The sequence below is a fragment of the Hevea brasiliensis genome, chromosome 6 (genome assembly GCF_030052815.1).
Source record: "Hevea brasiliensis isolate MT/VB/25A 57/8 chromosome 6, ASM3005281v1, whole genome shotgun sequence".
Classification (NCBI taxonomy): Eukaryota; Viridiplantae; Streptophyta; class Magnoliopsida; order Malpighiales; family Euphorbiaceae; genus Hevea; species Hevea brasiliensis.
Genome location: NC_079498.1, coordinates 1897635 through 1969723, shown reverse-complemented (window position 1 = coordinate 1969723; position 72089 = coordinate 1897635). Strand labels below are relative to the sequence as shown.

General features: G+C 34.8%; 1 non-coding gene and 2 pseudogenes across 1 annotated transcript; all 3 read left to right on the top strand.

Annotated features, from left to right (window-relative positions):
• Positions 1 to 24387: 24387 nt before the first annotated feature.
• LOC131181085 (small nucleolar RNA R71) lies at positions 24388 to 24494 on the top strand. The gene has a single exon (XR_009149712.1). It is a non-coding gene; the product is annotated as a small nucleolar RNA R71 (small nucleolar RNA).
• A 5782-nt stretch (positions 24495 to 30276) lies between these two features.
• On the top strand, positions 30277 to 34264 carry LOC110645890 (disease resistance protein RPV1-like; annotated as a pseudogene).
• A 1180-nt stretch (positions 34265 to 35444) lies between these two features.
• LOC110663161 (disease resistance protein RPV1-like) lies at positions 35445 to 70510 on the top strand (annotated as a pseudogene).
• The last annotated feature ends 1579 nt before the right edge of the window (positions 70511 to 72089 follow it).

The following is a 72089-nucleotide window of genomic DNA, read 5'->3' as shown; positions in this document are numbered from 1 at the left end:
CCAAACTCAAATTAGACAATGTCCTCATTGGCTTAATCAAAGTGGCAGAAATGTCAATGAAATCAATAAATGATAACTTGGAGAGATATAAACTAAGAAAGAGTGGAACAGAGTTACCATGTAGAACGTACATGCCTAGTGGTGAATGATCAGAATATGTACATGAGGCATGTGAATTATAAGTATTGGGAGCATGAGGCATGTTAATCAAAAAGCATGAGGCGTGTTGAAGTAAAGGTAAATTAGCATGCCCTGTAACAACTGCTAAGGAACTGATATGGGGTATCAACATGGGGCATGTCATGCTCCATGAAAATTTTGGTAGGTTTCAAAAATTTTGAAAATTTGAAGCAATGCAAATAGCTCATAGGAGAGCATAACCCTTAGCATGAGGCATGGCAAAGGAAAGCAGTGTCAGCATGTGGCAGATGAATCTCTAGAAGTTACCTTAGATGCTGAATTGTCAAGGCTAAGAGAGGAGTAGCTGCGGTATTATCAATAATTCAGTTATATGACTATTAAAAAGCAATATCAGTAATGCTATTACAATAGTCAATAGAAACTGAAATTAAAGAAAATGATCAATTCAATAGAAATCTGGATAACAAAGATAGTGCAAGTATCACAGCAAAAGAAACCAAGGCAGCCAACAACAATGAACAAGCCAACATAAGATTCATGAAACAAACAGAATTAAAAAAAAAACAAAAATTAAATCATTTACAAATAGATAAAACATATAAAAGTTCAAAAAACCAGAAAATTAACAGTTGAAAAGATAAAGCAAACTGACTAATGTGCACAATTAAAAACTAAAGTTTCAGAAACTAACTGAAATTAACAAAAACAAAATTCTAAAACTAGACAGCTGGTTGGTCTTCTTCATTGGTGGATGGCACTGGTTCATTTGCTGCTGCAGGTGCTTGCTCATTGGATTTTTCAGAAGCAGTATCCAGGTTTTCAACCATAGCCTTCATCTCTTTAAAAATGTCTTGGCCCCATTTGTACAGCTGGTTAAAAGAGGTTGCCAGCTTGTTGTAAATGTCAATCATTTCTTTGTCATAAATTTTCTGCTTTTTCCTGAATGAAGAAAACTTCTTTTTAATCTTTTTCTCAAGCGTGGCTTGCTTCTGACCAAGAGTATCAACCTTAGCTTCTAAAGCTTTTAAAACAACCACAATATCAGAATTAGCATCAGAAACAGGCTGCTATGCTGCACTCATTCTGTTAATTTTTGCTTCCAAATCTTTAAGAAAAATAAGTAAGTCTGATTGTCCAGCAGTAGGTGGGTGTGAGCTAGAAGGACCAGCATCAGTATGCTGTCCTATACCCTGCGATTGCTGCTGCTCTGTACCCTCATGTCCCCTATTTACCAACACATAAACATCACCCCTTTTTACACAAATTTTCATTTGAGTCATAATAATTCTATTTAGAAAAGAATGGCCAACCATAGACACCATAGCATACTGGTCAGGGTTAAAACTAAATGATTTGGCAATTACAGTCACCATCCCTCCAATAACTATACTACCAGCTGAATGCTTAGAGACTATATATTCCATATGAGAGCAAAGAAAATAAGCATCATTTATTTTTTTTTCTTCTCTTTCATGCACCATAAAAAGAATAAATCATTCTTTCCTATAACCCCATTACTGTGCCCTCTACCTAGTATAGTGTAAGACATGAATCTTTGCAAGTATCTCATAGCAGGGTCTTGAATAGCTGAGGCCTTAGCAGAACTAGGGTTGTAGTATTTCCCATATGGTGCAATGGACTTCCAAAATGTAGGGGGGTCATAAATAGTCCTTTGCCACTCTATCACTTTTGCTCCATCATTACAAAAACCAAATAAGGCATTCACTTGAACAGTGTCAAGTTCTCTGTCCTGACCCAAACACCTAAAGGAAATGGTGTCCCTATGGTTACTTTGCATAGGCTGGAAGTCCAATTGCAATGAGCTAAAAAACTCAATTGTCAATTCCCTAGAAGCAAGTTCTTGAATCCTAGCAAAATCACTCCAACCTATAATTTCCAAATATTCACTAACAGATTCACAAAGTCCTATCTCCCTGAGACTGTGCTCATCAATGTACTTGGTGGCTAAAATTTTCTTTTTAGCAAGGGCCTCATAATTTTTCCTCATTTCAAAGTCCCTAAAAGTCCATGGGTAAGATGAGTTTACCTAATTTTCCAGATTGAGGGATAACTGGAGCAGTTTGAGACACTGTTGGTGAATGATGCAGAGGCGATTGGACCTTAATTGGAGCAGAAGAAACCTGTGGTGAGATAGGATTTTGGGTAGCAGAGTGGGTTCTGGCACTAACGGGTCCTGGGGAAACAACTCTAGGCTATTTCGGTGCAGCAGAGGAGTGGAGAACTGATTTCTTTCTTTTTCGTGTCTCATATATAGCTGAAGGGGCAGATTTGGTGTGTTTTAGGAGGGAGGTGTGGTGTCTTGGGTGGCATTATCGGGATTAGGGGTGGAATGAGAGGATTGGTGAGGTGGAGAACTAGGGTTCGTATCGGGAATTTGGGGATTTGAGGACGAAATGGGTGTTTCGGGTTGAGCATTGGGTGGTGTAGGATTTGGTGTTGGAGTTAAAGAATTACTATTAGCAGCCATTTTTATGGCTTACAGCTTGGGTATGTGGGTTGAAAGCTGTTTGGTGCGCACCATGGAAGGAACAGTGAAAGCTTAGGTCGTGCGGCTGATGAGATGAAATAGGATAAAATGGCTAGGGTAAAGGTTTAAGTGATGATATACCTAGTGTCTAACATGAGGCATGTTGAGAATAGTGAGGGGTGACATGCCCTGTGTGATTTGGTGTAAGATGAATAACATGAGGCATGTTGGAATAAAAGGGAAAAATGACATGCCCCGTGTTATTGTATGTCACACCTTACCCCTCTGTAAGGCATAACATGATCCCGTGGAATACCTAATGAACTACCGAACTTTACCTACCGATAACTCATTAAGTACCCTACAAGGGATTTTAAAACAATTTTCTTATTTTTGATAAGTGGTGAGCATTTTCTAATAGGTATTTAAAATATTTAATTAAAATTAAAACTAGTTAATATTCTTGGTCCATTTTATTTTTTCGCAAATTTTATAAAAATTTTGACAGAGTTCCGTCTGTATTTTGAGAAAACAGTTCTTCAAATACCTGAAAAAAAGGCACTTCCAATAATTTTCCTCAACAACTACTTTAAAAATTCACAATTATTTCAATCAATTTCAACAACTCCACAATCATCTCAATCAATTTCTCAAGTTCAAAATTCAACAATCCTCAAGATACTGTCAATCAATCTCATACATTCATATTTCTTTAAAGATAAACAATTTAAATATACATCATACTAAAATTTACATTAAGAAAATCCAAACTAAAATTTATTACAAATTTTGTACAAGCTGCTCAAGACCCATTTTCACATGTCCATACATTTCAGTGTATTACATACATCAAAATAAATATTTACAATCAGGGTATAAATTATACCCGATATAACTTCAAGATGAGTCGCTCGATAATCCTCAACAGCTCACTCTGCTGCTCCTCTAGTCTCTAAATCTGCGACAGCAATAACAGCTATCGCTGAGTACTAGGACTCAGTGGTGCACAACATACTAAAATAATCTTTATGCAGAATTTAAATCACATTTATTCAAAAATTGAACTGAACATGAGTATTAAATACAAAACATGAATTATGAGATTTTAATCCCAAATAATTTCATTTTGAAGTATCAAATCACATTTCATAAAACCCACAGTTAGATCATGCCATTCAAAACAAATATAATCTCAATAGCCAGAGGCTAAGGAGAAGTCACATCACAAGGCTAGCTAGCTCAAATATATGGATATCCATTCAAATCCTCTTCTACTGGCACACCTCAACACTTCTCCAGAGAAGGAATCAAAATTCGAAACTAATTACCCCACTAGTCATGCTAGTGAGGTGTTCAAATATATGGTCATGACACTGTGGTTTCAAAACTTATCTTAACAATTTGCTAAACATTGCTATTTCAAATATACACAATAACTTTCACAATTTAAATCAAAATATCATAAATAATGTCACAAATAAACTTTCAACAATTCAAAGCAAAAGTAAAATACATATTTCATTCACTTTATCAATGAATTTTAAAGCATAGTGATGTTGTGCACAAACCTCAAGCGAGTCGCCTCTTGGCCTTGACTCGGTTCCTCGGGTTCTTTCCCGGTATTCTTTTCAACTGAAACACACAATTTTACAGTGTTTCAGTACCATAACTTAGCATAAATCCAAAAATAAATTTAACTTCACTTTTACCTAGCTCTAACGTGCTAAACTCGACGTTCTTGAAATTTTGTGTTTCGGGGTTACTATTCACTACACTATTCAAGTCAAATTATTGACTTTCTAAGGCTTAATAGGCATGGGAATTCCAACTTCACCCACATACCACATTTTGGTCACTAAATTTGTTGGTTTTGGTTGTTTATTCAAATTCTAAATCTTTTAGGCAAATTTGATAAATTTTCAGTTTTGGTGTCTAAGGTTGCACTATTCCATTAGTCACCTTACTGTTGGAATTTGACAAAACTTCCTTCATAGAAAATGTTCCCTAATGTCTTAAGTTTATTCTCCTTTTTTGAATCACCCCAATTGGAGTTTTGTAGCTCAAGTTATAGCCATTTGAACCATGGCTGCCGGATTGGACTCTACCCAGATTTTCTGGGCAATTTTGGTTCTGGCAGTTTTAGGTCACCAACTTTGGGTGGCCAAATGACTTGGTAAATGGTAGAATTTGGGTTTGTGTTCTTCATTAACGTTTTAGGTCTATATCTCATCTAACTACTGGTAAAATATCAGGTCATTTAGACCTTCCTAGCTCAAGTTATGGCCAAATGAACAAACACTGTTCATTTGGTCAGTTTGTACAGGGCAGACTGTGATTTTCCAAGTTTGGTCAATTTGTTCACTAGGTTTTGGTCACTTTTTGGGCATGCTTCCTAAATGAAAATTGTGTCATTTAGTGTCTATTTTCATTCCCAATTGGCCTCACACCAATTGAACTTGTAAATTTTCAGTTTTGGTCCCTCAAAGGGACCTTGGTCATGCTGCCAGCAGCATGACCACACTCAATCCGAATTGGCTTTTGATTCAAACACTTCTAACACACTTCATTAGGTCACAAATGACCATTTCTCACTTCACATTAGGTCAAAGACATCATTTACAAGTTTCTCACATTTTTTGTCTCTAAACTCTAATGTCCAAAACCCTAATTCACACTAATTGTTGCATTTAACCAATTCAAGGCTTTTAACTATAATCACTCAACTAATGGAGGTTCATATACTCATTCAAATCCATCAAACCATGCAAATCACACTCCCCATCATGCTGGCCGAAATTTCAGTTTGGTCCTCCACACATTTTTTTTTTTCATTTCATTAGTTTCTAAGTTCTTTTAAGTAACTAAACATGCATTTAGAGTAGAAAATTGAAAGTTAGCATACTAACCTTTCTTAGAACTTCAATTCCTTCAAATCTCTATCTTTTGTATTTCTTTCCTCTTTCAATCTTCTTCTCAAGTGACTAAAACAAGCTCTAATGAGGTTTTTATGGAAGCTATCAAGGTTTAATGAAGAGATGCAAGCTTGAGTGCAAGCTTCAATGGAGGTCATTCATGGGGAAGTAAGGGAGGGCTTCGGCCGGCTTGGGTTGGGAGAGAAGATGAGAGTAGTTTTTTTTTTTAATTTTTTTTTATTTTTGTCTTACTCAATAGATATTTAACTTAGTCAAATTTGGTAGGAAATTAAAAATCAATTGTGACATCATTTTGATGTCATAAAGTGATGTAATTAGCTTTTTCGTTTCTTTTCCTTTTTTTTTTCATTTATCTATTAGTTCTTTAATTTAATTCCCGACTCTGAAGTTTTCTTTTCTCCGATTTTATTTGACAGTTAGGTCAGGAGTCAGCTCTCGGGGTCAATTGACCAAATTGCCCCTCGCCGGTTCAACCCGGTTTGCAAATAGTTCAATATTTCTTCCGGCTCCTTGACCTAATTATTTGACTGGCTTAACAGTTCTTTTTTCGTAATTTTCTCTTTTCCACTGTGTTTATAATGGTCCTAAGGACCGCGGCGTCACATTTTACGATTCAAAATTTGAGTTTAAATCGACTTCGCAGTCGTTCCCGAGAAGGTCACCCATCGCTGTGACTCTTGGCTCAATTAACTTCTTATGTTCTGTTTTTCTTGTTTATACTTAACTAATTGGACATTACTAATTATTTGTGTTTATGGCTTCTCTAGTTGTCTTAAGTATGGTTCTAATCCCTTTAATTGTCCGGACCGATACCGGTCACCGGAATAGTGAAATATACCAGGCTATACAAATAGGGGTGTTACATTGTACATGAAGTGCTACATGAGGCATGTGAGACCTCTTGAAACTCTCGGCAGGTTTTACATTTTTAGCTATTTAAAGTGCCAAGAACAGGTTTTGGTGGTGACACTACCCCCAGCATACATCATGTTGAACCTAGCGTTAAATGACCTGATATAAAACCCAGAAATGTGATCCTAAACACACTAAAATCAAACCCAAAACACAATTTGCACAGAAATTTCACTCAAAATTCAATTGAAACCCAATTAATCGCTAAGAACAATTAAAATCTATCAATCCACCAAACACAAACTAAAACATTATTTAAGTAATATTCACATTAACAATCACACCACAAGGAATAACACCCAAATTCAACCCTAAACTCATCATTAAAAATTCATGAACAAGGAATAAAATTTTGCTGTAGACACTGTTCACATGATTAAATTTCTGCAGAATTGTATTATGAAATTTCACGAAATATACAATGGCAAATATGTCGATCTCAGTGCACTACATCAAAATTAATTACCCAAAAAGTAAAATCAAAAGCATGTTGCTATTGATTACCATAAAAGTTCCTATATTTCTCACCAATTTCCTCAAAACGCTGCAACTAAAATGGCCTTTCACTCCACAATGTTGCTGCAATCAGACATAAAGCTCAAATTAGTTCAAATTTGACTTTGTTAAAAACAATATGCATCATGGAAGACAAATATAAGGTTCAGCAACTTCCCAAGCATTAATTCTTTCAATTCAGCATACACATTTGCTTGAAAATCTCCACCAACCTGCAGAAAGAAATTTTAATGTCAAATTTGAGTTCAATGGGATATAAGATGAAACAAAATAAAAGAAAAATTAAGTATAAGGAAAAATTTTTGGGGTGCCTCCCAAAGAGCGCTAATGTTAGGTCATTAGCTTGACCCTCTTTGATTTAGTGAATTGGTGGATCATCAAGGAAACAACTTGTTCCCTTCTCAATGGGCTGGCCTGTGATATAAATCTTGAGCCTTTGACCATTAACTTTAAAAAGATTAGAATTTTCACTCCAAATATCCACAGCTCTATGTGGATAAACTTTGACGACCTTGAAAGGACCAGACTATCTTAATTTCAACTTTCCAGGAAAGAGTCTAAGTCTAGAATTATACAATAAAACCAAATCACCCTCTAAACTCCTTTCTTTTAATATAATTATCATGCCAAAATCTAGTCATTTCCTTAAAAATCCTAGCATTCTCATATGCATCCAACCTTATCTCTTCAAGTTCATTTAATTGAAGTAACCTTTTCTCTCCAGAATTGTTTAAGTCAAAATTCAAAGTTCAGATTGCCCAATATGCTTTGTGCTCCAACTCAACTGGCAAATGACATGATTTCCCATAGACTAGCTTAAAAGGTGTAGTTCCAATGGGTGTCTTGTAAGCTGTCCTGTACACCCATAATGCATCATCTAGCCTCAATGACCAATCCTTCCTTGAATGATTAACAATTTTTTCCAAAATTCTATTCAATTCCCTATTAGATACTTCAACTTGCCTACTAGTCTGAGGATGATAAGGTGTATGTAACGATCGGGCTCTAACCACTAGAAGAATTGTCTGCTTTAGCTATAAGCCTCACGGTTTTGTCCCATAGGTGGAATGGAGAACTTCCCAGGAGGTCACCCATCCTAGGATTTCTCTCAAGTGAGCACGCTTAACCCTGGAGTTCTTCCAACTCTCCAGGCCATTCCACCAAAAGGCGCCTCTAGTGATTAGTTCCCCCATTTTATATATTATTACTTTTTGAACCCAAGACCATCTCCGTGCTTTGCCGATGTGGGATTTGCCTAAGGGACCTTTCTCCCCCCCTTTCGGGACTCAGCGTCCTCGCTGAGGTTTGCCCCACCATCGCCCAAGAGGACACGCGAGCGGCTCTGATACCAATTGTAACTGTCTGGCTCCAACCACTAGAGGAATTGTCCGCTTTGGCCATAAGCCTCACGGTTTTGTCCCATAGGTGGAATGGAGAACTTCCCAGGAGGTCACCCATCCTAGGATTTCTCTCAAGCGAGCACGCTTAACCCTAGAGCTCTTCCAACTCTCCAGGCCATTCCAACAAAAGGTGCCTCTAGTGATTAATTCCCCCATTTTATATATCATTACTTTTTAAACCCAAGACCATCTCCGTACTTTGCCGATGTGGGATTTGCCTAAGGGACCTTTCTAAAACATGTCACACCTTACCCCTCTAAAAGGCATAACATGATCCCATAGAATACCTAATGAATTACCGAACTTCACCTACCGATAACTCATTAAGTACCCTATAAGGGATTTTAAAACAATTTTCTTACTTTTTAGAAGTGGTGAGTGTTTTGGTAGGAATTAAAATCATTTAATTGAAGTTTCAAAATTAGTAAAAAATTTTGTCCATTTTTATTTGTCAGCAAATTTTGGAAAAATTTCGGCAGAGTGTCGTCTGTATTTGGAGAAAATAGTTCTTCAAAGGCCTGTAAAAACACTTCCAATAAATATTTCCACAACTCCCAACCTCCAAATAATCTCAATTCAACTCAAAATTTTCAGATCAAACCATTTCAAAATAATTCCATCAACATTACATTTTAAATATTTAATTTACATTCATAAGTTAATTTACAGACGTAAAATCTCAAAAATAATATTATTAGACATTGACTGTACAACTGCTCAATCTACCTTAATACATATGACACTAAACCATTTACATCAAAATAATTACAAAGGTATTAACAAATACCCGTACAAAAATTCTTCAACTGTGCTCCTCTCTGACTGTAGCAGCTCACTCTGCTGCTATGTCCTTTTCTCTATTTGCGACAGCAATTTAAAGCTATCGCTGAGTAAAGTTTACTCAGTGGTGTACAATAAAACGTAAAATGCATAATATAAAACATTCATGAACAATTCATAATTCAAAAATCTCATAATCGCATTTCACAATTTTTCAAATCACATTTATAATAAATCATAATTTTCAAAGCTTAATATAACACAACTTTGATCAAACAATTTAATAAACATAGTGTTGTCAATAAATAACACAACTTAGGCCATGACACAAAATTTTCAAACATGTCGTGTGTACATCACGACAAGGCAAACTCACCCCATTAATCGAAATCAATGAGGGAGGTGGCTAGCTAGTTAATGAGTACTCATCCAAACTCACTCCTTAGACTGGGAAGCCAGAGAGGGAGGAATATAGTCAAACTCACCCCATAAATGGCGGAGGAACATAGTGATATTGCCATGCCAAGTGTGAATAAAAAACAATTTAAATCAAGTTATTCAAATATTTTTTGCAAAACACAATAAATTTCCAAAGTCAAATTTCCATCCACAAAGTGGCAACACAGTAGTTCTCAAAACCCATAATTAACACAATAATTTCACAATGTATAACTGAACAAGTTTTCTATGAGAAAACGATAAATTAGGATTTATTATACACAAACCTGACGTGAGTAACCTCTAAGCCTTGACTCAGTCTCTTAGACCGTCCGGGTCTTTTTCAGCTGAAACACAAAACTTATAGTGTCTCAGTATCCTTGCCTCACAATAATTCCAATAATTAATCCCAATATGCTTAAACTTACATTATTGAAAATTTTCATATTAGGGTTACTATTCATGATACTATTCAAGTCAAAATATTGACTTTCTTATGCTTAAAAGGTATGGGAACTCCAACTATACTCACATACCACATTTTGGTTGCCAATTTTGTTGGTTTTGGTTGTTTTCTCAAAACTTAAGTTTTTTAGGCAAAATTGCAAATTTTCAGTTTTGGTGTCCTATTTTGTACTGTTCCATTGGTCATGTTGCTGTTAGAATTTGGCTAAGTTTTCTTCATAGAAATTGTTCCTTTTTGTCTTAACTTTATTTCCCTTTTTGAATCACACCATTTGGAGTTTTGTAGCTCAAGTTATAGCCATTTGAACATGGCTGGCCGAATTGGTCTAACCCAGATTTTCTGGGCAAATTTCTGGGTTCTGGCAGTTTTAGGTCATCAATTTTGGGTGGCTAAATGACTTGGTTAAGGGCATAAATTGGGTTTGTGTTCTTCATGAAAATTGTAGGGCTATGTCTCAACTTTCTACTGGTAAAAGTTCAGGTCATTTAGACCTACCTAACTCAAGTTATGGCCAAATAAACAAACACTATTAATTTGGTCATTTTTGTACAGGTCATAATACCCAATTTCGGATTTGGTCAATTTGTTCACTAAGTTATGGTCACTTTTTGGGCATGATTCCTAAATGAAAAATGTGCCATTTTATGTCTAATTTCATTCCCAATTAGCCTCACACCAATTGGGTTGGTAAATTTTCAGTTTTGATCTCTAGAAGGGACCTTGGTCATGCTGCCTGTAGAATGACCATATCCAATCCGAATTCAAACTCAATTCCAACACTTCCTACACACCACAATTGGTCATACATGACCATTCCTCAACTCAAGCAAGGTCAAATACATCATTTAGCTAATTCTCACATTTTTCCTCCCAAAACCCTAGGTGCCAAACCCTAATTTTCATGCAATTCAAATCTAATGCATTCCAATCACTAATACATAGTTTACAAATATAATTCAACTTAAACACTCATTCAAATACATCAAATTCATTCATTCCCAAACCCTAAGCTACTGCTGGCCTAATTTCTATTTGGTCCACCATGCTTGATTTTGTTTAATTTTTCCACAATTTCTAGATTAACTCATGCATATAAACATAATTCTAAAGAAAAATCTAGTGGTTAATTACTAACATTTTCCTTTGAATTTCAAATCTTCTATCTCTATTTTTCTTCCTTCCTTTTCTTGATCAATCACCTTCTTAAGTTGGTCTAATAAGTTTTAATGAAGAATTTGGGGACAAAGTGGGGTTAGGTGGTTGGAAGAAAGCTTAAACTCAAGCTTTCGTGGTGGGTCTTCAATGGTGGCCAAGTGAGAGGAGAGGGAGCCGGCACACTTGGGTGGAGAAGAGGAAATGCTTTATTTTTTTTCAATTTTGTGTTTATTTTATGTTTTTTAGTCTTATTTGACTTGGTCAATTATGGTGGGGAAAATTAAAATGAGTTCTGACATCATGATGATGTCATCCAATGATGTAATAACACTTTTTCTCTTTTTTTTGTACTTATTTTTTCATTAGTTCTTTAATTTAATTCTCGATTTCGAAATTTTCTTTTCTTTGATTTTATTGGACAGTTAGGTCAGGAGTCAGCTCTAGAGGTTAATTGACCAAATTGCCCCTCGCCGGTTCGATCTGGTTTGTAAATAATTCAATATTTCTTTCGAATCCCTGACCTAATTATTTGACCTGCTTAACAATTTTTTTTTGTGATTTCCCCTTTTCCATTATGTTCGCAATAGTCCTAAGGACTACGGTGTCACATTTTACGGTTCGAAATTCGACTTTAAATCGACCTCGTAGTCTTTCCCGAGAAGGTCACCCATCGTTGTGACTCTCGGCTCATTTAACTTTTTGTGTTCTGTTTTTCTTATTTATACTTAACCATTAGACAATTACTAATTATTTGTGTTCAAGACTTAACTAGGTGTCTTAGACGTGATTCTAATTCTCTTAATTGTTCGGACTGACACCGGTAACCGGAACAGTGTAATTTATCAGGCTATGCAAATAGGGGTGTTACAATTCTCCCTCCCTTAAAATAAATTTCGTCCTCAAAATTGTGCCCACTATCTGTCCTCAAATAGTCATACGTGTTGTTTTCTCATGTTTTTCTCACATTTCTACGTAGCTTCATAATCGGAATAATGGTCCGTAGCACTTCAACCAACGCTATTTACTCATCGATTGCTTACCTCGTGTGCCCAGTTTCTTATGAACTTCTGTCATAAGTTAGATTCAAATTCATTTCAATTTTAGAGGTAAGCAAATCTATGTGCTAATGGATCTACTTTTTCTAGGACCTCGTATGATCCTATGGGTGAGAACTTAATTTTACTCTTTTTTTTATCAAATCTCTTAATCATTTGATGTAATCTTCAGTTTAGTTTAGAATATTTTAGTCTTTTCTTGCTGTTGTTTTAGCAATTATTTTCCTTTGTAGTCTTTTTTTTTTCTATCGATATTCTATAGCTTATTTTGCACTGATGTGTAGTCATTACTTTCTTTTGTACTGAACTATAACCTTTCAATATTCTAACTTTAGAGTTTTAAATCCAAGGTTAGGACTTTTAAACTCATTTCCAATAGGAAAACTTTATCTTATCATAACTATACCAAAACATATGTCGTTTGCAACTATTCTTATCCTTGTGTACTATTGGGTAGTACATAGCTCTACACAATAATCCCAAGTCAGTACTGTAATCTGCAGCTTACAGCACAACATCAAGAATATTGCATAGTTACTACGATACATCCCAATAGATCCAACTTCCTATTATCTTATTTCTTTCAAATCAACTAATATCCTAAACTTATTTTGATTATGGTAGCCACTGACATCTATCAGCAGTAATACCTTTACCCGCATCTAAGGTAGCTATATTACTATAACTTACTTTTAGGTTTTCTTGCTTTACCTAATTAGGCTTACTAATTAACTTTACAAATTCTTGTATGCTAGCAAATATTTTTCACTGACAAACTCTTCCAAAATTAATTTTAAAAAGACTAGTCACTAACATATCAAAAAAAAAATTTTTTTTTACACATATACATATCTTAGTTAAGAATCGAGAAAAATACCAGCAACCATGTCAGAAGTCTCATCCTCGTCCCTTTGTCGCATAGTGTATACTCTCACTGGAGCATCACCTTGTCCTGGTTGATTCACAGTACTCTGACTTCCAGGTGTACTACCCCTACCTCTGCCTCTGCCTCTACCAACTGCTGGTGAACTCTTTGGGATAGAAACTTGGGCTAATCCTTCTGACGTGGTAAATGATCCATAACGGCATGGACTTACACAATCCGTAACAAAATGACCAGTCTCTCCACAATTAAAAAATGCTCCTATAGCTCTATAACATACTCCACTATGTGGTTTACCACAAGTTTCACAAAGTCAATCCGACAACATATTTCTGCATGTCTGTTGAGTTTGCTGATCGGATTGGGATGGTTTCTGTCCAGAAGATCTACCTCTACCCGATTCGCACGACCTAGATCCTCCAAAATGTTTTCTTTTCCCAAAGCCACTCTCCGTAGCTTGGCCAGTAACCTTTTCAGTTTTCTCTTTCTCTTTTGTACTCTTTTTCACTGCCCATTCTGATTCTATCCTTTCCAGTTCCAGGGCTTGTGAAATTAATTCAGAAAAGTTCTGGTGTCGGAACCCTACCACTTGCATTCTCAAGCTAGGCCTCAACCCAGCCTCAAACCTCTTACACCGGTCTCTGGGGGTGGTGACCAAGCTTTCGGCATAGTGGCTTAGTCGAGAGAAATCCCGCTCATACTCTGCTACAGTTTTGTCCCCTTACTTCAAACTTAAAAACTCTTGCAGCTTTATGTCTACATAAGTATCGGGGACCCACTTTTGCTGAAATTCCCTTAAAAAGTCTGCCCATGTGAGGACTGGTGGCTCTACCAGGCTGTGGGGGATAGTCTTCCACTACTCATATGCATCCCCTTGCAGAAGTGATACTGAATATTCGAACTTCAACTCTTTAGCACACTGTAGTTTTCTGAAAACCCGTTCCATCCTCTCTATCCACTGTTCTGCTTCCAGTGGATCCACTGTTCCTTTGAATTCTGTAGCCTCAAATTTCATTAACTTCTCATATTGCCGAGCCAGAGGCTGTGATTATGCTGCAGGTGCTTACAACTGAGCTTGTGGTGGCACATTTCCCGTCATTTGTTGAAAGAACGCAACCATCTACTATGCAAACTAAGCAGGGAACTGCGGTGCTTGAGGAGGAGCTGGAGTGGCTGACCTACTCATATTCTAGAGTGCTGGGGCTTCTCCTCGGGCCTTAGCCTCGACAGATTGCTCTATGGAATGATCTCCCTCTTCCATTCCATTTTCCAAAAATTTTCTACTCTCTGATAACAAACACAAGGAGGTTGACCTCCGTTAGTGCATATTCATGATGTAAATATGTCATATGTATCAAACATTTGAGCAGTTATATTTACCGAGAAAATATTTCAAATTCACAGTTCAAAATTTATTTTAAAACCTTTACTCTGATACCACTAAAATATGTCACACCTTACCCCTCTATAAGGCATAACATGATCCCGTAGAATACCTAATGAATTATCGAACTTCACCTACTGATAACTCATTAAGTACCCTACAAGGGATTTTAAAATAATTTTCTTACTTTTTGGAAGTGGTGAGTGTTTTGGTAGGAATTAAAATCATTTAATTAAAGTTTCAAAACTAGTAAAAATTTTTATCCATTTTTATTTGTTCGCAAATTTTGGAAAAATTTCGACAGAGTGCCGTCTGTATTTGGAGAAAACAGTTCTTCAAAGGCCTGTAAAAACACTTCCAATAAATATTTTCACAACTCCCAACCTCCAAATAATCTCAATTCAACTCAAAATTTTCAGATCAAACCATTTCAAAATAATTCCATCAACATTGCATTTTAAATATTTAATTTATATTCATAAGTTAATTTATAGACGCAAAATCTCAAAAATAATATTGTTATACATTGACTGTACAACTGCTCAATCTACCTTAATACATATGACACTAAACCATTTACATCAAAATAATTACAAAGGTATTAACAAATACCCGTATAAAAATTCTTCAACTGTGCTCCTCTCTTACTGTAGCAGCTCACTCTGCTGCTATGTCCTTTTCTCTATCTGCGACAACAATTTAAAGCTATCGCTAAGTAAAGTTTACTCAGTGGTGCACAATAAAACGTAAAATGCATAGTATAAAACATTCATAAACAATTCATAATTCAAAAATCTCATAATCGCATTTCACAATTTTTCAAATCACTTTTACAACAAATCATAATTTTCAAAGCTTAATATAACACAACTTTGATCAAACAATTTAATAAACATAGTGTTGTCAATAAATAACACAACTTAGGCCATAACACAAAATTTCCGAACATGCCGTGTGTACATCACGACAAGGCAAACTCACCCCACTAATCGAAATCAATGAGGGAGGTGGCTAGCTAGCTAATGAGTACTCATCTAAACTCACCCCTCAAACTGGGAAGCCAGAGAGGGGGGAATATAGTCAAACTCACCCCATAAATGGAGGAGGAACATAGTGATATTGCCATGCCAAGTGTGAATCAAAAACAATTTAAATCAAGTTATTCAAATATTTTATGCAAAACACAATAAATTTCCAAAGTTAAATTTCCATCCACAAAGTGGCAACACAGTAGTTCTTAAAACTCATAATTAACACAATAATTTCACAATGTATAACTGAACAAGTTTTCTATGAGAAAATGATAAATTAGGGTTTATTATACACAAACCTGATGTGAGTCACCTCTAGGCCTTGACTCAGTCTCTTAGACCTTCCGGGTCTTTTTCAGCTGAAACACAAAACTTATAGTGTCTCAGTATCCTTGCCTCACAATAATTCCAATAATTAATCCCAATATGCTTAAACTTACATTCTTGAAAATTTTCATATTGGGGTTACTATTCATGGTACTATTCAAGTCAAAATATTGACTTTCTTATGCTTAAAAGGTATGGGAACTCCAACTATACTCACATACCACATTTTGGTTACCAATTTTGTTAGTTTTGGTTGTTTTCTCAAAACTTAAGTTTTTTAGGCAAAATTGTAAATTTTCAGTTTTGGTGTCCTATTTTGTACTGTTCTATTGGTCATATTGCTGTTAGAATTTGACTAAGTTTTCTTCATAGAAATTGTTCCTTATTGTCTTAACTTTATTTCCCTTTTTGAATCACTCCATTTGGATTTTTGTAGCTTAAGTTATAGCCATTTGAACATGGCTGGCCGGATTGGTCTAACCCAGATTTTCTGGGCAAATTTCTGGGTTCTGGCAGTTTTAGGTCACCAAATTTGGGTGGCTAAATGACTTGGTTAAGGGCATAATTTGGGGTTTTGTTCTTCATGAAAATTGTAGGACTATGTCTCAGCTTTCTACTGGTGAACTTTCAGGTCATTTAGACTTGCCTAACCCAAGTTATGGCCAAATAAACAAACACTATTAATTTGGTCATTTTTGTACAGGTCAGAACACCCAATTCCAGATTTGGTCAATTTGTTCACTAAGTTATGGTCACTTTTTGGGCATGATTCCTAAATGAAAAATGTGCCATTTTGTGTCTAGTTTCATTCCCAATTGGTCTCAAACCAATTGGGTTGGTAAATTTTTAGTTTTGATCCCTAGAAGGGACCTTGGTCATGCTACCTGTAGAATGACCATATCCAATCCGAATTCAAACTCAATTCCAACACTTCCTACACACCACAATTGGTCATACATGATCATTCCTCAACTCAAGCAAGGTCAAACACATCATTTAGCTAATTCTCACATTTTTCCTCCTAAAACCCTAGGTGCCAAACCCTAATTTTCATGCAATTCAAATCTAATGCATTCCAATCACCAATACATAGTTTACACACATAATTGAACTTAAACACTCATTCAAATACATCAAATTCATTCATTCTCAAACCCTAACCTACTGCTGGCCTAATTTCTATTTGGTCCGCCATGCTTGATTTTGTTTAATTTTTCCACAATTTCTAGATTAACTCATGCATATAAACATAATTCTAAAGAAAAATCTAGTGGTTAATTACTAACATTTTCCTTTGAATTTCAAATCTTCTATCTCTATTTTTCCTCCTTCCTTTTCTTGATCAATCACCTTCTCAAGTTGGTCTAACAAGTTTTAATGAAGAATTTCAGGACAAAGTGGGGTTAGGTGGTTGGAAGAAAGCTTAAACTCAAGCTTTCATGGTGGGTCTTCAATGGTGGCCAAGTGAGAGGAGAGGATTTATTTTTTTCCAATTTTGTGTTTATTTTATGTGTTTTAGTCTTATTTGACTTGGTCAATTATGGTGGGGAAAATTAAAATGAGTTCTGACATCATGATGATGTCATCCAATGATGTAATAACACTTTTTCTCTTTTTTTTTTCTTTTGTATTTATTTTTTCATTAGCTCTTTAATTTAATTCTCGATTCTGAAAATTTTTGTTCTCTGATTTTATTGAACAGTTAGGTCAGGAGTCAGCTCTAGAAGTCAATTGACCAAATTGCCCCTCGCCGGTTCGATTTGGTTTACAAATAATTCAATATTTCTTCCGGATCCCTGACCTAATTATTTGACCTGCTTAACAATTCTTTTTTGTGATTTTCTCTTTTCCACTGTGTTCACAATAGTCCTAAGGACTGCGGCGTCACATTTTACAGTTCGAAATTCGAGTTTAAATCGACCTCGCAGTCCTTCCTGAGAAGGTCACCCATCGCTGTGACTCTCGGCTCATTTAACTTTTTGTGTTCTGTTTTTCTTATTTATACTTAGCCATTGGACAATTACTAATTATTTGTGTTCAGGGCTTAACTAGGTGTCTTAGACGTGGTTCTAATTCTCTTAATTATCTGGACCGACACCGGTCACCGGAACAGTGTAATTTACCAGGCTATGCAAATAAGGGTGTTACAGTGTAGCTGCCTTATGAGTAACCCCATATTTCTTCAAAAGATTTTCAAACTGTTTATTGCAGAAATGAGATCCACCATCATTGATTATAGCTCTTGGAGCTCCAAATCTAGTGAAAATAAACTTTTTCAAAAATTTCACTTCTACCCTTGCATCATTTGTAGGGGAAGCAATGGCCTCAACCCATTTAGACACATAATCCACACCTACCCAAATGTACTTATTCCCAAAAGATGATGGGAATGGTCCCATGAAATCTATGCCCCAAACATTAAATAAATCAATCTCCAAAATTCCTTGTTGTGGCATTTCATTTTTTCTTGAAATATTCCCCACTCTTTGACATTTGTCACATCTCAAAATAAATTCTCTTACAATTTTAAACATGTGTGGCCAATAAAATCCAGCTTGAAGTATTTTAGCCACTGTTTTATCCACACTAAAATGACTTCCATAATTAGAAGAATGACAGTGCTCTAGAATGTTTCCTATTTCCTCTTCAGGCACGCACCTTCTAACTAGGCCATCATTACATCTGTTGAATAATAATGGATCCTCCCATGTATAAAATTTCACATCATTCAAATAATTTTTTTCTGCTGATAGCTCAAATCTGGTAGGAGAACTCCACATGACAGGTAATTGACAAAATCTGCAAACCATGGCAATGCAGCAGTAACAACAATTAGCAATTGCTCATTCGAGAAAAACTCACCAATTGGCAATTTCTCTTCATTTCCATCCTTACTCTCATACTTAATCATTGATAGATGGTCCGCCACAACATTTTCAGCTCCCTTTTTATCTTTAATTTGTAAATCAAACTCCTGTAGCAATAGAACCTATCTTATTAGTCTTGGCTTTGCTTCTTTTTTATTCATCAAATATCTTATGGTGGTATGGTCTGTATAGACAATCACTTTCGATCCAACCAGGTATGATCTGAACTTTTCCACAGCAAATACCACAACTAAAAATTCTTTCTCAGCAGTGGCATAATTTATTTGAGCATCATCTAGAGTTTTGCTGGCATAATAGATTGCATAAGACATCTTCTCTTTTTTCTGACCCAGTACAGCTCCCACAGCAAGGTCACTAGCATCACACATAATCTCAAATGGCAATGACCAATCCGGAGGTTGCATAATAGGGGCTGTTGTTAGAGCTTCCTTCAACCTATTAAAAGAATCAAACAAGCGTGGTCAAAATTAAAAGGAACATCATGATTTAACAAATTTGTAAGAGGTTTAGCAATTTTTGAAAAATCCTTTATAAATCGCCGGTAGAACCCAACATGCCCAAGCAAACTTCTAATTCCTTTCACTGAAGTTGGTGGAGGCATCTTCTCAATTACTTCTACTTTGGCCTTGTGTACTTCAATTCCTCTATGTGATACCAAATGTCCAAGAACAATGCCTTCTTGCACTATAAAATGACATTTCTCCCAATTTAGCACCAAATCTGTTTCTTCACATCTTTTAAACACTATAGAGAGGTTAGATAGACAATTATCAAAAGAAAAATCATATACAGAAAAATCATCCATGAAAACTTCCTTAATTTCCTCAATAAAATCAGAGAAAATGGCCATCATACACCGCTGAAAAGTGGCTAGTGCATTACATAAGCCAAAAGGCATCCTTCTATATGTAAATGTGCCATATGGACATGTGAATGTGGTTTTCTCTTGATCACTAGGATTTATTGGGATTCGGAAAAAACCAGAATACCCATCCAAATAACAAAAATATGAATGTTTTACTAACCTCTCTAACATTTGATCAATAAAAGGCAAGGGAAAATGGTCTTTCCTAGTGGCACTATTAAGCTTCCTGTAATCTATACACATCCTCCACCCTGTGACAATTCTAGTAGGTATCAACTCATTATTTTCATTTTTCACAACGGTCACACCTTTTTTTTTAGGAACTACATGAATTGGGCTAACCCAACTACTATCAGAAATAGGATAAATGATCCTAGCTTTAAGAAGTTTCAAGACTTCTTTCTTCACCACCTCTTTCATATTAGGATTTAACCTTCTTTGATGTTCTATGGTAGCTTTAAAATTATCCTCTAAAAGAATCCAATGCATGCACAAGGTAGGGTTTATACCCTTTATGTCATCAATGGTGTAACCAATGACTTTCCTATGTGCTCTTAACTCTCTCAGCAATTTTTTAACTTGTACATCACTCAAATTTGCATTAATAATGACAGGATAAGTTGAATTAGGTCCAAGAAAAGCATACCTTAATGTAGATGGAAGTGGTTTGAGGTCTACCTGTGGTGTGTCCTTCTCATCTAGCAAAGATGGGTGTGCAACTTCATATTTCAATTCTTCAACTTGCAAAAATTGATCTCCTACAACTTCTTCAGTAGCTTCCAAAATTTGAGCAAAAGCTGCAGCTTTAGGATTTTCATCCTTTGTTGTTCTACTATGTACCAAACAATTCTCCAAAGGGTCCTCAAGATATCTTTTCTTAAATTCTGCTTTCACAATCTCATCAATAACATCCACCCTTAAACAAAGATCAACTCCCTGATGTTTTTTTAAAGTCTGATTCAAATTAAATTCCACCTCCTCTTCTCCAACTTTTAATGTTAATCTACCATTCTTTACATCAATTATAGCCCCTGCTGTGGCTAAAAATGGCCTTCCTAAGATGATAGGTATGTGAATATCCTCTTTTATTTCAAGAACCACAAAATCCACAGGAATGAAAAATTTTCTAACTTTTAAGGGCACATTCTCCAAAATTCCCACTAGATATTTAATGGATCTATCAGCTAGTTGCAAAGAAATGGTGGTGGGCTTCAAATCTCCTACCTTCTGCTTTTCACAAATGGAGAGTGGCATCAAACTTACACTAGCTCCAAGGTCTCACAATGCCTTTTCAATACTAGTGTCCCTAATGTGACAAGGAATAGAGAAACTTCCTGGATCCTTCAATTTTGGTGGAAGTTTATTCTGTAGGAGAGCACTACACTCCTTTGTAAATGCGACAGTTTCATAATCTTCTAATCTCCTCTTGTTTGACAAACTTTCTTTCAGGAATATAGCATATGAGGGCATTTGAGAAATTGCATCTGTAAATGGAATGTTGATGTATAATTTCTTCAAAACTTCCAAAAATTTCCCAAACTGCTTATCTAGCTTTGCTTTCTGAAACCTCTGAGGATATGGCAATGGTGGCTTGTATGGTGGTGGAGGCACATACTTTTCCTCTTCTTCTTTTTCAACTTCCTTCTTCTTGTTTGCTTCCTCATTAACTTCATCATGATTTGAAATAGATTCATTTTTGTCTTCATCTTCTTTCTTCTTTTTCTCTTCTATCTCATCTTCCTTTTTATTTCCCAAAGTTTTCCCACTCCTTAGGATCACTGCCTTGCAATGTTCTCTAGGATTCTCTGGTTGGCTTGGAAGTTTTCCTTGTGCTTTGCTAGAAGAGCTTGCTTGTTGAGCTATTTGGTTTTCCAACATCCTGTTATGAGTGGCAAGCTGGTCTATCCTTGAAGTTAATTGTTGAATCATTTCTCCTTGTTTTTGTTGAGCAGTTAAGAAATTCTCCATCATAGACTTCAATATTGAATCTTGGTCTGAAGACTGTGAAGGAGCGAAAGCATGAAAAACACAAGTTTATACCATTGAATTCAAAAATTTTCACCTAAGGTCACATGCATCATGCAAGATTTATTTTTTATCTATTTGATTTCAATGATAAACAACATATTAAAACTCTTTTAATATGTTTTTAGATCTGTATTTGCCATTTAAGATTTAAAAATTAATCAGATTAATTTTAGAACCCTAGATTAGATCAAGAATAAATACACTAACCTCTTGATGCACTGCAGCGTATTTGTGCCTTTGGGATGCGTCTTTAGGACACCAGATGTTGTCCCTCTAGCTTGTCCACACCAAGTTTATCTATGGCAGCCCTTGAATAGCTTCTAAAGCTTTTTCTATTATTTAGAAAATCAAGTTTTGCCTTTTAAGAGATTAAAGATGTAAACAGGACACTAGAAATAATTTCTAGTATTTTTAATTCAAGAGATTGTTTGCTAATCTCTTGGAATAGATGAGAGAAGAAGATGAAGAGAAGGGAGAGTCTCTTGGGTGGCGGCACCAAGGATATCAGCTGCTGGTTGTGTTGTTTTCTTTTCATAACAACACTTATATAGGTAGGTCAACACATAAAACCCTTGCCACATGTCACCCTCTGATTGGTTCTAGGTCTAATTGACCCAATCACATTGTGCCAAGTGTCAATCCTATATTTAATCTTAATTTTAATCATCTTACATGATTAAAAAACATTTGGCAAGCTTATGTGTAGTGCCATGTGTCACCATCTCATGGTGCCAGAAATGACCAAAATGCCCCTGTGTCTTAATTTTGAATTCTCAACCCAAAATAATTATTTCTCTTCTTCTAATCAATTTATATCAAATATAAATTAATTAATTAATCTCTATTAATTAATTTCTCATTAATTAATTCATATTTAAACACTTTAAATATAAATTTAACTTATACAATACATCCAATAACCTAGATTTGGTTTCAAGTCATGCTAGGGACTTTGCAATCTAATTACAAACTAAACCTATTTAATTAATCAATTAAACTCTTTAATTAATTAATTAAATCATATTTAATTAGGTGATTACTTGTGTATGTGTGTGACTTACTAGGCTCATCACTAATTGGCAATGAGACATGATATCAACTCTTAATATCATCAGAACTCTTTCTTACCATAAATGATTTCTCTAAATTATTTTATGCACCTCATAGACCATGGTTAACACCTATCATAGCATGCCATGGCCACCCAATCAGTAATAAGGTTTACCTTAAATGAATCTATAATCATATGTTACCATGCACTAGAATCTCTCTGTTACAAAATCCCAACTCAAGCTGGAGTCATGGTTTATGTCAAACCCCATTTGCTATGAATATTATGTTCTCTTTTAATTCCAGTTCTTGATTAAAAGATTTTTCTCATCAGAAACTCTTTTCTGATTAAATCTATCTGTCCTGGCCAGAAACTTGAAACATCAAGAACAATTAAATGAACATAGGATTTTATCTCTATTTACTTAGAGGAACAGATTCCATCTTGATCAACACCTACCTCCATATATAACTAGTAGGAGCCAACACATGCCCATATACCCATACACAGTACAAGTATGAAAGCAGTATCAAACTCAAACCACCTATATACAAGATAACTGTGCTATCTCAGGTCTAAAGATTATATGCACTGATATGATTTATGACAATGCATTGACAAGAGTAAACTCCATGTGCTTGTCATAAGTGTCACTGGTTTGGCCTACTTATCATGTATAAGTGCCTATCATGTTTGTTATATGGCATGAGACTCACCATTCCATCTTATTTATATCTCATATAAATAACTTGGGAACAAACATGAATACAATCTTTCTGGATAAGTCATGTCCTTATTATGAAGTATCCTCGATTGTGAACCTATTTATGATACTATGTACTAGAAATACTGTCACTCATATTCTTAACAACTTAAGAATAGAATTTCTAACAAAATATCAATGGACCTTTTCTATTATACATAAATATATTATGTAAACGGAAAAGTGAAAATGCCTTTTATTAATAAAAACATGTACAAGATACATACTAAATGATATGCTCTAGGGCATACTACTAACAGACTGAACTGATGGTCGTGGAATAGGTGCATTTTGATTCCTTTGTGGTGGAAATCCAGGTGGTACTCTGTTTTGCTAAAAATTCTGCTGATGTTGCTGAAAATTAGGAAGTTGTTGATAATTCTGTTACTGCCCTTGTCGACCTCCCCAAGAAAAGTTAGGGTGGTTCCTCCATGCTAGATTATATGTAACAGAAAAAGGATTACCAACTAGTTTCTGATTGTAATTCCCAACAAAATCAACTTGCTCATTTCCAAACTATTGCCCATAGGATGGAAAATCATTGATACGATGCATATTTTCTGCACCAACATCTTCTGTATGACTAGATCCTCCAATTGATGAGTCAATCTTCATGCTTAACTTATCCATTTTTCTCGTCAAAGCATCAAATTTGGCATTGAACATACTCATGGCATCTAATTCATATACACCAGCTGGTGGCTTCTTCATTTCATTTCTTTCACAGCTCCACTGATAATTGTTGTAAGCAATTTTATCCAATGTTGAATAAGCTTCATCTTCTGACTTCTCCATAAGATCACCTCCTGAAGATGCATCAATTATGCTTCTAATTACTGGAGAAACACCATTGTAGAAATGTTGAACTAGCATCCATTTAGGGATTCCATGATGTGGACATCTCCTTTGAAGATCCTTATATCTCTCCCAATATTCATAGAGACTCTCATCATCCCTTGGTCTGAAAGAAGTTAATTCATTTCTCAATTTTGCAGTCTTGCTAGGAGGAAAGTATTGAGCCAAGAAAGCTTGTGACAACTCATCCCAAGTAGTTATTAAGCCCGGAGGTAATGAATGCAACCACTCCCTAGCATAATCTTTCAAAGAAAAAGGAAATAATCTCAGCCGGATGGCATCATCTGACACTCCATTTATCTTCAGCATGTTACTAATTTCAAGAAAATGTGCAAGGTGCACATGTGGACTCTCAGTAGGACCTCCTCCAAACTGTGATTGTTGAACCATTTGACAAAGTGAGGGCTTAATTGATCCTTAATTGATCTGTTGATCCTTAATTGATCTGTTGTTTTTGTTTGCCATAGCTTCTATCACTTGTTGCCCTTGATGTTGCTCTTGCTGTCTTTGAATTTTGAGTTCAGCTTTTTTTCTTTTAGACTCTGCTCTTAAAGCTTTAGCTGTCTTTTCAATCTCAGGATCAAAAATTAAATCAATTTTTGCACTTTTCGTTCTTCTCATATAAAAGATATGTACTTGAAAAAATCAAAACAGGAAAATCTCAAAGTAAAATGATAAAGAAAAGAAATTTAAATCAAAAATAAAATGTCCAAATTAACCAAACAATCAATCGTCTAATATCAAATAAAACAAATCCCCGGCAACGGCAGCAAAACTTGGTTGCGTACTTCGCAAGTATACGGGTCATTCAAGTAGTAAAGAAAAGATATCGTCCCACAAAGATTTATTGTTTGAGTACCAAACTATAAAAGTCACGATATTTGGGCTATCAATAAATTGTATCAAAAATAGAGTAAGAGATGCAGCAAATTAAATTGGGAAAATAAGGAAATTATAATGAATTAAGCAATTAAAATTCTAAGCACTATACTAATTTACTAAAATTTCAGCAAGTGATAAAAGATTTAATTAATTAATGATAAAAATTGATTTCAGAGTTGAGGTTCATGAAGTAAATTTCATTGGGATTTGGATAGGCAAAGCCAAGATTAAGGAAAATACAAGTTTGAAGGAAGTTGATTTTGATTTCCTTTAATTTCTCTTTCAAGCAAACTAAAAAGTGTTTTAAAGGAAACCAAACCCCATTCCCATGTGATGTTTAATTACCCAAAACCCTTTAAGCATTTCAATCAACTTGAAATTCCTCTTAACCCACTAGTTTATTTCTAACACTAGGTAATTAAGTTCATTATCTTGATTATCTATAATAGATTTTCACCTCTCGATCCTTCAATCTAAGATTAAGAATAAAACCCAAAGGGTACCAACAATGGGTATGTAAATAAGCACACAAGATAAGAATCAAAGCTTATATATACTAAAATCTTGTTAAAACCAGTCCAAATCCACAAATAAAACTTAAATCATTACACCCAACTCTGAAATCTTAAGTATCTACTCACTCATGCTTGTATTTACAACTATAAAATATAAAATAGAGCAAGAAAACATAAAAATAAAACTAAAAATAAAAGAACCCAGAAGAAGAAAATCTAAATCTCTGAAAATGGAAACTGGAAAACGTCACTCTACAGGTGTTCTTCCTCTAAAAATGGCGTGGTTCCCTCTTTCCTTTTCTCTTTTGATTTTTCTCTCTCTTTCTCCTTATGGTAAAAATGAGAATATGATGCTTATATATCCCCTCAAGGTTTGCCCTAAAAATAGTCTCTAAAGGGTTAAAAACAAAAGGTGTAAAAGGTGTGAAAAGAGAAAAATTTTCTATGTCAGCAAATCTGCCAGCGCCATCCCACATGTCTCATATTGATTCAAGTTATTTTCAACATGGCTCATGTTAATTCAGAGGAGGAGCCTTTAGATTTTGCACGACCAGCTACACGGGGCATGTGGGAGTCCCTGAAACTTTCGGCGTGTTTTGCTCCAAAATCTCTGTTTACACGACCCGCCACACGGGGCATGTTAAAGTCCATGAAACTTTCGGCGTGTTTTGTTCCGAAATCTCTGTTTACACGACCCAGTGTGAATTTACATGCCTCATGTGGATTCATGCTGGCTAACTCTTATCTTCACATGACCCTCAACACGGGGCATGTTGAGACCGTTGAAAGTCTCGGCTAGTCTTCTCTTTTAAGCGATTTTTTTTCATTTTTCACACAACTTTAAGCTTCCAAATCACTTTGTATTTCTTCTATATGGACATTTTTGCCTTTAAACCTTATTAAAACCTATCAAAAACATTAAAATTCCAAAAATCAAATATAATGAAACTAAAATTAACAAATTAACTAAAATAAGCATTAAGAGCATAAAATTACTAAACTAAAAAGGCAAAATGGATGCAAAGCTACCCTAAAATATCTATATAAAATGGGTTTATCAATAAGTTACTCCAGCTCATCACCGGCTCAACTCTTATCTTCACTGTCATGTAACTTCTTTGCCCCCTAAAATATATACGGTGCATTATTTTATGGGATAAATTTTGACAACTGTCTGTGAACTTATTTAGTTGTAACATTACAGTTCCTCAACTTAAAAATATAACATAAAATCTCATTAACTTTCAAATTTTATACAGTAAAATCCCTCTAACCTCAAATTACTAGTTTTTCAGTTAGACGCTGACTTGGACAGTTCCAGTATAGAGTTTGGTCAGTATTTCTCTTTTCTCTCTTAAGCCATGTGTAAATTGAACTATTTTTTTCTTTATAGACAGAATAATTTTTCATACGTAAAGAGAATAATTTTATCCTTTGCATAAGAAATGAGAGAGAAATGTTGACTAAGTACCATGCAGGAGCTATTCACATCAGTTTCTAACTGAAAAATCAGTAATTGAAAGTTAGAGGGATTTTACTGTGTAAAATTTGAAAAGTTTAGGGGAGTTTATGTTACATTTTAAAGTTAAAGGACTGTAATATTACAACTATATAAGTTCAGAGACAGTTATTGAAATTTATCCTTATTTTATGTATACATGATGTATTTCATAATTTTCTGCATTGGTTGATTTTGTAGTGTGATTACAGTAGTTAGATTTGATTTGGTTTGATCTGATCTTTTTGCAATGGTAAAACAAGCTTTTTGCAACAACTCCCTCTCTTCCTTAGCAGAGATTTAAGGGTTAATTATATGTGTCCACCAATAATGAAGTTTGCTAAGAAAATAGCATCAAGCAAATCAGATGTTTGACCAGTCACTGCCAGGCCCAAAACCCATTCTTTTCTGCTGTTATGCCATGCTTGGTTGCTTCTTGTTACCTCTAGCTAACACGAGTGTTGTTTCTCTGTTTTGCTTCGTTTTTTTCTCTCCCATGAGATGTATCCGTCTTCTTCTTCTCAGCTTATGTTCAGAGTTATTTTATTTTGTGAGTCTCAAGACCAAGCTTGCTTCCTATTATTTATTTATTTAGTTGTGATGGGATTTGCATCTATCAGATTATTAAAGTTTGAACAAGCTGAAGGACGAGGTGCCTTGTTTAACTAATGTTATTACTATTTTAGTTTACTAGTTTTTCAATTTTTTTAAAAATTTAATTAAAATTTAAAAGTAATTTTATATTGTTTTCTTTATAATAAAAATTTTATTTTTTATTTACTTTTTAAATTTGAAATAATGATTTTATAGAGCCAAAATTATACTATAACTTTTTCATAACTAAAATTAAATAATTATTTAAAAAAAAATTTACCAACAACCATAAGAAATAAACATATTATTATAAAATAAATAAATAATCATATATTTTAAAAGTAAAATAAAGGTTTAAATATATTTTATAATAATTTATTTTCAATTACAAAATATATGAATAATTTTTGAATTATAAAATTATTTTTTATTGTTAACAAATGAAAGTATTTTTCATGTATTTTTTTTATTTAATCCTTATATTTTAAACGAAATTAATTACTTTATATTTATAATTTAAAAATATATTATTAGTTTCTTATTTTTAATCCGTTAAACTATTTAATCTCTTTGTTAGTTTTGCAATTAGTCAATAAATTTAATATCAATCAAATTATTATTTAATTTCTTTATTTTAATAAAATTATTTTATTAGTCCTTATATTTTAAAAATAGATTAATTAAACCTTATAATTTTATTTTGTTAACACTTTTGTTAATTTCACTAAAATATATAAATTAAATAATAAGTTTTTTTATATAAATTAATATATATAACACAGAAATTTAAATATAAATATTTAATTTATAAATTAAATTTAACTTCTATAAAGTCAAACTTGTAATAGCCTTGCCCTTTATTCAAAACCTCCGCTTCCTCCAGTCACGGACATGCTCTCACAGACTTGGATTGAAGACTTTGAAATGGACGTTGAATCGACTGATGTTCACTTTGATCAACTTGGATAGTTAAGTTGAGCATTCCAAAGTTGAAAGTTCAAATTCACATGCATTCCTCCTTTTTATTTTTTATTTTTTTTCTAAATTATACCTTTCATCAGCATGTAAGATTCATAAGTTCTTTTAACTTAGTCAAATCTCTTAATTTTATTAATTTAAACTTAAATATTTTATATTATTTTTCATTTTAATAATAAATTTAATTAAAATTATTAATTTAATGAAAAAAATTGAAATCTTTTTGTTCATTATTAATTTTAATCAATCATTTTAATTTTATTAATTTTTTAATAATTTTTATATTTTCATTAATTTTAACAAACTTTGTTTTCTCTACTTATATATAGCTCTAATTCACTTTTTCTTACCTTTTAGTCTTGAATTTAAAGCTTCACAAATAAAAAATCTCAACAATTTAAATATAAAATAAGTATAAATAGTACAACCAAAAGATTATAACTTTAATTTCAGAATAATTGATAAAAAAATTAAAATAATTGATTAATATTAATAATGTAAGGAAAATATTTCAATTATTTTTTGTCAATTGAACTATTCAATTAAGCTAATTTTTAATATTAAAACTATGATGTGAAAGTCTGAAAATGAAATTGATAAAATTAAAAGATTTGACAAAAATTGAAAAGTTTACAAAGATGACTTTTAGTCGCTTAGCCTTTGAAAAAAATATCATTTTAAATGTGATTGAAAGAATAATTTAGAAAAAATTTTAATTATTTTAAATTTTTTATAATTAAATTATTTTGAGTTCAATAATTCTAATACTTTTAATTAATAGATTTAAAATATTTTTTAAATTATAATTTAATAATAATATCAAAAATTTTTTTTATTAATTTTAGAAACAATTTATGATATTACATGCTGCAATTTCTTGCTCAATAGAAATGTGAGACCATGTTCTAACAATAGTATTCTTCATAGAAACTATTTTTTTAAGAAAAATATTTTCTGATTTTCTATTATTTGAACACTTAAAAAAATTAATCAACAGAAAATATTTTTCTGATTAAAAAAAAATTAAATCATTTTTAAGAAAAATAATTTTTTTTAAAGAGAAAGTTATATTTATTTTTTAAATTTTGATAATCTTATTAAACTGTGAAAATATTTTTATGACATAAAAAAATATATAATTAACATAATATAATAAATAAATAAAATATTTTTATAAAAATAAAAAGATAATTTTCCACGAAAAACGTTTTATATTTTTGGAAAAAACAAAAGCAACCTTATTTAACTTTTTCGTCAAGTCTTCAGAATCCAAGGACCATTAAGGCACTAACTATAGTTTTACCCAAATCATACGTCAAACTATACATTAGATTTTTTTCTTCCTGCCACAGTACACTTTCTTCTTCTATTTATAGTGTAAGGAGCCTAGCTCCTCTTTTGTCATTAAGCAGCTTTCCCTCTCTTTCCTGCTTAATTTGTCTTTGTTTCAATGGCTGCTCCTAATGTCTTCTCATATTCCTCTTCCTCCTCTAAACCTAGATGGAATCATGATGTATTTTTAAGTTTTAGAGGCGAAGATACTCGTAAAAACTTCACTGATCATCTCTATACTTCTCTAATCCATGCAGGAATATCCACATTTCGAGATAATGATATTTCTCGAGGAGAAAATATCTCCTTGGAACTCCTTAAAGCAATTCATGAATCAAGAATTTCTATTATAGTCTTTTCGAAAGGCTACGCTTCTTCTCGGTGGTGTCTTGCTGAACTTACATAGATTATTAAGTGTAAAAATATGATAGGTCAGATCGTAATTCCCATATTTTATGATGTTGATCCCTCAGACGTGCGAAAACAAACCGGTAGTTTTGGAGAAGCTTTTGACAGATATAAAGAATTTAATGAAGAAATAGACAAATTGAAGGAATGGAGAGGAGCACTTATGGAAGCAGCAGAGCTAGATGGATGGGACCTCCAAAATGCAGCAAATGGGTATTTTTCTCTAAACTTTATAATTAAAATATCTTAATTATATTTAACTTTAAAATAATTTTTTGTACTATTTAATTCATCAAGTATTTGCCTGGCATTATCATTTAATTATCACACGGTAATAAAGTAGGAGCCGATTTTAGGAAGTCAACGAGAGTGTCCAATTTTCTTCTTATGCGGTAAGGCATATGCTTATGCCTTCTTATCAACAACTTTTACTGTGAGTGAACAGGTATGAATCAAACTTTATTCAGAAGGTAGTGGAGGATGTTTTGAGGAAATTGAATTGCAACTACCTGAATCTTGCCAAACACCCAGTAGGAATTGATTCACGAGTCAAAGAAGTGATTTTCTTGCTGAGTCTTGATGCAAGCAATGTCAACATTGTGGGCATCCGTGGGATGGGAGGAATCGGTAAGACTACCATAGCAAAAGCTCTATTTAACCAACTTTGTCATGGATTCCAAGGTAGCTGCAGTTTTCTTTCCAATGTCAGAGAAGTCTCAGAACAGCCTAATGGTTTAGTTCAATTACAAAAACAACTACTTCATGATACATTGAAATTAGGAAATTTCAAGAATTTAAGTAGTGTTGACAGTGGCATCCACTTGATCAAAGAAAGACTTCGTTACAGAAGAGTTTTTGTTGTTCTTGATGATCTGGATCAAATGAAACAAGTGGATGCGTTGATGGGAGACCGAAATTGGTTTGGCCCAGGAAGTCGAATCATCATTACAACGAGAAATGCTCATTTGCTAGATCAACTCGAAGTGGTCTTACAGTATGAGGTCAGAGAACTGAATCATGAAGAGTCCCTTGAGCTTTTCAGCTGGCATGCCTTCAAGCAAATACATCCATCAAATGAATATGTGAAGATTTCAAATGAAGTGGTGGATTATGTTGGAGGACTCCCAATAGCCCTTGAAGTTTTAGGTTCTTATTTGTGTAAAAGAAGCATACCTGAATGGAGAAGTGCGGTGGAGAAATTAAGAAAAATTCCTCACCAACAAATTCAGAAAAAGCTTAGAATAAGTTTTGATGCATTGGATGATGATAAAATAAAGGATATATTTCTTGATATTGCTTGCTTCTTTGCTGGTGTAGATAAAGATCATGTAGCTAAAATACTGGATGGATGCGGTCTCTTTCCAGAAATTGGTATTCGTGTTCTCATCCAAAGGTCTCTAGTGAAAATTGATTGTTGGAATAGGTTGGTGATGCATGATCTATTACGGGATATGGGAAGGGAGATTGTCCGAGTAGCATCACCAAACCATCCTGGGAAACGCAGCAGACTTTGGTTTCATGAGGATGTTTTGGAAGTCCTCAAAAAGCACATGGTAAATTAACAAACTCAATTTTTATAATAGGTTAGCTGTATATGCAAATGTCCATTCTCTAATCCCAAGCTGGGATTTGAACTTTGTCATTGCACTAGTGTATAGTGTAGTTTTCTAATGATCCTATTTTGTTGGTTTTTAGGGAACGGATGTTGTTGAGGGTCTCATGCTTGATGCACGTGCTTCAAAAGATGTATTTCTGAGCACAGAGTCATTTGCAAAGATGAATCATTTGAGATTGCTCCAAATCAATGCTGTCCATCTTACGGGAAGACAAGAAAATCTTTTCCAGGAGTTGAGATGGCTTTGTTGGCAAGAATGCCCTCTGAAATCTATACCGCGTAGGTTACAACTAGACAATTTAGTTGTTCTTGAAATGCAGTTCAGCAACATCAGAGAAATCTGGAAGGGGATCAAAGTATGTATAATCCGATAAGCCTTTGTTTTTCTAGCTAAGTTCAAATCGTTCTAGGTACATGTATTTCGTTTTTCCATGTTGCTTTCACCTCTTCATTTTCTCAATCTGTGGCAATATAGGTTCTCAAGAAATTGCAGATTCTTGATCTCAGACACTGTGTGCACCTTGCTAAAACACCAAATTTCTCAGGACTCATCGGTCTGGAGAGATTAATTCTTGAAGGCTGCACAAGTTTAGTTGAGGTCCACCAATCTATTGGATGTTTGAAGAAACTTGTTTTCTTGAACATGGAGGGCTGCAAAAGCCTAAAGAATCTTCCCGAAAGCATTTGTTACTTGAAAGCTCTTGAAACTCTCAACATTTCTGGCTGCTCAAAACTTGACAGATTGCCAGAGAGCCTGGGTAGCATGGAAGCCTTAACTAAGCTTCTAGTCGAGGGAACAGCCATTAAGCAGCTCCCATCTTCAATTGGACATCTGAAAAACCTTACAACATTATTGTTCCGTGGATCGAAAGATGTCTCACAGTCTGTCTCTTGGTTATCACAACTTGCATCATGTTTTTTGTCAAGAAGTACAAACTCAAAAGTTTTGCTGCCAGCTTCCTTGGTTGGGTTGACCTCATTGACGCAGCTATTTCTTCATAACTGTAGTTTATTTGAGGATGTAGATCCCATTGACCTTGGGAGATTATCATCTCTCAAACATCTGGATTTGGAAGAAAACGATTTTTTTAATTTTCCCACTGGTATTCAATATCTTCCTAAGCTTGTTGTACTGGTGCTGACTTCCTGCAGAAATCTCAAATCAATCTCAGAGCTTCCATCAAGCTTAAAGTTTTTGTGGGCGTCAAACTGCGCATCACTCGAAAGAATATCACTTAAATCAAATGGATTCCTGCGGATGATGTTTCTGTCTAATAGCACAAAACTAGCAGAGATTCAGGGATTGGAAGATATGGAGCAAGCAATTGCCATTGAAATGCCATCAGGAAGGAACAGTTATGCAAATGATTTTAGGAAATTTCTTTGTCAGGTTCCCTCTCTCTCTCACTCACACACACACACACACACTCTCAAGCGGAGGTTATGTACCTGTATTTAATTGAATAAGTTTTCATTGAAACAGGCACTATCCCAGGGTAAGCCTCAAGCCATTTGTCTCCAAAGCAGAGAGTTACCCATGTGGTTACGCTATCGAGGAGAGGGATCTTCGTTGTCATTTCGTGTACCCACAGTTTCAGAAGGAAACACTGAGGGTCTTATTTTGTGGATTGTTTGTGCAATAAATGACACAACTGCTAATGTAGGTGTCACAACCACATGCAAGAGCAATAGTTCCACGACATGGGAGATGGCATCTGACTTCAGTCTTGTTGGAGCTTGTGATGATCATTCTTTGTTGACATATTTACCATTTCAATGTGCAATTGAAAGCGGAGAAGAATTGGAAATTACAGTTCAGGCTGGCGCTAACAACGTGATTAAAAACAGTGGTGTCTCTCTGATCTATTCAAATGGCCATTTTTGGTTTGAGAAAAGGATTGAAGTGTCGAATTCTCCACAAGAAATTTGTTGTTTTGACAAAAGAAATTGCAAGATGCCCAATATGCAACTGCATGATTACTTATGGTATAGACGGTAGGGGTAAACTAACAAAATTAGTATTGTTATTTTTATGCGGTAGAGTTGTGAGAAATTCAGAGAATATAATGGAGTTAGGATTTGAGAATTTCGAGTGATTATATTTTAAATTTTTTCATTATAATAGAATTTTTTCTCTTGTATTGTCTATGAATATAAATCTTACGATCGACTCACATAAATTCTATATTATTTCTCTCTTTTTTTTTATATTGTGTGATTATATAATTATGTGTATCTTAAATTTAATCGTAACTTAAATTTATTTTCTGTTTCATCCGTGCTTTGCTTTCAATGGATTAAAGCTATAGATACATAGCGTAAAGAATTGAAAAATTATTTAGTGAATTCTCTCTCACATTTCTATAGAGCTTATTATTCATATTTGAAAGATTACTTTAATTATATATGAATATATGGTTATTTTCTATATACACGATGTATTTATTTTTTAATCTGTTTTTCTAATAATATTTAAAATAACATTTAAAAAAATAATAAATTTAAATGACAACTTTAAACTTACTTTTAATAGTTTTCCATTTTTTACGTCATCACGTCAATCATTAAATAGAATGTCAAACGCTCGTTGAGTTTGTCTAGAGATAGGTCAAACGCTCGTTGAGTACAGCATTTCCACATTATTGACAGTTGATGAAAAGCAAAAACGTCTTGAATAGGCCGAACAGTAGACGAGGTGCCGTGTTGACGGCGTCAAGTTGAAGTGTGTCTTTAATAAATTTTCAACAATTTATTGATTTACCTTTTTTTTTATCAGCCAAATAATAAAGTTTCAATAAAACCTATGAATTTTATAAATCACTATTCCAAAATCCATATCAATCCAGACATTGCCCCTCCATTGTCCTCTCTGAAATGCAATATTGCCATTTAAATGTGTTTAATTTTTCTGTGTTGATTTTGTTTAATTAATTAAGTTAATTCTCAAATGTTTAATTAAATTATTTGACCTATACATAAATAATTATTTTGGTATTCTCTTTGTTGCCCAATTGTCTTATCACTAGTCAGTATTCAACCAGGTATCAAGGGCATCTTCTTGCCAAAGAATTGGCTGCAAGAGGCTTACAGACCACGCTGATACTCACTCTGCAAGTTTGCGCCATGTTTTCTTGAGTGAAGTGCACATCGTATGTGAAAGTCTTTTTCTTCCCCTTTTTATTTTCTTGTAATGGATTGGTGGCCCATTCCTTATTAATTTTGAAACTTAGGATGTGAAGGTTATAGTTGGAGCTTAGGTTGTCATGGCAAATGGTGGTGTTATAGCACCTGCTGGGTTGAATTTTCTTTTTTATTAAATTGAATATGGTTGCACTTGCAGCTCAAAGCATGATGTCCCATTCGTTGTGCTTGCTACTAGTCACAGGGTACTTCATAACAGCTTTCGTAGTGCTTTGGAAGTGAGCAAAGCACTTTTTTATACATTAAATCTTGAATTGCTTGCTTTCTTCACTCTCAGGTGGATTTAAGCTGTTGATACTAGTAACTTTCAGGTGGCATGAAAAGAAGTGCCAAGAAAATGGATAATCAGATAATGAAATTTCTTGTTTCTTCGGTTAGTCCTTGTTCGAATATTGTTATACGGATATTATTTTTTCAGTGTATGATTTTTTTTTTTTTCACAGAAGTTAGAAATCTCAAATTTTCCCAAAATGGTAATCACTGCAAACTGCAAAAATCAAAATTTAATTTCACAACAGCTTGGAAACAAAAGTCGAACAATATACCATACTATGAATCTACTAGTGAAAACTCAACCCCAGACTTCTTAAGCCTAGAAACATCTCAGCAAAATATTGCTAGCATGAAGAAATGATATCCTCGTAGAGGGTTTTATTTTTTTTATTATTTTTTTTTTCCTTTATAAGCATATATTTTTTATTAATATTAGAATAGAATCCAGGAAAAACTTAGTATGAGCAAGTCCAAACTAAACTTAGGTCGATAGACCTCCCTAGAACACCTAGACCTAAAATATGGCATGATAAGTGAAAAATCCTGGAGCAATATAAAGGAGAACCAAACTAACGCAAATTTAAGACAAGTAGCTGACTCCAAAGCATGCCCATTATTTCGAAAAATTATGTAATGAAACCGAAGTATGTACAATGGTTTCGTTGTAATAATTGATTGTGGTGAGTCTCTGTCATGACCCGATCCTACTGCTGGAACCTGCACTAGGACCTGAGTCAGCATAAAGTTACTGATGCCCATAGTAAACCTTATTGTTCCCAAATCTATAACTAGAGCTAAAAATTGAGGCTCAATATGCAAATAAAATAAAATAAAATATTATATTTTTATTTAGGCCAACCCAACTAGATAATCATAAAGAATTAAAGTTAGGAGAGTCCAGCTCAACTCTAATACCATTATTTATAAACTATACCATTATTTATAAACTATGTAAATATCATAAAAAATTTTCATTTATTAAAAGCTAAAAAAACTTAAATTAACATAGTCTCTAATAAGATCCATGCTACTGCTGGCAGAGTTCTAGATTAAAAATTTATGAAATAATAATACAAATGAGTAACAGCTGATAAACCTGTGAGAAATGAAGCAGGTTGTTTTGAAAAAGAAATCCTCCTGAAGCCTGAAAAAATAGAGTGAACAGGAGTGAGTGTTCAACTCATAGAGCAATGTATTGATTTTAGATACAATTTCTATAACTATCCAAGTCTAGTACATCCTTAAGAATAAAATGCAAAATCTTCACATATTTCAAATAAGTCAAATAATATTCACACCAAGGGCAATTTGGAGTATTCACACACTTGTGTATCAAATCCATGCACACACACACTATATATAGGAACTAATCTCTTATACAGCTCTCTTAATTCCAACATCTGCCAACGAGATCAACTTAAAGCTGGACTTTATCTTAATATTCAAATGCGGGGCTAGTGAGATCAGCTCAAGCCATGCCTCACCCCGACTAATCTATAAAAAGGATTGGATCCACTTGATCAAAGAAAGACTTCGTTATGAGGTAATTGAATTGCAATTACTTGAATCTTGCCAAACACCCAGTAGGAATTGATTCACGGGTCAAAGATGTGATTTTCTTGCTGAGTCTTGATGCAAGCAATGTCATCATTGTGGGCATATAGGTTCTCAAGAAATTGCAGATTCTTGATCTCAGACACTGTGTGCGCCTTGCCAAAACTCCAAACTTCTCAGGACTCCCCAGTCTGCAGAGATTAATTCTTGAAAGCTGCCCAAGTTTAGTTGAGGTCCACCAGTCTATTGGACATCTAAAGAAACTTGTTTTCTTGAACTTGGAGGGCTGCAAAAGCCTAAAGAATCTTCCCGAAAGCATTTGTTACTTGAAAGCTCTTGAAACTCTCAACATTTCTAGCTGCTCAAAACTTGATAGATTGCCAGAGAGCTTGGGTAGCATGGAAGCTTTAACTGAGCTCCTAGTAGAGGGAACTGCCATTAAGGAGCTCCCCTCTTCCATTGGACATCTGAAAAACCTTACAAAATTATTGGATCGAAAGATGCCTTGCAATCTGTCTCTTGGGGATCACAATTTGCATTATGTCTTTTGTCGAGAAATTCCATCTCCAAAGTTTTGCTGCCAACTTCCTTGGCTGGGCTGAGCTCATTGACGGAACTAATTCTTCATGACTGTAGTTTATCTGAGGATGTAGTTCCCATTGATCTTGGGAGCCTATCATCGCTCAAACATTTGGATTTGCAAGGAAACGATTTTTTAAAGCTTCCCGCTGGTATTGAATATCTTCCTAAGCTTTATTTGTTGGTGCTTACTTCCTGTAGAAATCTCAAATCAATCTCAGAGCTTCCCCCAAGTTTAAAGTCTTTGTTGGCATCAAACTGCCCATCAATGGAAAGAATATCACTTAAATCAAATGAACTCCTGAGGATAATGGTTCTGTTTAATAGCCCTAAACTAGCCGAGATTCAGGGATTGGAAGATATGGAGCAAGCAGTTGCCATTGAAATGCCACCAGGAAGCAACAGTTATGCAAAATATCTCAAGAAATTTCTTTGGCAGGTTCTCCTCCCCCCCCCACACCCCACCCCCCCCCCCCCCCTCTCTCTCTCTCACACACACACGCACGCACGCACGCACACTCAATTAAGGAGAGGTTATATGCTTATATTTAATAAGTTTTCATTGAAACAGGCACTATCTCAGAGTAAGCCTCTAGCCGTTTGTCTCCAATGCAGAGAGTTACCCCTGTGGTTAAGTTATCGAGGAGAGGGATCTTCGTTATCATTTCATGTGCCCACAGTTTCAGAAGGTGACATTGAGAGTCTTATTTTGTGGATTATTTATGCAATAAATGACACAACTGCTAATGTAGTTGTCACAACCACATGCAAGAGCAATGGTTCCACATGGGAATTGGCATCTGACTTCGGTCCTGTTGGAGCTTGTGATGATCATTCTTTTGTGACGTATTTACCATTTCAATATGCAATTGAAGGTGGAGAAGAACTGAAAATTATAGTTCATGCTAGTACTAACAATATGGTAAAAAACTGTGGTGTCTTTCTGATCTATTCAGATGGCCATTTTTGGTTCGAGAAAAGGATTAAAATGTCAAAATCTCCACAAGAAATTTGTTCTTTTGACAAAAGAAATAGCATGATACCGAATATGCCACTGCATGATTACATGTGGTATAGACGGTTGGGTTAAACTAACAAAATTGAGAGAAATTTCAATTGAAAATGTAGTGTGATTACCATTGGTTTGATTTGATTTGATCTTTTTGCAATGGAAAACAAGCTTTTTGCAACAATTCCCTCTCTTCCTTAGCAGAGATTAACCAGGAGTCGAATCCGGGTCTATTGATTGGAAGGTAATAGAATTGTTTTCATCGATTTGGCGAGCCTCACTGTTTGGATCGGTTCGGTTTGAAATGGTTCAATACAGTTTTGGGTTGACCCAAGATATTATTAAATTATAATAAATTTTCATACATCATTTAATTAGTTTCTAATGTAAAAAAATAAAAAATTAAAAGAGCCCAAATATAAACCTAACATAAATTTAAAGGGAAAAAAAAAAAAGAAAGGGCTAGTTCTGACTTGAAACCATCAGTTTGAAACCGATTCCGGTTTAGGCTCAAGGAAGGACCGAAACCGACCCTCCAATATTTGGGTTCTAGACTAGTTTATGAAACAAAATCATTGACTTGATCTGGTCTCGGGTTTGACTTAATCTAATCTCAATATGATTCACAATTCGGACTAGCTCGTAGCAGGGTGTGCTCAAAAGGACCTTTCACATTCCAACTACGTTCCTTGAAACATCTCCCTTTGATGATACGTTATTGTCTCCAACTTTTTCAAGAAAATTAGAAATGGATTTTCTAAATTTCTTAATTTAATAAAGGATTTGACTTTTATACTATATTTGGTATAAATGAAATCCACAAAATATTATGGAATTCATTTATAAATCCATTTATATCATGTTTGATATAAATGAAAATTTATTTGTAAATTTTAATTTAGAATTCTATGGAATTCAATAAAACTAGTTCAAATTTCATTAAATTTGACAAAATTTGTAAATGAATTCTGATTTTAGGATATCGAATTTTTTATTAGACAAAAATACCCCTCTTATTTGGGAGAAAAATCTCCTGCCTATCATTTATTATTTCCACGATTTCTCCCTTTGGTTTGTCTCTCTCCACAAGTGCTCCTCCATCTCTAGGTAGATTCACCATCTTTGTCCATCTACCTCTCTTTCATTTTTTTTTTTCTTGAGCTCTCTGTAAGTTCACTCTCTCTATTTTGACTTTAATAGGGTTATCTATACATGATTTCTTTGTAGATCTGATTCATTTAGAATCTGTTTGTGTCTACTTTTTGTTTATGAAATATTTGTTACCTATTTTCCTCATGAAATGAGTAGAATCTGCATGTGTATTGAAAAACTAATTAGGGATTTTTGTGACTTCTTTGGAGAATCTCTTTGTTGATGATGTTATCTTTTTTCTGCACTTGCTACATGGGTCAGTCTTTGATATGTTGTTGAATTGGTTGTAGATTTAAATGCAAACTTGAATTTTATGCGATGCATAATTTGAATCTATGGAGCTCCGAACAATTCATATTGATTCCTTGCTTACATCTATTGCGCTCAATATTTTGCTTTTAATCTACAGTTTCTGTAGAGTGAATCTTGATTTTGTGGATACCCCTAAAAATTTAATTGTTTCATCAATTAGTGAAAAATTAATCATATTTTTCAATGATTAATTCTTATAGGATTAAATGTCTTTTGATTTACTATGACTTGCATCCTGTTGGCTATAAGTGGATATTGCTGTCATGATATAAGATGATGATGGGCATCTCCTAGAGAATTAAAAACATATATCTACTTTATCTTCTATTATTTTTATTTATCTATAAAAATGTCAAGCAGAAATATGACACCCCTTACCCATCTATAGTGTAGCCGAGTAAGATATGCCACACAATGTGTCGGAACACCATATCTTATCTCATTTATATATTTCTCATTTCTTAATTTATTTATTTAGGATCACTATGTGAAATTTATGAAATTGATATCATTTATTGAAATTTTAAATTTATTTGAGGTTCCGAAAATTTTACAGAAAATCTGGCAGAGTGCCGGTTAAAAATGGAAAAAACAGTTCTTCGAAAGCTATAGAAAACACTTCCAATAATTGTTCAAATCCACAACTCCAACTATGTCATCAATTCTCAACAAATTCTCATCAATTTCTCAGACTTTCCAATCATTCAATTCACATCATATTTATACTCAAATAATAAATAAATACTCAAATTTTATTTATAAACACAAATTTACAGATAATTACATTAATACAAAATTATATTACAGAAGTTTCAAATATACATGATAAACTAAAAGTTTAATTACAAAGTTTGCAAAAATTACAAAATACAAAAATATAGCCTAGTGTCCTACCAATGCACTATAGCTATGAGGTGACACAAGACACTCGTAGATCTGATCCTCACCCGGACTGGGGTCTACTGGAATCACGTTCTGTATCTCCAGTACCTATGCATGGCAAAAGCAACGCACTAAGTAATACTGCTTAGTGGTGCCAATAATAAAATAAAAAGAACTAAAAGAAATAAACATGCAGTGTATATGTTGATTTCTCATATAGACAATTTTTTGATAATTATTTGTAGTATTATGTATTTTGTACTTTTTATATCAATAATTGATTAAAATTTATCAATATTTATTTTTGATTGCCCAAGTAACCTATACCAGTTGACTGAACTGGATAACGGGTAAACTAGCACTGGGTACTAAGTACCTCGGGCCGTCACACCATCGGTCACAATGTGTCTCCCAGTGTGCAATAGAACAACTAATAAGGTGTAATAAATATTAGGCACAAGGCCAAGTATCACAATAAGGTCAGAAGGGCTAAAAGCCATAAAATCACAAAATTGCCATTTAAGCCATGAATCACAGAATGGCATGATGCCATATGCAGTACTGCTAACAGAACCCTATTGGCATGCCAACCTATTCAAACCAATCACACTAAGCTTACTAGGGCATTTAACATTTTTAATTATGCAATTCTTTGAAATTGAAATCTAATTGTTACTATTCAATCCATTAGTCAACTAAAATGTTGACTTTTTCATAGACAATAGGTACATTGGTTCTAATATCACCAACATACCACATTTTGCATTCTAAAATTGTTGGCATTGGTTGTCAATACCATTATAAAGCTTAGTGTTGGTTATTTTAAAATTTTCAAATTTTAAGCAATAAATTTACTGTTCCATTGGTCATTTGTACAGTAATAATTTGACAAAATTCTCTTCATAAAAGTTATTCTTTTATGTGTCTTCTTTAATTCTCTTTTAAAATCACTCCATTTGGAGTATTCTAGCTCAAGATATGCTAATTAGAACAAGACCAGCCGGATTGGTATCTGCCCAAAATTTCTGGGCAGAATCCCATTCTGCCAGATTTGGTAGTTCAACTTTGGCTAATAATTTCATTTGGTTAAGTCCAGAATTAGAGTTTGTGTTCTACATGAAAGTTGTTCTAAATTGTCTAAGCTTTTCATTGATATAAATTTCAGGTCAATTGGACCTTTCTACACTGAGTTATGACCAAATGAATGAACATTGTTCATTTGGTCATTTTGCCCAGGCAGAATGTGTATTGCCCGGATTTAGTCAATTTTTAGGTCAGTCTATTGTTGTTTTCTGAGCAGGGTTTCTCAATCAAAGTTGTGCCATTATGTATCTAATTTCATGTCCAATTAGCCCTACACCAATTGAACCTACACAACTCAAGTTACAGCTACCTAAACCTGCTGGAATCACATCCAGCCCTGTAGGTCACCAAAGGCAGCACATCTAACCTCAATTCCATTGGCACAAATCACTTCAATTCCTCATTAATTATAGCCAAATGGTCACTAATTGACCATTACAACATTAGTTGATGTCAATTTCATCCACTCCCAAAATTGAATGTCAAAACCCTAACCCTAATTGACCAAGCCTTCAATTCATGCATCTTACTCCTAATTATTGTACTAATCACGTAATTAATACTAGAGGTAGCTAATATATTACTTTAAATCAAAGAATTCTCCTAACCCTAACTCATGTCAAGGCTGTCGAAATTCCATGGAATAAAATCATGCATCTTTAATTCAATTTTCATCAAGTTTTCAACTTAACTTAGCTTAAATTCATGTTTAGAAGGAAGTAAGAGCAAAGAATATGGCACTAACCTCTTGGATGATTTTCTGAGCTTGTTCACACCTCACTTTCTTTCACTTTCTCTTCTTCTAATTGTTGCCCAAATCTTGCTCTAGTGGTAAGGGAAATTTTTAGTGAAGGAAGGATGAGATTTTGAGGTGAATTGAAGTGGGAAATGAAGCTTAAGGGAGCGTTAATGGTGGAAAGGGTTTTGGGAATGGGTTCGGCTGGTTGGAGATAAGGGAAGACAGAAAATGTGGTTAATTTTTCTTTCCATTTAACTCTTTTAATGGGGTGTATAACATGCGTCACAAGGTGATTGGACGGAAGCATTTTAATGACATAAGCATGAGGTCAAAATTCCAATTTTAACTCATTTTCTCTTCTTTTTTTTTTCTTTTCTACTATTTTTCAATTTAATTTTTAGTAATATTTATTCATATTTTATGTCATATAAATTATTTATTTAACAGGGCAAGTTGGCAAAAAATCATCTCTGGAGACAAAATGACTAAAATGCCCTCCGTTTGGCTTATTAAGCCAAAATCATCTGTACCGATCTAAAAAATTTTCTAAGCATTTTCTTGGCATTCTAATGCCATTGAAACCTCAATGACTCTTCTTTGGAGTCCTAAAAATTATTTCACAAATTTTTCCTTGGGTTTAGGGCTTCTAGCTATGAAAATAGCAACTTCCCGTTAGGTTACCTATCGCTAGGGTACCGGCTCATTTAACTTGGTTGTATTGTATTTTTAAAATTTTTTTAAAATTTTTCTTACTATTATTTGAGTTATTTATGACTCCTCACTCTAGTCTAGATATAGTTCCAGACATTCTGGCTGTCCGGACCAATACCGATCACCGAAATAGTAGAATGTACGGAATGGCTACGATGAGGGTGTTACAACTCTTCCCCTCTAATTTAAATTTCGTCCTCGAAATTTACTTGATGCAAACAGTTGAGGGAACTGTTGCCTCATTGTCTCTTTGCTTTCCTAAGTTGCCTCCTCAGTGTTGTGGTGCCTCCAAAGTACTTTCACTAGTGGAATTTGCATGTTTCTCAGTTCTTTCACTTCCTGAGCCAGGATCCATATAGGTTCTTCTTCATATGTCAAATCCGGTTGAATTTCAATCTCTTCCATGGAAATGACATTTGAAGGATATGATCTGTATCTTCTCAGCATAGCTACATGAAACACATTGTGGATTTTATCCAGCTCTAGTGGTAAAGCTAGCCTGTAGGCCACTGGACCCACACACTCAATGACTTCATATGGGCCAACGAACCTAGGGCTTAACTTACCCTTTCTTCCAAACCTCAGTACCTTTTTCCATGGTGACACTTTAAGAAACACTTTGTCGCCAGCTGCATATTCTATTTCTTTTCTCTTTAAGTCAGTATAGGATTTTTGTTTATCTGAGGCAACCTTCAAATTAGCTTTTATTAATTTAACCTTCTCCTCAGTCTGTTTCACCAAATCTGGTCCTACCAGCTTATCTTCACCCAATTCAATCCAATACACTGGGGTTCTGCATTTCCTCCCATACAATGCCTCATACAGAGCCATTTGGATGCTAGCTTGATAGCTATTGTTGTATGTGAATTCTGCCAGTGGGAGGTATCTATCCCAACTTCTCTCAAACTCGATGACACAACTCCTCAGCATATCCTCAAGGACCTACCATATATTTCATGTTATTATTATCATTTTAGTTCAATATTTGTACTAATTCAATTGGTTTTAATATTTACCTGGATTACTCTTTCTGATTGCCCATCCATCTGAGGATGAAAAGATGTGCTAAAGTGGAGTTGTGTGCCCAAGGATTCTTGCAACTTTTTTCAAAATCTCGATGTAAATCTTGGGTCTCGATCAGATATGATGGAAAGTGAAATTTCATACAGTCTAACTATCTCACTGATATACAATTCTGCTAGCTTCTCCAGTGAGTAGTCAGTCCTAACTGGAAGAAAGTGTGCTGACTTCGTCAATCTATCCACTATCACCCATACTGCATCATACTTCTTTTCGGAGAGAGGTAGACCACTTACAAAATCCATAGTGACCTGATCCCATTTCCATTTAGGTATGCTTATAGGCTGTAGCAATCCTGATGGAACTTGATGTTCTGCTTTAACTTGCTGACATGTCAAGCACCCGCTATGTCAAGCACCTGGTAACATAGTCAGCTATATCCTTCTTCATACCAGGCCACCAATAGTGAGGTTTCAGATCATAATACATTTTTATGCTTCCCGGATGCATAGCATAAGCACTAATGTGTGCCTCTTTCAAAATACTAGTCTTTAATTCACCATCATCTGGTACACACACTCTCCTTTTGTAGTACAAACACCCATCTGCTTTCACCTCATAGTCAGTTTCCTTCCCTTCTGAGATTTTACCCATAATAGCCATTAGCTTCTGATATGCCTTCTGCCCATCTTGTATTTGCTGTAGCAAGTTTGGCTTCACTTGCAACTCAGCCAAAATAGCTCCATCTCGAGCCAAGGACAGACGGGCATTTAGTGATCTTAAAGCTGTGATGGACTTTCTGCTCAAAGCATTAGCAACTACATTTGCCTTCCCAGGATGATAATCAATCACACAATCATAGTCTTTTAGGAACTCAATCCATCGCCTCTGTCTAAGGTTGAGCTCCTTCTGGGTTGGCAAGTATTTCAGACTTTTGTGGTCTGCGTAAATATAGTACTTCTCCCATACAAGTAGTGCCTTCATATCTTCAGTGCGAAGATAATTGCTGCAAGTTCCAAATCATGGGTAGGGTAGTTCTGTTTATGTGGCCTCAACTGTCTGGAAGCATAGGCGATCACCTTCCCCTCTTGCATCAATACACACCCTAACCCATTATGCGAGGCATCACTGTAGACCACAAAGTCCTTTCCCAATACTGGCTGTGTTAACACTAGTGCCTCTGTCAACATAGCTTTCAGCCTTTCAAAACTAGCTTGACACTTATCATTCCAGTCAAATCTAACATTCTTGTGCAACAACTTGGTTATTAGAGCAGCTATCAGAGAAAATCCCTTTACAAATCTTTTGTAGTAACCAGCTAGCCCCAAGAAGCTTATGACCTTAGTTGTATTTCTGGGACGCTTCCACTCCATCACTGCTTCTATCTACTTGGGATCCACTCTAATCCCATCAGCTGATACTATGTGTCTAAGGAATGCAATTTCACCCAACCAGAAGTCACACTTGGACAATTTAGCATATAACTTCTTTTCTCTCAGGGTTTGCAGAACAATCGTCAAATGTTCATCATGTTCTTTCCTGGTCTTGGAATACACCAGAATGTCATCAATGAAGACCACTACGAACCGATCTAAGTATGGATGAAAAATGCGTTTCATAAGGTCCATGAAAGCTACTGGTGCATATGTTAACCCAAACGGCATCACCAGGAACTCATAATGCCCGTACCGGGTCCTGAATGCAGTCTTTGGCACATCTGCATCCTTTATCCTCAGCTGATGATACCCTGATCTGAGATCAAATTTTGAAAATACACCAGCTCCCTTCAACTGATCAAACAGATCATCAATTCTAGGCAACGGGTACTTATTCTTCACAGTCACTTTATTCAACTGCCGATAATCAATGCATAACCTCAAAGTCCCATCCTTCTTCTGCACAAATAGCATTGGAGCTCCCCATGGTGACACATTAGGGCGTATAAACCCCTTATCCAGTAACTCCTGCAACTGGATTTTCAGCTCCTTTAACTCAGTGGGTGCCATCCTATAAGGAGCAATAGAAATTAGTGCTACACCCGGCAGTACCTCAATAGCAAATTCGACTTTCCTTTCTGGTGGTAACCCAGGCAATTCTTCAGGAAACACATCTGGGAAGTCTCTTACTATGGGTATATCACAGAGGTTTGGCTTAGCTTGCCTAGTATCAACCACATATGCTAAGTAGGCTTCACAGCCCTTTTTCATCAGTTTTCTTATAGTAGTAACTGAGATAACATTGGACAAGAAATCTGTCCTTTTCCCCACAACTGTGATCTCATTTCCCTCAGGAGTTCTCAAAGAAATCCTCTTCAGTTTACAGTCAACCATTGCCTGATGACGTGATAACTAGTCCATTCCCAAAATCATGTCAAACTCGTGGAAAGGCAATTCAATCAGGTCTGCTGAGAATTCATACCCCTGAATCATCAATGGGCAACCTTTGTATGCCTTATTCACCATCACATTGTGGCCTAATGGATTAGTGACTAGAATGTCTTGGTCACTCTCCTCTACTAGTATCCCCCTTTCTACAGGTAGCTTGATGCAGATATATAAATGGGTAGATCCTGGATCCACCAATACATGTACAGACATGTTGTAGAGGGAAAACATACCACTGATGACATCTGGAGCATCTTGCTCCTCCTGAGCTCTTATGGCATAAGCCCTTGCAGGTACTCTGACCTCTGGCCTCTCAGCTATCTTAGATGCAGGTCTCTGTGATGAACCGGCTGCCTCAAATTTACCGGGCCTTCTACCCCTTTGAGGTGCAGGAGCAGGCCTGTCTACTTGGGCTGGAGCAGCTGTATCAGTTCTGTATAGATAGTTTCTTAACTGATGCTCTATAGACCCACACCTTAGGCAAGCACCCATAACTCTCCAACACTCCCCCTTATGCCACTTCAAGCAGTGTGAATAGGCAGAAGATGTTGGGGCTGGTCCCTTGGGCATCGTCCGTAGAGAGCTGCCCACTAATGGTGTGGAATAGCCTCTCCTAGGAGTGAACTGTGGTCTTGGCCCCTGGGACTAACCCTGACCTTGAGGCTGACCCGAACTCTGAGCAGGTGGACCTTTAAATTTCTTCCCAGGTGCAGAGGATGAATTGGACTGACCTGGACCCCTCTTCTGTTGTCTCTCCCTTCTGTTCTACTCATTTATTCTGACTTTCTCAACTTTTAATGCAGCTTCTACTAATTTGGTGAAGTCTGTAATCCCCAAGGTGGTGATCATTATCTTAATGTTGTCATTGAGTCCTTCTTCAAACCTCTTACACCTCTCAGCTTCATTGGGGACTATTTCCCTTCCATAGCGGCTTAGTATGACAAACTCCCTCTCATACTCTGCTACTGAGAGCTGCCTCTGTCTCATACTGATGAACTCTCTTCTTCTTTCCTCTAAATACACACTGCCCACATATTTTTTTTCTGAACTCGATGAGGAAGAAGTTCCAAGTGATTTGCTCTGGCTGCACCTCACTGGACACTGTGTCCTACCACTTGTAACACCCTCACTGTAGCAATTCCGTATATTCTACTGTTCTGGTGACCGATGTTGGTCCGGATAGCTAGAACGTCTGGAAAAACGTTTAAACTAAAGTGAGGAGCCAAAATTTACTCAAATATTAATAAGAAAAATTTAGGAAAAATTTTAGAAATAAAATACAACCAAGTTAAATGAGCCGATGCCATAGTGATGGGTAACCCAGTGGGAAGTTGCGGTCTTCGCAGCTAGAAGCCCTAAACCCAAGGGAAAATTCATGAAATAATTTTTGAGACTCCAGAGAAGAGTCATTGAGGTTACGATGGCATTAGAATGCCAAGAAAATACTTAGAAAATTTTTGAGATCGGTACAGACAATTTTGGCTTAATAAGCCAAACGAAGGGCATTTTGGTCATTTTGTCTTCAGAGATGATTTTTTACCAACTTGTCCAGTTAAATAAATAATTTGTATAACATAAAATATGAATAAATATTGCTAAAAATTGAATTGAAATTAAGTAGAAAAGAAAAGAAAGGAAAAATAAAGAAAATTTGAATTTTGACATCACATGATGTCATTAAACCATTTCCACCAATCACATTTAACCAAGCCCACTTAAAACAAATAAAAAGAGATAAAATGGGAGAAAAACAAGAAAAGAAAATCTGCTTTCTTCTTCCTTAGCCATACCAGTCGAAACCCATCTCTATTCCTCCATTAAAGCTTTATCAAGCTTTATACCCCACTCCATTTCACCTCAAAATCCCTCACTCTCTTCACTAAAATTTTTCCTCACCCCTTAAACTATCTTTAGCCAGCAAAAAGAAGAAGGAAAAGGAAGATTTTGCAAGCTTGGGAGTTAGCTCCAACAAGGTTAGTGCTAATTTGATTGCATAATAGTTGTGTATGGCTGCCATTGAACATGATTTTGGTGTTTTAATTCATGGATTGTATGTATATAGAGAATTGAAATTGTTGGAGTTAGGGTTTGGGAAAAACCTAGGGTTTTACTCATGTATTGGTGAAAGGAAATTCTAATGGTCAATTAGTGACCATTTGGTTATGTTTGAGTAGGAATTGAAGTGAATTGTGCCATGGGAATTAAAGTTAGGTATGCTGCCCTTGGTGACCTGCAGGACTAGGCATGAGTCTAGCAGGTTTGGATAGCTATAACTTGGGTTGTGTAGGTTCAATTGGTGCAAGGCCAATTGAACGTGAAATTAGACACATAATGGCACAATTTTGGTGAAGGAACTCTATCCAGAAACTAAACATAGGATGCCCTAAAAATTGACCAAATCCGGGTGACGTACATTCTGCTTGGGCAAAATGACCAAATGAATAGTATTCATTCATTTAGTCATAACTTAGTGTAAAAAAGTTAAATTGACCCAAATTCTTTCCAGTAGAAAGCTGAGACATAGCCCTACAACTTTCATGCATAAAATAAACCCAAATTTTGACCATAATATATCCAAAAATTAACCTGCAATCAGTGTACAAAAACTGCAGAATTGATTCTGCCCAGAAATTCTGGAAAAATTACAATCCGGCCAGTTATGGTGTTTAGGCCATAACTTGAGCTACAAAACTCCAAATGGAGTGATTCCAAAAAAGAAATGTAACTAGACACAATAAGGAACAACTTTGATGAAGAACATTTGGCCAAATTCTCACTGTAGAATGGCCTCATGGAACAGTAAACTCTAGTACCCAAAACTGAAATTTCTAATTTATTCACCATTGGTTAGAAGTATGGATTTGCAATTAATGCCAACACTTTTGGGAACCAAAATGTGGTAAATTTATATGATTAGGACTTATGTAGCTATTATGCATTGGAAAGTCAATAATTTGACCTAAATAGTAAAATAAATAGTAACCTTACATGTAAAACATGAAAATTCAATTAATAACTTTGTAATGTACCCTAGTATACCTAGTAAGATTGGTTTGGATAGGTTGGCATGCCAATAGGGTTCAGTTAGCAGTACTGCACATGGCATCATGCCATTCTGTAATTTTATAGCTTTTAGCCATTCTGATATTATGATGATACTTGGCCTTGTGTCTAATGTTTATTACAGCTTATCAGCTGTTCTGTTGCACACCGGGAGACACATTGTGACCAATGGTGTGACGGCCTAAGGTACTTGGTACCCAGTGCCAGTTTACCCGTATATCCAGTCTAGTCATCCAATATAGGTTACTTGGGCAACCAAAAATGGAAGTTGATAAATTTAATAAAATCATTGATATAACAAGTGTCAAATAAATAGACTATAAATAATTACCAAAAATTTGTATGCATGAGACATCAATATATATACACTGCATATTTATTTTCTTTTAGTTCTTTTTATTTTATTATTGGCACCACTAAGCATTATTGCTTAGTGCATCGCTTTTTGCCACGCGTAGATTTTGGAGAGACAGACAGAGAGCCCAGCAAACCACAGACTGGGTGAGGTCACAGATCTGCCTAGAGTCAGAGTCACCTCTCATCTACAGTGCATCAGTGGTAGGACCTTTTTGTCCCTTTTGAAATTTTGCTTTTGCATTTTGTATGGGTAGTAGTTTGTGATTTGTAAATTATGAACTCATATAAATAGTAAAATTATGTAATCATATGTTGATGTACATATTTTGTAAAATTTTGTTAATTAATATAATTTGAGAATATCTTCATGAAATTAAATTTGATTTTGAATTTGAATGAAATTGTGGATTTATGTTGAAAACTTGAGATGATTGTGAATGTTGAGAATTGTTGAGACCATGTTGATGGTTATTGGAGTTTGAGAATGATTGAAAATGTATAGGAAGTGTTTTTCACAAGTTTCGAAGAACTATTTTCTCCAATTTTAGCCGGTACTCTGCTGAATTTTCTATAAAATTTTCGAAATCTCAAATAAATTTATAATTTCAATAAATGACTTAAATGAGTTAAATTTCACAATTGCACTTCATAACCATGAAGAAATAAATTAAGGAAGGATAAAAAAATAATTGAAATAAAATATGGTGTTCCGGTATACTGTGTGGCATATCTTGCTCGGCTATACTGTAGATGGGTAAGGGGTGTCACACCACTAATAGGCGTCGTCTTGCAGCAGAGATATAGCACCCTCCAGGTTCTGCTCTGGGGTGCAATGGAGTTACTTCAATACTCTTATGGTGCGGTCTAGCCAATTTTCAGCCGCCACTGGGTCATCTTCTTTCTTGCCCAAGAAGTCCACAGCTCCAAATTTTCTCAGTTTTTCCAGGTGAGATTTCTGCTGTGGAGGTGGTGGTGGTGGCATAACCCTAGCCATTTGTCTGAAGAAATCAGCCATTTGCTGAAACATAGCTGGCGGAGCCTGTGTAGGCACTGCTGGTGCTGGTGTTGCAGGTTATCCCCTACCTCTAGTCTCAGCTGCAGGTGGAGCATTACTCTCCACTTCTTCCTCAACTGCCCTCTGTGACGTAGGGTCCATATCCTAATCAAAATAAGAAAAACAAACAGATCTGTATTAGTGTCACCTCAACTCTTACAAATGTAATACTCATTATGGACTCTATCTAGACCCAGAAACGCCTAAACTATGCTCTAATACCACTAAATGTGACACCTCTTACCCGTCTATAGTGTAGCCGAGTAAGATATACCACACAATGTGTCAGAACACCATATCTTATGTCATTTATATATTTCTCATTTATTAATTAATTTATTTAGGATCACTATGTGAAATTTATGAAATTGATATCATTTATATCATTTATTAAAATTTTAAATTTATTTGAGGTTTCGAAAATTTTATAGAAAATCCAACAGAGTACCGGCTAAAAATGGAGAAAACAGTTCTTTGGAACCTGTAGAAAATACTTCCAATAATTGTTCGAATCCACAACTCCAACTATGTCATCAATTCTCAACAAATTCTCATCAATTTCTCAGACTTTCCAATCATTCAATTCACACCATATTTATACTCAAATCATAAATAAATACTCAAATTTTATTTATAAACACAAATTTACAGATAATTACATTAATATAAAATTACATTACAGAAGTTTCAAATATACATGATAAACTAAAAGTTTAATTACAAAGTTTGCAAAAATTACAAAATACAAAAATATAGCCTAGTGTCCTACCAATGCACTATAGCTGTGAGGTGACACAAGACACTCGCAGATCTGATCCTCACTCGGACTGGGGTCTACTGGAATCACGCTTTGTATCTCCAGTACCTATGCGTAGCAAAAGCAACGCACTAAGCAATACTGCTTAGTGGTGCCAATAATAAAATAAAAAGAACTAAAAGAAACAAACATGCAGTGTATATGTTGATTTCTCATACGGACAATTTTTTGATAATTATTTGTAATATTATGTATTTGGTACTTTTTATATCAATAATTGATTAAAATTTATCAATATTTATTTTTGGTTGCCCAAGTAACCTATACCAGTTGACTGGACTGGATAACGGGTAAATTAGTACTGGGTACTAAGTACATCGGGCCGTCACACCATCGGTCACAATGTGTCTCCCTGTATGCAACAGAACAACTAATAAGCTGTAATAAATATTAGGCACAAGGCCAAGTATCACAATAAGGTCAGAAGGGCTAAAAGCCATAAAATCACAGAATGGGCATTTAAGCCATGAATCACAGAATGGCATGATGCCATATGCAGTACTGCTAACAGAACCCTATTGGCATGCCAACCTATCCAAACTGATCACACTAGGCCTACTAGGGCATTTAACATTTTTAATTATGCAATTCTTTGAAATTGAAATCTAATTGTTACTATTCATTCTATTAGTCAACTAAAATGTTGACTTTTTCATACACAATAGGTACATTGGTTCTAATATCACCAACATACTACATTTTGCATTCTAAAATTATTGGCATTGGTTGTCAATACCATTATAAAGCTTAGTGTTGATTATTTTAAAATTTTCAGATTCAAGCACTAAGTTTACTGTTCCGTTGGTCATTTGTACAGTAGAAATTTGACAAAATTCTCTTCATGAAAGTTATTCCTTTATGTATCTTCTTTAATTCTCTTTTTGAATCACTCCATTTGGAGTTTTTTAGCTCAAGATATGCTAATTAAAACAAGACTGGCCGGATTGGTATCTACCCAGAATTTCTGGGCAGAATCCCATTCTGCAAGATTTGGTAGTTCAATTTTGGCTAATAATTTCATTTAGTTAAGTCCAGAATTAGAGTTTATGTTCTACATGAAAGTTGTTCTAAATTGTCTAAGCATTTCATTGATATAAATTTCTGGTCAATTGGACCTTTCTGCACTGAGTTATGACCAAATGAATGAACACTGTTCATTTGGTCATTTTGCCTAGGCAGAATGTGTGTTGCCCAGATTTAGTCAATTTTGAGGTCAGTCTATTGTGGTTTTTTAAGAATGGTTTCTCAATTGAAGTTGTGCCATTTTGTATCTAATTTCATGTCCAATTGGCTCTATATCAATTGAACCTACACAACTCAAGTTACAGCTACCCAAACCTGCTGGACTCACATTTAGCCCTGCAAGTCACCAAAGGCAGCACATCTAACCTCAATTCCATTGGCACAAATCACTTCAATTCCTCATTAATTATAGCCAAATGGTCACTAATTGACCATTAAAACATTAGTTGATGTCAGTTTCATCCACCCCCAAAATTGAATGTCAAAACCCTAACCCCAATTGACCATGCCTTCAATTCATGCATCTTACTCCTAATTATTGTACTAATCACATAATTAATACTAGGGGCAGCTAATATATCACTTTAAATCAAAGAATTCTCCTAACCCTAACTCATGTCAAGGCTGCCAAAATTTCATGGAATATAATCATGCATTTTTAATTCAATTTTCATCAAGTTTTCAACTTAACTTAGCTTAAATTCATGTTTAGAAGAAAGTAAGAGCAAAGAATATGGCACTAACCTCTTGGATGATTTTCTAAGCTTGTTCACACCTCATTTTCTTTCACTTTCTCTTCTTCTAATTACTGTCCAAATCTTACTCTAGTGGTAAGGGAAATTTTTAGTGAAGGAAGGATGAGGTTTTGAGGTGAATTGAAGTGGGAAATGAAGCTTAAGGGAGCTTTAATGGTGGAAAGGGTTTTGGGAATGGGTTCAGCTAGTTGGAGATAAGGGAAGACAGAAAATTTGGTTAATTTTTCTGACCATTTAACTCTTTTAATGGGGTGTATAACATGTGTCACAAGGTGATTGGATGGAAGCATTTTAATGACATAAACATGAGGTCAAAATTCCAATTTTAACTCATTTTCTCTTTTTTTCTTTTCTACTCATTTTCAATTTAATTTTTAGCAATATTTATTCATATTTTATGTCATATAAATTATTTATTAACAGGGCAAGTTGGCCAAAAATCATCTCTGAATATGAAATGACCAAAATGCCATCCGTTTGGCTTATTAAGTCAAAATTGTCTGTACCGATCTAAAAATTTTTCTAAGTATTTTCTTGGCATTCTAATGCCATCGAAACCTCAATGACTCTTCTCTAGAGTTCCAAAAATTATTTACGAATTTTTCCCTGGGTTTAGGGCTTCTAGCTGTGAAAACAGCAACTTCCCGTTAGGTTACCCATCGCTAGGGCACCAGCTCATTTAACTTGGTCGTATTTTATTTCTAAAATTTTTCTTAGATTTTTCTTACTATTATTTGAGTTATTTATGACTCCTCACTCTAATCTAGATATAGTTCCAGACATTTTGGCTGTCCGGACCGACACCGATCACCAGAACAGTAAAATATACGAAATGGTTAGAGTGAGGGTGTTAGAGGAAATATATGCAATAAGGTTGCTGATGACAAACCATATTACAAAACCGTATACATAGCTAGCTATATGCAATAGAGCCATGATGATGTAAATAATTGTATAGCTGGTTAATCTAATCACTTGACTAAAAAACATGCATTATATATCCACTCTTAATTTGTCATTTTCTTAAAACTCCAAAAGACTACATAAATTAGGAAAAAAGTCTCACAGAGAAGTCAAAAAATGTTAATTATTTTTGGATGATGCAGTGCAGCTACCACCCAAAAGCACAAAATATTCAAAAGAGAGAAAATACGAAAGCAAATGTCTAGACTATATTCTTTTATCGTGGCTTTCAATGCTCGAATATGATATGGATAGGAAGCTCCAAACTTGTTAAATGGCAACAGACATAAAGCTAAGATGTGATGCTCATGTGTATTCTTCTGTTTTTTTTTTTTTAATATTATTCGTTTAGCCATGTGAGCCCTGCTGTAGTTGTTATCACATCAGTCTTGCACTCTAAAGTCGCTAAATTCACCAGTATTTGAAGCATTTACGTTGCATAATCACCCATCTGTGCTTAGGCCGAACACAGAATTTCTTAAGACAGATTATGAGCTTGCTGTTTCATTAGCAATTTCTGGTATGAATATCCAGGCTGCCCAAAGTTAGTGATCCGTATCCTTTGTCTTCCCATTTCAGGTAAAAAATAGTGATGATATTACTCATCAACTGAATTCTGAAATTAGATCTCTATTACAGAAAATTTAATGAAATATAATAAAACTGAAAATTTAGTCATTTTAGGACAAAATGATGCCTGCTTGACATCATTGAGCTGAAAGTTGTATCTGTTGAAATGAAATTCTGAAATGAAATATAATAACAATCCGCTTGTCCACGTCCCTAGCATCAATGAAAAGCAACAAGCAAGCACCTAGACAAGGACAGGCATGGAAGACACATATGTGCATATGTGTAGTGTAATTCTTTAACTTCTTTGCATGTGCATTGCACTTTTTTGCTATATGTTACCATTACTAATTAAAATTTATATTGCAATTAAAATCAGGAAATGTGAAGAATATTCACAGAAATGCAATAGCAGCTTTAATTGCATATGTTGGATATTTAGCTTTCTAGCTTCGTGTTTATCGATATATTGAAAGGCCTATGGTGGAATCCAATATGGAGACATAATGTTTGACAAGAGTTAATGTGGCAAATAGAGAACAATACAAATGTTAGAGACATCTTATGTATGGGACCTAGTGCATTTAGAACACTAGTAGGCCTTCTAAACCAAAAAAAATTACTTAAAGATACTCGTTCCAGTAGTGTTGAGGAATAAGTTGCTAAATTTCTATGCATTTTAGCTCATAATATGAGAAATCGCTTTATGAACTTTTTCTTTCATTGAAGTGGGGAAACAATAAGTCGTTATTTTCACCAAGTACTTAAAGCAATCATTTCTCTAGAAGATGAGTTTTTGGTGCAACCAAATGGTTCCACGGTTCCTCCAGAAATATTGAATAGCGAAGGAAGATTTTATCCTTATTTTAAGGTGAACTTATACATATTAGCATTTTAGTCAATTGAATTTAATTATATGGTTAGCATACTAATCAATTAAATTCAATGGTATAGAATTGCATTGGTGCAATTGATGGAACACATATTCGAGTCAAAGTTCCAAAAGCAGATGTATCGAGATATAGGGGAAGGAAAGGAATACCTACAATAAATATACTGGCTGCATGTACATTTGACTTGAGATTTACTTATGTGTTATCTGGTTGGGAAGAATCAGCTTCAGACTCAAGGATACTAGAAAATGAAATGTTGATTTGGTACTATTATTTGAGTGACTATCAAGAAAAACACCATTTTTAATATATTAGTTAAAAATTATTAAAAAAATAACTTTAAATTAAATTTAAAATATTTTAATTATAAAAATCTTAAAATAGTATATTATTTTTCAATTTTTTTAATAATGCTTAAAATAATATTTTTTTAAAAAAATTAAATGACAATGTAAAACTTACATTTTATAGTTAAACGAAAAATTATAATATATATCAGTAGTATTAAAAGATAATATTCTTTTAATTATAAAATTATAATTTTTTTATTTATAAAGAGTAAAATTTATATATTTACACAAAATAAATATATGTTTGGAAAGCACTTAGTGCCTATTTGGCATTGAGTTTAGAAAGTCAAAACTGTTTTTTTGAATAAAAGTATCATCTTAGATGCCGTTAAAAAAAATAATTTGAAAAAAATATTTTATTATTTTAATGTTCTTATCACCAAAATTTATCAAATTAAAAATTTAATTATTTTTTAATATTTTTAATTAATATATTTAAAAAAATAATTTTTTTAATAATAATTTTAATAGGTCAAACACTAATTGAGGTTCAGCATTTCCGTTTATAATTGACATTTGACAAAACATCTTGAATAAGGGCCCAGATAAGCTGAACGTTTTGAAGAAGCCGAGGGCCAAGGTGCCGTTTTGACGACGTGAAGTTGAAATTAGTTTATAAAATACAGAATTTTTTTTTCTTATTAATTTTCCAGTCAACTTATAACATGCTACAATTTCTTGGAAAATAGAAATAAGAGAACATGTTGCAAAATTATTCCTCATTTAATGGTCTGGTCAAGTCTTCAAAGCGTAAGGACCACTAACTATAAATTTACCCAAATCATACTTCAAATTGTATATTAGATTTTGTGATGGGTGTGTCGCTTCAAATTGTATACTTCAAATCATACTTCTTCTGCTCTTTTCCTCTTCTTCTTCTTGATGTAATATATAACAACTTTCTACCTGAAAGCCGAAAAAAGTACTAAGGCCCATTAAGAGCTTTGGCTTAAAGATGAAAGAAGTTTTTTTTTTTAATAGATATTATTTGAAAAATTAATTGTTTTTAAAGCTTTTTATAATTAAAATATGTAAAATTTAACTTTAAAATTAATTTTTAATATTATTAATTATTTATACACTTCTCTATCTTTATTATTTTTCTTAATAACATTTTTTCTGGCTTATTTGACATTTGCTTTATTAACCTTAATGAATATAGTTGGTGCATATTTTTATCCCATCTTCATTTAAATACATTTAAATTTGACTTTTTGTTTATTTTAATGATTTGCAGTCGGCTATTAACAGTCAAATATATGCAATAAAATACTCAAAAAGTGACAATTAAAATTTTAATTTTCAAAATAATTGTTATAATTTTAAATGGCTGATTGAGGACTAGGAGTAGGAGTGTACATTATTAAATTATAACCAAAAAACCGAAGTGAATCAATGAGATTTGATTATTTTAGTGAGGGTGAGTTTGGTTCAATTTGGTTTTGGGTTAATAACTCTTAAAAGTTTCAGTTTTAAGTTATTAGTTTGGTTAGTTTTGATTTAGTAATATATTAATTATATTTTTATTAATAATATATTATTTATAATTATTATTTTATAAATTTATTAATAATAAATCATATTTATTATAAAATAAAAATTTTAAAATGTATTTTTATTAATAATTAATTAATAATAGAAAATATTATTATATTTTTTTTGATTAATTCAGTTATAATCAATAATTAATTAAATATTTTCTATTTGATTATGTTCGATTTCCTTTCAATTTCAATTTTGTTAATATAAATAGAGTCAATTAAAGTAGTTTGGTTTAATTTGGTTAACCAAATACTCATCCTATACTGATTGTTGAAATGCATTAATTACTAATCTAACATTGATTATTAGTTTTAAAGTAGTTTTTTTTGTCAAAAATAAAAAGTTAGTCTTAACAAATTTGCTTTGTTAGAGATTTAGGAAGTCCAAAGTGCCTATGGAGAATTCTTTTTTATAGATCTTATGAAAAAACACACTTATGAGCTTGACACCACATCTAACCCAAAACCTTAAGGCAATGGATTTATGGGTCTTTTCTACTTATATGTCTCTCACCCATCTCATCTTTTTCTATGTGGAAATTTCACACTTGCACATTCCCAACAATCTCTCCCTCAAATGTAAATTTCTTTTACATTGCGCTTATTAGACCTGCACCTCAAATGGAAACATTTCTTCTTAACTCAAGTATTACGGCATCATCAAGAGTCTCAATTACTCCACCAAACCCACTTGAGCATGCACCTCTAAGAGTTACGCCAGAGCCATCACATGTTCCACCGCCACGTGTACTGAGAGTCTTTGTAACATCTCAAATTTTTAAATAATTATTTTACGTGTAAATTTTGATATTTTAATGTATTAAATATTATGGTATTTAATTTGAATTTTTCTGAATTTTTGAAATCGATTTTTTCTTTTTTCAAGATAATTAAATTTAATGATTTTTAAAAATTAATTTAAAAAACACGTGACAAGTTTAAAAATATATTTAGACTCCATAAAATTTTTTGAGTTTTTGGTAATTTTTTTGAAATTTTCAAGCCTCGTTTTGGGTCTCAGGGCAGAGCAAAAATTAAATTTTGAGTGTCCTGAATTGAACTTGCCGAATCGAACTGGATTGGATTGGACCGATTGAATTGGACTAGCCCTTTTCTTTTCCCCTCTCTCTCCTTCCCATGACAGACCTCTCCTCCCTCACCCCCATAGCCGACCACCACTTCCCCCTCCTTCCTCCTTTGCCGGTGCACCATCGGCCACTCTTCCCTGCTGTCACCGCTTCTCCTTCCAGCCACAATCATGGTCCAAAGTCCTCCCTTCCTTTTGCACGCCTTTTCAACTTCTCTTGCCATTTTCGGCTATTTCGGCCACCAATCAGGCTAGGTCTTGTCTCTATTGTATTCTACTCCTCGAGAGATTTCCATAGACACTAATTTTATCAATTTTCATCAAGTGATTTGTGAGAATAGAGCCCAAAAATTTTAGCCCTTTTTCTACTTTTGGGTTAGATTTCTCCCAAACTGTAAACTCCATTGAAATTTCAAAACCACCAGCGCGTTCGACTCATTGAGAGTTTTGCAACGACACAAATTTGGAATTTTTTTCTACATTGAAAATTTGATGGGTCTCACGAACTTACCAGTAATTTTTTTGAGTCTTTTTAATTAAATAAAAATTATATTTTAACTTCTAGTATTGTGAGCTTCACATGGATATTCTCGTTTTAAAGAAATTTCATTGACAACCAGGACTGTAATTTTAGAGTAGACATGTAAGCTGTCCAACTCACTTCGGAAGTGGGTCAATATTACAGTGCTTTCTACCATTTTTAGACACCCTAGACACGTTCCAAGCGTCAGAATTGGTATAGGTAAACCTGAACTCCAAATGCCCCATTTTACCTAAGGTTGGGTTTAGAATAAAAATTTATAAAATATTCATGGGTAGCTAAAAAACTATGATTTCAATTACATTAGTATAATAGCATTACTAAGGACTGTGGGGCATGAGTACAGAATTTTTGAGGTTAGTTTGGATAGTTTTTGCAAAATGTTATTTTTAAACTTGATAGCTGAATTGTGTAGTTATATGAGTTTTGACTAGTTTGGCAGGCCCAGGAGGGGCAGTATGTTGTTGTTGTGTTGTAGGCCTAAGACCATTGGATTAGGAAGTGTGTTTGAGTTATTTTGCAGGTTAGGTAGGTCCTAGGTACAAGAGAAACTGCCGAATTTCCAGTATAAATTTAGGGTGTCTTTAACTCTTTAAGTCCTTGTTTTGTTTTAATATTGATAAATTCATGACTATAATTGTTTAGGTGATCTGAGTTAACCCTCCTCCTCTTCTTAGCCGCCTGAATGATATTCGATTAATATGTAAGTAGATATTAATTTTATTTATAATTTCAATATTAATAATTTATATTCAAGGCATGTTCGTACATTCACGTATATGTATGTATATATTTAGTTAAATGTTAGGCACATTTTTTTGTTGCATACTTTATTGAACTTGTTTGTGGTTGTAGCCTAAAGGTAATTTGGAGCTCTGTGTATGTGTTGGTGTATGTATGGTATGGATGTAGACTTGGGTAGGACAGGTAGTTGCAATTGGAACTTGACTCGCTAGGACTCGATACTTATATATAGATAAGTCAAAGTGAGCACGGCTTTGAGTTAATTTCACTGACCCCCACACTTGGATTATTAAGAGAAAGTCCAGCTTGAGTTTACCTCACTAGTAGGCATTGGAATTAAGTGAGCTATATAGGGGATCAACTCTCATTCATATATATATTGATGTGACACACAGATGTATAAGCGCTCCAAATGATCTTTTATGTGAGTATTGTTTGAATTATTTAATACTATGTGATGATACCGCATTTCATACATAGGAAATGCATTAGATCTAAATAGTTATAGAAATTATATTTAAACTTAATATCTTACTCTATGATGAAAGATGAGGACATTAAAGAAAGATGGAGAAATTATTTTAATGATCTCTTTAATAATAATCAAAATGGTAATAGCGTGAATATAGGCTATAGAACAATAGAGAAGAATGTGAATTATACTAGAAAGATTAGATCTTTAAAAGTAAAGGAAGCACTTAAGAGAATGAAAGTGGGTAAAGCCTGTAGACCCAATGGAATACCAATTGAAGTGTAGAAGTGTTTGGGAGATATGGGAGTGGCATAGTTAACTAAATTATTTAATAAGATTCTAAACACTCAAAGAAAATGCCTGATGAATGGAGGAGGAGTATTTTAGTACCTATTTTTAAAAATAAGGGAGACATACAGAGTTGCTCAAACTATTAGGAAATTAAACTCATGAGCCATACTATGAAGTTGGGGGAGAGAGTTATGGAGCATCGACTACGTCATGATACTTCTATCTCTCTCAATCAATTTAGCTTCATGCTCGGTCATTCAACTATGGAAGTGATCTTTCTCATTAGAAGCTTGATGGAGAAATATAGAGATGTGAAGAAAGATCTACACATGGTTTTTATTGATTTGGAGAAGGCTTATGATAGTGTTCCAAGATGTCTTATGGAGTGTGTTAAAACAAAAGAGGGTATCTATTAGGTACATATAAGTGTTGAAAGATATGTATGAAGGAGCAAGTACTATTGTATGCACAGTGGGAGGGAACACAAGAGATTTTCCGATCTCAATTAGATTACACCAAGGATCAGCTATAAGCCCTTACCTTTTTACATTAGTTTTAGATGAATTGACGAAACATATACAAGAGAGTATTCCTTGATGCATAATGTTTGCGGATGATATTGTTCTGATAAATGAGACATGAGAAGGAGTCAATAGAAATCTAGAGCTTTGGAGAAGTACTCTAGAGTCAAAGGGCTTTAAGTTAAGTAGAACGAAGACAGAATACATGCATTGCAAGTTCAGTGAAGGCTAAACTGGTGATAGAGAAGAAGTTAATTTGGATGGAGTAGTACTGTCCTAAAGTAATCACTTTAAATATCTCGGCTCAGTCCTTCAAGTAGATGGGGGATGAGAAGAGGATGTTAGTCATAGGATTAAAGCCGGATGGTTGAAGTGGAGACGTGCCACGGGAGTTTTATGTGATCGCAAGATTCCCAATAAGTTGAAAGGAAATTTTTATCGTACAGCCATACGATCGGCTATGTTATAAGGTAGTGAGTGTTGGGCACTGAAGGAGTCATATGCATCTAAGATAAGAGTTGTAGAGATGAGAATGTTAAGGTGGATGAGTGGCCATACTAGACTAGATAAAGTCCATAATGAGAGTATTAGAGAAAAGGTAGGAGTGGTGCCAATTGAGGATAAGTTGAGAGAAGGGAGATTGAGGTGGTTTGGTCATGTGAAGCGTAGACATATGGAGGCTCCAGTTAGACAAGTAGAGCACATTAGGTTAGAGAATAGAAAGAAAAAAAGGGGTAGACCTAAATTGACTTGGAGGAGAGTAGTACAACATGACCTAGAAGCATTACACATTTCTGAGGATTTAACCCAAATTTGTTTAGAGTGGATAAAGCGAATCCATATAGCCGACCCCAAATTTTTGGGATAAAGGCTTAGTTGAGTTGAGTTGAGTAGATCTTACTCTATGAGTCGAACGCTCATCCCTGTTCAACTATTTTTCTTCAAGTGATAGGTGAACTTATTGAAAATAACTTACTTTCTTTTCTCATAGGTTAAACTAGAAAAGTTTAGTTTTACTTTTATTATCTTTCATATAATTCTAGAACTACACATGTACTAGTAGTTGTATTCTTTATGGGAGATTGTAAAGATGTATGTACATTTACTACTATTGATGAAGGGAGCTGAGCTCCCAATTGTTGATTTATTTATATTGAGGATTGTAAGGGTGAGCTGAGCTCTCCATATTATTATTTTTATTTGTTTACAGGTTGAGTGAGTTAATGCCCCTCGTTGGATAGTTCAATTTATGGTCAAACTCTATTTGTTTGTTTTCTTGAAATTGGACTACTTCTATGGGCTTTAAGTTTGGACTAGAAATAATTAAGCTTGCTACGGCTTCGAGGGCTTTAAGTTTGTCTCGACCCAGGGATGGGGTTGGGACGTGCTTGTTCAACCAGCTATGCACTGGGGTGGAAAATTTGTGTCCCACATCGGAAAATGGGAAGAAAAGATTTGGGCCATATATGTGGGAGCCTTCCTCACCTGGTTAGCACGCTTTTGGGAATGAAACCTCCCAAGGGACAAATCCGTGAGGCCCATGGGCCAAAGTGGACAATACTAATTAGAGAAGGATCGGGCTGTTACAATTTGGTATCAAAGCTGGACTCCCTCTAGTACGGTGTGTGGTGCGAGGATGCACCAGGAAGAAGCTGGTGGGCTTGTCATGACCCAGGGATGGGGTTGGGACGTGCTTGTTCAACCAGCTATGCACTAGTGTGGAAACTTCGTGTCCCACATCGGAAACGAGAAGAAAAGATTTGGGCCATATATGTGGGAGCCTTCCTCACCTGGTCAGCGCGCTTTTGGGAATGAAACCTCCTAAGGGACAAATCCATGAGGCCCATGGGCCAAAGTGGACAATACTAACTGGAGAAGGATTGGGCTGTTACAAAGTTAATCTAAATCTTAGTGCCAGTCAGGCCCAGAAATTGATTCATGATAGTCTCCACTCCATTAGTTTACTATTCTCCAAAAGAGTGCTTTCCTGCTCTATTGGGCTTACCAGGAGTCTTCCAACTCTTTCATCCACGTGTCATAGCACCACGAGAATTACTGACTACCATTTCCATACTCGTCCTTGTTGAACCATTGGCTTTAATACTAGTTTGTTATAGTAGGCACATAAATCTAAGGCACACACATAAATCACACAATCACACAGTATAGAAAAGAGAAGAATAATAATATAGGATTTAATGTGGTTCGACCGTAAGGTATACGTCCACTGGCAAAACAAGAGAAAAAGTTTCACTATAATGAAAAAGCAAGATACAATCACTCAGAACTCTCAAACCCTAACCCAGTGTTTTTCCTAAATATCTCACAACTCTATCGGCTTGTGCCCTCTGTTATCACCATAGACCTTACTTTTTATCCCAATCAGATCATAATGTGAAACTTTCAAGTCGAGTCCATGAAGACATCCAAAATTCAAGCCACATAAAAAAAAAACAATCCTTTCCCTTGGCTTGAATTCTCTCCATCATCAACAAAATCACCACAATAACTCTACCATGCCATATGCCCTTACAAGAGTACTACTGAGCACTATAAACACTAACCAAGTCTAGGAAATGCCTAAACTTGCTGACTGAGACTCCCTTGGTCATCATATCTGCTAAATTATCATATGTAGAGACTTTCTGCATGACTACAGTCCCCTAACATATAATGTCTCGAATGAAGAGATATCTGATATCAATATATTTAGTTCGCTCATGGTATATCTAATTTTTTGTAAGATGTATTACACTTTGATTGTCACAAAACACTATTGGCTTGTTCAGTATCAACCCTAGAATACTCACTAAATCCCATAACCATAAAGCTTTCTTTACTACTTCTGCTAAAGCCATATATTTAGCGTCTGTGGTGGACAAAGCAACTATAGCTTAAAATGTCGCCTTTCAATTGATAGCACTTCCAGAGAGAGTAAACAAATAACTTGTCAGAGATCTCCTCTTATTTAAGTCCCCTGCGAAATCTAAATCCACATAGCCAACAACTGAATCACTCATCTTGACTCTATCAAATGTCATATTAATATCTGCAGTACCCTTTAAATACCTTAGAATCCATTTTTCCACCTGCCAATGCTCTTTCCTAAGACACGTCATGTATCTACTCACAACACTAATTGCATGTGAAATGTCAGGTTGGGTGCAAACCAAAGCATATATAATGCTACCAATAATACTCGAATAAGGAATACTAAACGTGCATGTGCTCCCTGTTCTAATCTGTTTTTGATGACATGTCTGTAGATAACTTGAAATGGACAACAAATGAAATAGTTATAGGCTTAGTATTATTCATGTTGGAAAACTTAAGCAATTTCTCAACATAGGCTTGCTAAGACAAGAAAAGCTTCCCAACACTTCTATCCCTAGTAATTACCCAAATCCTTCATCACAAACTCATCACTCAACTGCTCTTTTAGAATATTAATATGTGACATGCTTTTAGCAACAATAAGTATGTCATCCATATATAATAGCAAATAAACAAAGGAATCATCTAAAAGCTTCCTATGATACACGCAATTATCATATGAACTACTAATAAAGCCATTATAAATCATGAATGTATCAAATCTTTTGTACCACTGCTTAGGCCATTTTTTTAGACCATATAAAAATTTCTTAAGTAAACAAACATGGTTTTCTATACCTGGAATGATGAATCCCTCAAGCTGACTCATATAAATTTGTTACTCTAGCTCACCATGCAAAAATGTTGTCTTCACATCTAGTTATTTGAGCTCTAGATAATGAAACACAACCATAATAAGTAAGACCCTAGTAGAACTATGCTTCATAACTGGAGAAAACACTTCATTAAAGTTAATCCCACACCTCTGAGTAAAGCCTTTTACTACCAACCATGCCTTATATTGAGGTGCTTCAACCCCTGGTGTACCTTCCTTTTTCTTAAATACCCATTTGCAACCTATCACTTTATGTCCCTTAGGCAATGTTACAAGCTCCCAAGTCTGATTCTTATGAAGAGATTTAGTTTCTTCACCCATAACACTCACCCATTGATCTGCATCTAAATAAGAAATAGTTTCTCCATAATTGCTGGGTTCATGCACATTAACTATCTCAACAACTGACAAGGCAAATGCAATTAAATCTATATATGCATATCTTTGCAGGGGTCTAATATGTCTTCTCTCTCTACCAGTTACAATGCTATATGGTTTTGGTTCCTATTGCTATTGCTCGGGTGCATCCTCTTGTTGATCAAGATCTTGCACCTCATCCTTTGAATCACTAGACTGAACTACTGAAGTATCAATCTCAAGCTCTACCTATTTTCTAACACCATGATCTAATTCTACTATTGACTTCTCCTTTTGACTATTCAATGAAGCAAACCGATTAAAGGTTATATCCCTTATGATAATTAATCCTGAAGACTTTGGATAATTGCGCCCAAACCTATAGCCTTTTACTCTAGATGCATACCTTAGAAATATGTATTTTCTTGCCCTCGGCTTAAGTTTATCATCCCTCACATGAGCATAAGTAAGACAACCAAATACTTTCAGCTGAAAGTAATCAACAGGTGAACTAGACCAGATCTTAAAAGGAGTTTTACACTCAATAACTATAAATGGAGATCTATTAATAAAGAAACAGGCTGTATCAATTGCTTCAGCCTAGAAATCCTTTCCCAAACCTGAATATGAGAGTATGCTTCGTGCTTTTTCACAAAACATTCTATTCATGCATTTTGCAATACCATTCTATTGTGGTGCCCTTGTACAAGTGCGGTGTCTCACTATACCTTCATTATTATAGAATACATTGAACTCATGATTATAAAATTCTAACCCATTATCAGTTTTAAGACACTTGACCTTCTTTTCTGTCTGCTTCTCAATCGTCGTCTTCCATTTTACAAAGGCTGAAAATGCCTACCAATTCGTTCAACAGATATTTTGTCTATGATTTAAACTCACGGATAAAATTTCTCCAGCACTGTCATCCCCATCAGAATAATTAGCCTTATTCATTCTTGACTTAGATCTAGCCTTGAATGTGTTCCCATACAATAGATTGGGATTCTCTGGGAGACCAAAGCATCCAGGGAGAATTCTTCTTGGGCCTTATGTAACAAGGCACTCATAAGTTTGACACCACATCCAACCCAAAACCTTAAGACAACAAGTTTATGAGTCCTTCCTACTTATATCTCTCTTACTTATCTAGTCTTTTTCTGATGTAGGAATTCCATATTACATATTCCTTACATACTCTTTATGTGCTTGTCTTCTTTTTCTTGTTATATAGTAAGGTATGCGAATGTCTTCTTATGCTGTGTTTACAATGAGTGAACAGATATGAATCAAACTTTATACAAAAGGTAATGGAAGATGTTTTGTGGAAATTGAATTGCAATTACTTGAATGTTGCCAAACACCCAGTAGGCATTGATTTATGGGTCAAAGATGTGATTTCCTTGCTGAGTCTTGATGCAAGCAACGTCAACATTGTGGGCATCTGTGGGATGGGAGGAATCGGTAAGACTACCATAGCAAAAGCTGCATTTAACCAACTTTATCATGGATTTGAAGGTGGCTGCAGTTTTCTTTCCAGTGTCAGAGAAGTCTCAAAACAGCCTAATGGTTTAGTTCAATTACAAAAGCAACTACTTCATGATACCTTGAAATTAAAAAAAAATTTAAGAATATACGTAGTATTGACAGTGGCATCCATTTGATCAAAGAAAGACTTTGTTACAAAAGAGTTCTTGTTGTTCTTGATGATTTGGATCAATTGAAACAAGTGGATGCATTTGTGGGAGATCGAAATTGGTTTGGCCCGGGAAGTCGAATCATCATTACAATGAAAGATGCTCATTTGCTAGATCAACTCCAAGAGGTCTTACAATATGAGGTCAGAGAACTGAATCGTGAAGAGTCCCTTGAGCTTTTCAGTTGGCATGCCTTCAAGGAAATACGTCCAATGGATGGATATGAATAGATTTCAGAAGATGTAGTGGATTATGTTGGAGGCCTCCCACTAGCCCTGGAAGTTTTAAATTCGTATTTGTGTAAAAGAAGCATACCTGAATGGAGAAGTGCAGTGGAGAAATTAAGAAAAATTCCTCACCACCAAATTCTGAAAAAGCTTAGAATAAGTTTTGATACATTGGATGATGACAAAATAAAGGATATATTTCTTGATATTGTTAGCTTCTTTGCTGGTGTAGTGTAGATAAAGATCATGTAGCTAAAATACTGGATGGATGCGATTTCTTTCCAGAAATTGGTATTCGTGTTCTCATCCAAAGGTCTCTAATGAAAATTGATTGTTGGAATAGATTGGTGATGCATGATCTATTTCGGGATATGGGAAGAGAGATTGTCCGAGTAGCATCACCAAACCATCCTAGGAAACGCAGCAGACGTTGGTTTCATAAGGATGTTTTGGAAGTACTCAAGAAGCACAAGGTAAATTAACAAGCTAAATGCTTATAATAGGTTAGTTATATATGCATGTGTGTCTTTGTCCTTGTCTTGAAGGTAATTCCATTTGGCTTGCAAAATTTCAATTTCTTAGTTCTCATAGTTCACCTGCCAGTGCATTTTATTATGACTTTAAAATTTGAATAGATGTCAATTATTCTATCCTTAAAGTCACACAATTTCAAGGGCTGGGCTAGAAGTTGAAGACTTAATTTGTCATTGCCAAAAGCTTAACACACATTGGAGTGGATCTACTTCCGCACCATTTCTTCATGAATTGCACTTGTGCATGCTGCGGTTTTCTAACGATCAAATTTTTAGGGGACAGATGTTGTTGCGGGTCTCATGCTTGATGCATGTGCTTCAAAAGATGCATTTCTGAGCACAGAGTCATTTACTAGGATGAATCATTTGAGATTGCTCCAAATCAATCGCAGGGGGAGGGCATGAAAATCTTTTCCAAGAGTTGAGATAGCTTTGTTGGCAAGAATGCCCTCTGAAGTCCATATCGCATCATTTACAATTAGATAATTTAGTTGTTCTTGAAATGCAGTTTAGCAACATCAGAGAAATTTGGAAGGGGATCAAAGTATGCATACTCTGATAAGCCTTTTGTTTTTCCATCTAGGTTCAAATTTTTCTAGGTACATGCATTTCATTTTTCAAGCTTCCTTTCACCTCTTCTTTTTCTCTATCTGTGCTTATATAGGTTCTCAAGAAATTGCAGATTCTTGATCTCAGACACTGTGCGCACCTCGCTAAAACACCAAACTTCTCAGGACTCCCTAGTCTGGAGAGATTAATTCTTGAAGGCTGTACAAGTTTAGGTTGAGGTCCACCAGTCTATTGGATATTTGAAGAAACTTGTTTTCTTGAACATGGAGGGCTGCAAAAGCCTAAAGAATCTTCCCGAAAGCATTTGTTACTTGAAAGCTCTTGAAACTCTCAACATTTCTAGCTTCTCAAAACTTGATAGATTGCCAGAGAGCTTGGGTTGCGTGGAAGCCTTAACGAAGTTTCTAGTCGAGGGAACTGCCATTAAGCAGCTTCCCTCTTACATTGGACATCTGAAAAACCTTATAACATTATTGTTCCATGGATCAAAAGATGGTTCACAGTCTGTCTCTTGGTTATCATAACTTGCATCATTTCTTTTGTCAAGAAGTTAAAACTCCAAAATTTTGCTGCCAGCTTCCTTGGCTGGGTTGAGCTCATTGACGCAGCTATTTCTTCATGACTGTAATTTATCTGAGGATGTAGTTCCCATTGATCTTGGGAGATTATCATCGCTCAAACATGTGGATTTGGAAGGAAACGATTTTGTTAATCTTCCCAACGGTATTGGATATCTTCATAAGCTTGTTGTATTGGTGCTGACTTCCTGCAGAAATCTCAAATCAATCTCAGAGCTTCCGTCCAGTTTGAAGACTTTCTGGGCATTAAACTGCACATCAGTGGAAAGAATATCACTTAAATCAAATGAACTCCTGCAGGTAATGTTTCTGGGTAATTGTCCAAAACTAGCTGAGATTCAGGGATTGGAAGATACGGAGCTAGCAGTTACCTTCGAAATGCCACCAGGAACCGCCATTCTTGCAAATGGTTTTAGGAACTTCCTTTTTGCAGGTTCTCTCTCTCGCATCAGGTTAGATTTAGCTAGTCATCATTTGCCCATAAATTATTCTGTCTTTTAAAATTTTCAAATTATAATTTTATAAAATATGTATTGTCACTTGACAATATATATATATGTACAGTTTTTCTTGAAACAGATACTATTCCAGCGTAATCTACTCGTAGTTAAGGAGATAAACATGTAGCCTCTCATTAACCTATAAACATGCAGTCTCTCATTAACCTATTTTCGAGACCAATTTTATATGTACAAAGTTTTCCTTGAAACAGGCACTTTCCCGGTGTAAGCCTCAAGCCGTTCGTCTCCAAAGCAGAGAGTTGCCCATTTGGTTAAGTTATCGAGGAGAGGGATCTTCGTTATCATTTCATGTACCCAAAGTTTCAGAAGGCGACATGGAGGGTCTTATTTTGTGGATTATTTGTGCAAGAAATGACACAACTGCTAATGTAGTTATCACAGCCACATGCAAGAGCAATGGTTCCACAACATGGGAGATGGCATCTGACTCCAGTCCTGTTGAAGCTTGTGATGATGATCCTTCTTTTGTGATGTATTTACCATTTCAATGTGCATTTGAAAGCGAAGAAGAATTGAAAATTACAGTTCGGGCTGTCACTAACAATATGGTAAACAACTGAGGTGTCTCTCCGATATATTCAGATGGCGAATCTTGGTTTGAGAAAAGACTTAATATGTCAAATTCGCCACAAGAATTTTGCTTTTCTGACAAAAGAAATAGCATGCCCAATGTGCCACAACACGATTACATATGGTATAGACGGTTGGATTAAACTAACAAAATTGAGACACATTTCTTTCGAAACTTTATTTTCTTTTAGTTTTCATCCATGATTTGCTTTCGATGAAACAAAGCTATTAATTTATATAGCAAAATGTGACATAATTTCTAGCTAATAGAGATATGGATTTCGCCTTTTTTCCCTCCCTTTTATTGATAAACAAATTAACACGCGCGACAAACTCATGGGAAGTGAGGGTAAAGATGTAATTGAAGCAGATCTTGGAAAGGCCCAAAAAACCCAGAGATTGGAAATTTAACATCGTAATTGAAGAGTGCAGCAGCATTACCCTCTCTCTTTACATGCAGAAAAGAAATAGAAACAAAAAGGGAACATAATTTCCTAACAGTCAAAATAGAAGCTCGAATATCCCATGCATTTCAAGGTTGGAAATAGCATTAATACAGATCTCGGAATCAGACTCCACAATTGCCTTAGCTAAAACCTCTAGCCTTGGTTAAAAGCACCGCTTGCACAATTGCCTTGGCTTCCCCTATCAAAGGAGATGGACAATCAAAAAGAAATGTGGCACCATCAATCACATTACCAGCGTGATTTCTAACTACTACTCCTGCAGCTGCTTTGGAAGAATTGCCTTTTCAGGCCACATCACAGTTTTAACTTTACAAATCCTAATTCAGGAGCACTCCAGTGAGTGGGAGGCAAAGAAGAAACTGGCCTCAATCCTTCTGAGTCATTTCTTGTTATAACCAGGTCTATTGGAGCTGTAAATATTCAGCGGGCTGCAGCTAGAGTTTGGGGCGCACAACCTTCAAAAATTGCCTTACTGCGCTCCTTCCAAATTTGCCAACAAATTACAGCAATGATAGGAGGGATATCCTGGCTTAAGGAACCAGAATTAACAACTTCCAGTATTTGAGCCCACCAACTTGCAAAGGCGGCAAAACCAATAGGATTTGGTCTATACGCACAGGGACTCACAAATCAGGTAGCCCTAGCATGATCATACCAAAAGAGAGCATGCTTAATAGTCTCCTTCCTCTTGAGCAAATTATCCTTAACTGGCATAGCATTTCTAAGGACTCTCCACAT